Consider the following 55,886-nt stretch of genomic DNA (forward strand, 5'->3'; position numbering starts at 1 on the left):
TTCTGTCCTGCATCACAAACCATTTCTAGGCCATTAATAACAGACCCTGTACAAAGGTTAAGGGTAAATTCTCTAAGGTCAGCGAGCAAAACCATCCATTTATCCATTTAACTGTGTGCTCATCCTGTTTTCTAGCTTTCAGCATCCCTTACATATTTAGCAGTTTTTTTGTGCTTTTTTTTTGTTTGTTTGTTTATAACAGCTGTTTTTTCAAGAGCAGACCCTCTGATGCATATGTTCCAGTATTAATTTTAACTCATATTTTAAAATCTTGAAGATTAAAGCAGATCCCACCAATAGCTTTCACATTTAAGAAAAAACAGGTAACTGCTGAGCTACTTCAGAGACAGCTAGAGAGAATTTGCATTTTAAAAAATATTTATTTAGATATCTGTTGCTCTTAAATTACAAAAGTTAAAAAGAGCACACAGTGCACTGACACACTAACTACTTCTGAAGCTGTTTTAAGACGTAAGGTGACTTCAAGGTAAGACAACTCAGCATGATCCAAATTCAACTATCCATTTCTCATATTTCTCAATGTCCGCAGCAGATACAGATTTAGAAACTTTCTTTAAAGCTATTTCAAAGTCTTCCATAGTTGTTGGCATGTGCATTTCATCTCGGGAAAGATTTCTTATTTCTTCGGGTGTCAAGCCTTCGATACGCCTTCTCATAGCCATCAACGACGCATCTCTGTTAGGTACGGGGTGGGAAGGAAGAAAAAAGAAGTTACCCGATAGAGGATGGCAAGTTCCGTTGTTTGAACATTCCAGTTAAGCTTTTCTGTCTTTTTTGAACGTAACAAGTAATTTTAAACTTTTATAGGAAGATTTCTAAGTGCCTGGAGAGCCGGCAATACCACGCCAGTCATATTTTTCAAACACTGATTTCTCCTCACTGGATCTCTGAGTGGCTCTTATACTAACTACACCAGCTGAACAAATGAGGTAAAGATTAACCTGTTTATCTAAGGCTAATGCATGCCTTTGATGCAGCTGCTGCATTTAGCATTTTTAAGCAGGAACAAGGTGAAGTAATGGTTCACTACTCTCAAGTATAGAAGAAGGAGCTGGAATGTTTTGAATGTTTCCTGGTCCAAATAGGCCTGCATCAAAGAAAGAGCAGTCTATGTTATCTACCTCCGATACATTCAAAGCTAAACAGTAAGCTACAAAACCTGTTCAACCTTTGGCTCCTGGAACTTCTGGTCTCATTAAGTATCAACTGTTGCACTTGCGAAGACATTTTCTTGCTGCATTGTTTGACTGCATTTGGATTTCCAATGTTAATACAAGTAGCAGCTGATGAGCTGAATGCTTTCATAAATGGAAAATACAGATACTGCAGTTCCTGCTATTTCACTGTTATAAAGCTTACTTTAAAAAAAAAAAAGTGCCATTTTGTCTAGCAGTAAAAAAGATGGAAGGGCAATTCAGGCAATATCACAATAGCGTGTCATACCGCATTAGTAGGTGTGGATCCAGAGGGGAAAAAGACTCGTACAGTCTTCTAGGAGGATTTAGAAAGATAGTTTTGGCATATTCCGTTTCAATTTTTCCCCCAAAGGAAAACATAACTGACAGAGTTCTGTGTTCTAGTTGCTAACAGTTATTTAGCAAGCTCATGAATAATAACTAGAACTTCAGAACAGCAACAATGAAGAAAGAGTTGCCTTGTTAAATTCTATCTTAGTCAAATGTCACCGTGCTTTGCTGTTACGTTGCCATTTGTGATCTAAAAGCCAGTTTTACCCAGCCTGTAAAGGGGGAAAGAAAGAGAAGCAAGCCATGCATCTGATTTGCCTCCAGTCAGCAGTTCACATGGAATAGATAAATAAATAATTAAATAAATCATCAGGCGCAGCTGCCACCACTTTCCGACATGAGGTCACTTTGCTGACATTCCAGCACCGACCACCACCTCTGACTGCTTTCTCAAATGCACTCTGAGAGCCTGGCGAGCTATGTTCAAATAATAAGAAGCCACACGCTGGAGTCTCTTCCATTCCAACGGCCTTTCAAGCTTAAAATTCTGCTCAAACAGCGATTCAAAGTCAGTTCCTACTGACATCTAATACGCAATTTAGATGTGATTTTACATTTCCCAAATATGCTTTTTTAAAATAAAGTTTCACCTTCATTTTTCATGGCCTCATGCTTACTGTTCGGATATCAGTACTGCACTGATATCTCTGACTGTTTTTCACTTTGGCTCAGCAAACTTTGGATTTTACCTCAAGTTCTTTAAGGTAGCAGAATAATTTGAGCAAGGCAGAGTTCTTGGCCCAACTTAAGTTTTACTTATCACTAGCAAGTACTGTTAAATTCAACAAATCTGAACTTGGCCTATGTTTATATACCAAGGCTGAAACACAAAAGCACTTTAAGATCAGCCTTATGTCTTCTTGTCTCAATGTATATGAAACAAACATGTCTAATATCTGTCTTCCCTCGCATCATTCACAAACTGTAAACACACAGGCTAACCTAAGTACTTTCTTCTTAATTTCAAGTCATTTCAGATCATGCACATCCAGATCCCAGCTTGTCCACATTTCTGGTTGCTGTCCCTTCATGCTAAGACAACTGCCCCCAACTGAAAGACTCAGGTGTTTGTTTCCTTTCCTATACTGTTTGTCCAAATGAACTTGGATTAAAAAATAAAAAGCAACAGTATACGAGTATACAGTTCACTCATACAACAGTACATGAGTGAAATTCACTCAAAAACATTACAATTATTCCGACTTTTAAACAAGTGTGCTAGTATCCAGTGCAGCATTCATTACAAATACCAAGCACTGTATCTGTAAAAGCAAACAGACTGGAAAAGGCAAACTGCAGCTAAAATGCACAAACTAGCAGGCCTAATGCACTTTTTTCATAACATGAACTTATCAGCACAAACTCCTTTCAAAGCATCACCCACACCAAAACTGAGCTGAACACCAACACAAATTCGTTTCACAAGCAGAACAAATCCATACAGCACTGACTGTGAGCATCTAACGTGCTTCTCCCAGCCACTGTGTAAAGTTCACTCCTAAATGATACCAAGGCTCCGAAGTCTCTCTTCAGCCTTAGGTGACCCTTTGTGCTTCGGTGACAGTTCTGCCTAGAGGCCATCAGTCACCCCTGCAGCCTGGGATGTCCTCTCAGTTGTGCTGACAAACGTTTGCAGAGCTCTACTAGAAATCGAGGCGAGAAACGGATCTGCTTTTGAGGAAAGCCATGAAGTGTTTTAAAACTGGAGCAGTCCTCACCCTGCTCAAAGCACAGCCCCACAACAGTTGCGTTGGCACAACTCGGAGGCCCAGCCTAGCACAACCTGCCACTCTTTAATGCTACCTCCAGAGCCTGAAAGCAGTTACATGGGTGCTTATTAGAGGACAGCAGCATCTTGAGAAGTTTCAGTTGTCACTTGCTGCTCATTGCACAGTTTAGCACCTCTGCAACTGTGCCAATGCAAATGTTTAGATGTAAAATCTAATATTAGACTCTTAAAAGAGCAATCAACAATTGGAAAGGGAAGGAAAAAAAAACTGGGGGAAGGCTTAGAAGGTATTTAAGTGATCGCATGCAAACATGTATTCTTGGCTGCATTAGGCAAAGTACTACCAGCAGATTGAGAGAGGTGATCTTTATCCTCCACTCGGTGTTGGTAAGGCCACACCTGGAGCTCTGTGTCCAGCTCTGGGCCCCCCAGTTCAAGAGAGACATGGACGTACTGGGGAGAGTCCAATGGAGGGCCACAAAGATGAAGAATGAACTGCAGCACCTCTTCTGTGAAGAGAGGCTGAGAGAGAACTGGGACTACTCAGCCTGGAGAGGAGGCAGCTCAGCAGGGGGATCTCAAGGATACCTGAAGGGAAGATGCAGTGAAGATGGAGCCAGGCTCTTTTCACTTTTTTTTTTCTTTTTCAGGCTCTTTTCTTTCTTTCCTGAAGCACAGAAGGTTTCCTCTGAACATGAGGAAGCACTTCTGTGCTGGGTGGATAATTAAGCACTGGCACAGCTTGCCCAGAGAAGCTGCGGGGTCTCCTCCTTGGAGATCTTCAAAAACCACCTGGACACAGTGCTGGGCAGCCTGCTCTGGGTGTCCCTGCTCGAGCAGCTGGTCTGTGGTTCTATACTGAGCAGAGGTGGAGATGGCAGAGATAGAAGGAAAGTTTCTTAAGTCAGCTTTATCACTAAAGCCAACAATGCTAGGTACACAGCTGTTGTGCTGTCACAACATGGTCTGCCTTGTGTTTATCACAAAGAACGCTCCATGTTTTTGCTTCATTAATTCTGTCACTATCACCTGTTACTCCTTCAACAGAACATCCATTTGTATGAGCTCAGTGGAATAACTGCAGCTCTACTGGTTGAAGTCTACCATCCTGTGGATATTCCTCACACAAGCATTTTGGTGTACATGGTGTACATGAAGGAATGTGGAATTTTACCTAAATCACAGCTCATTAATACGTTGCAACTGCTCTTCATCATTGTCATATGACAATATCAAATAGAAATACAAGTAAACATGAATGCCGTATTTTACCTTTTAGCCATACATAAAAGACAAGTTATGGTGTATTCTCATCCAACAATTTTAATCACATAAATTAGGTTTAAAACAACTTTCTCAGAGTTTGTAGCAGTAATAACACAACCGATGCAAAGTTCACATACCTGCATACGTTGGTAATGTCTGCACCCGAATAACCCTCCATTTTTTCAGCTATATTTGCAAGGTCAACATCGTCTGCCAGTTCCAGCTCCCGAAGATTTATTCTTAGGAGTTCCTCTCTACCTTTTGCTAATTAAAGAACAGAAAATTGACATTTACAATCTGCTTTCTGAAAATAAATAATGAATTGAAGAGGGATAAGGAGGAAGGATAAGGAAATGACACTGCACTTGCTACAGAAGTGTTCAGTGTTTCAATTTAACCTGATCCTGAGTTTGTAAATAAACCTGCATATATGTATCAAGACTTTTTTTTTTTTGTTAGACAATCAAAACTAAATGAGTTTTGATATAGTTTTTATGTTAGTCTTTTCAGCCCCTTCTCTCCCCAGGTCTTTATACCTGATGGTAAAGGAATGTAGATTCTCTTTTCTAGTCTTCGCCTTAGGGCTTCATCAATATCCCAAGGAAAATTAGTAGCAGCAAGTACCATGACCATCTTAGATGGATCATCATTTTCAGTGGCCCCTCCAACACCTGCATTGGAGAAAAGAGTAAAATGTACATATGTTTTATTCAGTTTGACATACAGAGAGAACAATATCCACAATTCTATAATATTAAAGCAGCTGTCCAAGTGCAATAATAAAAATAAAGTGCAATAAAGTTCAGGTTTTCAACTGTCTGCCAGACTGCAAGCAGAAATTCAGACTCAGTTCAGTGGGGAGCAATGGCACAGGCTGTACAAGATCAGGAAGTCCCTCCCATCATGGCTGGAACACTTCTACAGCAAAGCTATTTCCATTTCTGTCACTACAGCGTTTTGAATTTTCACACCAATGTCGTGTAACAGCACGCAGGGGCCGGGCAGTGCGCGCTAACAGCCGCGCCAAAGCAGCATTATTCCCTAACAAAAGTTTGTTCACTTCTGAATTCAGGCCAAATGTTTCACATACTTAAGTAGATTCTTATGAACTGCTGAAGTGAATGTTCAAATTCAGTGGACTAAATCATAATTTTTAGACAGTGAAACCACCTCAGCCTCCAAAGCACTGTGAAATGGCTGCTGAACGAAGAAGTTGTATTTCATTAAACTTGCTAGGATCTGCACTTACTGTTTTGGCATATAATCATAGGACTGGGCTAGGGAATAGCCACTGTACCTAGTCTGCCTCAAAATTTGCATATAAAGCACCATTTATGAACTCTCAAGTAAAAGGACTTCAAATAGTTGTTACTAACAAAATTAGCTTCTATACATATTTGAGTTATGAGAATAGCATTACAGCTCTGCTGCTCTTTAAACTCAGACATAAAAGGGTATCAACATCAGAGAACCAGAACATGTAAGTTTCCTGACTCATGGAATTGTATCACAAATTACTGCAGAGATTAGCAATTTTTGGTTGCTCCTTTCTGCTCCCTTCTTGCCAAAAAGGTAGCAAAAAGGGTGCTTCTAACAATATTTTAGTTACCTACTTTTAAGCTTCATTGATTTGCTGAATATTAAGCAAATAGCTGTAATGAACACAGTGCTTTAAGAAGAAAAGTCTCCCAACCACTTCTACAAAACTATTTTCTTTGTTTTTAATTTATAAACCTAGGAGGAAAAAAAATCCCAAAGACATTAAGTATATGGATTACCTTTGAAGTTTAAATTGGAACAGGTGACAGTTATTTAGAACCACTTCTCTACAAGTAAAAAGTAGATGGGTACTCTAGGTAACAACTTAAATGCCATGCTGGCTGCTACATTTATACATGACCCATTTATACTTCTCTCTTTCTGCAGTTCTGAAGTCTTGCATTCTCCGCTGAATCTTCATTGTTGTGGGTTAGTAATATAAGGTCTTTGCTCAGATACTTAAAGACAGTTAAATAATTGGTTTCCTTTTTTATTTCACATGGGCAGTTGGAATAGTGTATTTGTGTGTAATTGCCCCAATTTTATATAAGTCTTTGAAAGAAATTACATCTGAAGAATGAAATTTGGATTTTTTCCCCCTCCTTCAAGTTTCCTTCAGCCCAGAAGCTCCGAGTGATCAGGATATTTACCATCCATTTGAACTAGCAGTTCTGCTTTCACACGTCGGCTAGCTTCATGCTCCTCTGAGGTTCCCCGGCGACTACAGATAGAGTCTATCTCATCAATAAATATAGTTGTTGGGGCATAAAATCGAGCCTGAAGAAAGCAAAAGATAAAGCAGAAGCTGAAATGGCAGTCTACTTCCATTTAAGAAATAGCAGCATAGTCGGAGTTGAGTAATGACATACTTATCCCAATGAATCAGCCCAGAAGTATCAAACAATACCTAACCTCCTGCCTCTTGGATCACCACACAGAGCTATAGAGCAGCTGTGCATCCATTAATGACATTTGAGCAGAACATTTAATGGCAGTCATAACTGCTAGGGCTATTATCTTATTAAACATTTTAAAAAAACATTAGGAATATCATTTTTAATTTTGACAAAGTCATCACAGAACACTTGAATAAGCACTCAGGTGAAGTTAGGACTAACAGCAGGCTAGGACACCGTGATATGGAACCTGTCCAAGAGACAGGTCAACTGCAAGATAACCCTAACCCTTCTGACAATGGAAGAGGTCAAACAAAAGGGTCTACGATAATAAAAGTCATTGCCCTAGAGCATTTATGATGTGCTCCTTTGTGTATATGCATTTGTTTAATTGATGGTAACGATATTAACTTATTAAATATCGTCACACTATACTGCAAAAATTTTCTATTTCCTGATTACTGTAATTGCAACTCTGCTGCCCCCTTCAGCACTTGGCACCCTGGCAAACACTGCATGCAAGCCTGGCAACAAAAAATACTACAGTGTTCTGAGACATCTTCAAGCATTACATGCTCTGAAGCCAACTATATAATTGGTACAGTTTGGAAGTCCACTCATCTTAAATACAAGTCAACCACAACAAAAAACACCCATCCACAACAACAAAACACAGCCTACGTAGGGTTTCCATCCCGAAAGCAATTATTCTCCTTCCAAATTTACCTACAAGCTTGTCCTACAGCACTCATCAGCTTATAGCTAACTATCTCTAACAAGTTAACCCTGAAAATAAAGATGACCCCATTTGTCAGTTTAGAAGGTGTTCACTAATAACCGTATCTTCAATGTACATAGCCAAATCAGAAGGTCCTGAAGTGTCTGAAGTTTGGAAAGTTCTCTCTTACATGTGCTATTAATTCTAAAACTTGGCAAAGTTTCACTATTCCAGAAGTAATTCTACTTCATTATTTATGTCAAGAAACTCCAATCACCATTTCAAACAGTAGACGAACAAGCTTCTCAGACTCTCCTCTGTATTTTGAGGTAAGCGTGGAAGAAGAAACATTGAAAAAAGTAGTCTTGCATTCAGTTGCTACAGCTTTTGCCAGGAGGGTCTTTCCAGTACCAGGAGGACCAACCATCAGCACACCCTATTAAGATAAAAAACAACCACATTTAAATACAGTTGAAGACAGCATTTATCTGTCTGATACCTTTATTTTGTTAGTACTATTTCCCATAAGTATTGTTATGAAAAAGTGAAGAAAATTTATATAAACTGTAAGACACCTGTAATTTCTTGTTGCTCCAAGATCCAATCTCAGAATCCTACTTATGATCACAGGATCAGATTTTTTCATACCTTCCATGGTCTTCTAATTCCCTTAAAAAACTCCGGCATCCACATCGGTAAAACTACAGCTTCCTTGAGCAGCTTTTTAGCTTCTACTAAATCAGCAATATCATCCCTGACAAGAAAGAAAAAGTTATTTGACAGACTCAGACAGACTGCAAAAGAATCAGTCCACAGCTGAAATCAGTATGCAGCTGAACTCATTGTTATATACTGGCTCTTCAGTAATTCAGACAAATGAGTTGGATTTAATTAAGTTCTAATGGCAAAGGCCTACAGCCACAGTTGTCAACCATCCTGTGGACTCCTGCTGGATGCTAAAGCAAAGAGGCATTACCTATTTCACTAAAGCACTGTTGTTCTTATTCACAGCAAGAATAAGCAGAATAAGGAAACCTGGGTAAATTTAGGCTAGTCACAGATGATGGTTTCCTCTTTTGCTAAGAAGTCGGCTGCCTCTTAAAATTCAATACCATCTTCCATCATTAAGAGAACAATTTACTGAAGACCAGTAAATGGAAATCAATTGAAATAAATTTTTAGAATTATTTTTCAAAGCTACAAGTGTATTAATTCTTAAAAATCTTACAGGCTTGTCTTATTTCCTTGAGGGTGACTCTCAGGGCATTCTGCTTACAGCGTGCACTCAAGTGACATTTTGGTTACAAAACATACGAGGTGGAAAGTCAGTTTTAAATCTGAAGTTGTAATTTAAGATTCAGTATAAAAATTGATTCGTATATTCACATATTAAACTGAGATACATGATAGATTTCCTATGCATACAAAGTTGTCAGGGTTTGTTCTTTTTTTTTTAAGCCTACTTCATTTGCCAGAGTTTTGCTCATTTAATCCCCACAAAAATCACATAAGCTTGGAAACATTCAGAACACAAAACCTCCTTTGTATACGGTTTAATATTTAACACATTTATGTAAAGGGTCTGACACGTTGTTATATTTTATACTGGCAGTCATATCACGTCTAGCAAGAACTCAAAGGGTTCCTAAATTGATATAACTTCCTTGTTAATTCGTCTTCTATCTTGATACAGCGCTGGGTAACAAAACAGGTTTTAAATTAAGAGACGCTGTCAGACAACAGAATCTTAGACATTACAAAATAGTGTCTCACAAACTGGTATCAGGACTCTTAGAAGAGGCTGAGTTTTGTATGGGTGAGGAAAAAAGTTCTAAAAATATTCAACTACACAAGAGGCTTAGCTGACTATTTAAGGAAAGCTTTTATGTACTTCTTATAGGTGAGCATAAGCTAAAATATTTAATTCTTATCATAATGTACAAGAGAAAAAAGCAAACAATTCAGATCTGGCAACAGTATTCAAACTTACCATCGAATGTTGGGATTCTGAGAAATGATATCTCTTTCCAAAGCTTCTACTAAATCTTTATCATATCCAGTACTATCAAACTTCTTTGGTTCAGACTCTGAAATCTCAGATGCAGACTTGTTCTACATAGAAGGGATATAGCAGTGTAAATATGCTATAATGGTTATGCTACTAATAGGTTTTCATAACAAGACCACAAGTTTCTAGAAGGCAATATAAAACAGCACAAAAGTTATGAGGCATCTATATTACTGCTGCACTGCAGTATTTATTTGGTTCACTCACACTTCCATACTGCTCTGGTCCCATTTCCTTCTCCCCAAAGCCAGCAAGCAACGATGCAGTTTCTTTGCTTCAGTAGGTAATCAAAACTGCACACACCTATCCCAATATAACAACATCTGCCTCTTCTCACAGAGGTGTTGAAAACTATCCACAGTATTTAGCTGGGCAGGGGGAATTCTCTGTGAAACTGGATTAGCCTAGCCTAGCGTGACACCTTCTAACTCACATCTCGTAGGTATCATAAATATGTCAAGTAGACAAAAAAAAAGTGAAGCAGGACTTTCACACGTAGCTTGAGCAAAGCTGATCCACACGAAGACCATAAAAGCAATAGAAAAGCTAAATAACTTATGACAAGAACATAGAAGCACTTTTGCACTAAGCAGAAGCAAAGAAGCTACACAGCTGAGTAGACTTACACAGAAGAGATCACGCAACTGAGAGCAAATAAAAAGGACTAAACATATCCTTTCTTTTATACACTTAGTAAGCACTAGTTATGACCGAACTGGAAAAGAAAAAAAGAAAAACAAGAAGAAATCCATACTACCCTGCCTCTGCATATGTACGTCCTTTGAGTGAGGATCTTTACTCAAAGAGAATATGATTTAATTCCTACTAACTAGAAGTATCAAACTTCATCGGTAAACATTTCTACCCGTGTAGTTTATACTATCTGCACAGGCCATAACACCTTGCCCACACCATAAGGTTGCTGGAACTAAGAGAAACTTTAGTACATGGACATGAATACAGTGTCCTCGGTATGATCCCTTACTATGATCATTAGCTACATTTATGGAGACCAGAACAAAATTTCAAGCACTCCAGTAGAAAAGAATAGATCCCACATCACTCTCTTTCATGGAGCATGTCAGGTTTTTGTTTGCTCGGGAATCTGGAGCTAACAGCACATCTCAACAACAAGAACAAAAAGTAGGCAAAAGCGTCCCTTTAAGAATAAATAAATCTGGAAATGCTTTGGAACAGACAAGTTGATCTCAGTCTAAACTATATAAAAGCAATAAAAAAAAACACAGGGACATCGCATTTGAATGAGCTCCACCAAGCCTGTTGTCAGTAATTAAATGGTATAATCTTAAACTATTATCTCCAAATTGCAGTGAACAATCCCACATTTGGCAGATCACTTCCTCTGGATGGCTTTATTACTGGGTTTCTGTTTGCTTAAATTAATCCATTTTGTACCCTTCGGTAAGCAAGACTGTCCATAAAGCAAAGATATGAAGTGAGATTAAAACTGGCACACTGACTTGAAAAGAAAAAACATCTTATAGGCATCTAATTTTATAAAATACTAAAGTAAACAAGACTGAGTTTCTCCACATCATGAAGCTATCTGAAAACTTACCTTTTCCTCTTTTCCTTTATTTTGCTGCTCCTTTTTTTCCCGGCCGCGGACTGCCTTCCCTTTATCATTGGGATTTCGAGAGGATGGGCGGTGAGGGCCTCTGACAGCTGCACTTATGCGATTATTGTGACCTCTGCAATCGCTGCACTGAGCAGACTGACGTTTTCTGGGTCCTGGCGAAGGTCTAATTAGTTGTAATATATGCAAAAAGCCTCAGTGCAAAGTCGCTGGTGAGCACTAAATAACCACATCAAGTGGTTACAAGCTATAAAAAACATTTTGCTCAAGATAAAAATCTATCTGCATATATTGATGTTGCACTCAGTGAAATTAAAGGCACCAACAACATTACGAGTCACCATACAGAACATGTAGGTCAGAAAGAAGACAGACGTTTTTAGATAGGCACTAAACATTCACTTTCCCTTTGCCACAAGCTCAGGGCTCATTATTTGCTTAAAGCAAGCTTCTTGCTTTGCCTATTTCACAAATAAACGTAATTCTAATATTTTGAAGCTTAGAAAAAGAAATATATATATATATATATTTCATTCTTATCACAATTGTTCTCACTTCCAATTCAAAGAAGCACAAGTGTAAAAATAAGTTCCCAAGAAACATCTCAATGAGAAAAAGAGTCTGATCTCTCCCATCATTGCCTATCATTCTATTGCTGGCTTAACCTAGGGCTAACTAAAACAGAAGCCAACTCAAAACGTAACACGAAGCTATCAGATTTTAACTTCAGAGAGGTATCGTTTTTGTTTTAAAGGGAAATACAGAGAAACACACACACGCACAAAATAACTTATAAAAAGCATTTCTGAACACCAATCAAGATGTCTTATCAAGATTTTGAAAGGGAAAACACATGCTATTTTTTAACCCTGTCCCTCAAAGCTCTCCTCTCAGAAACTCCAGCTTGCAAAAACTACTGTTTTGGACACACCTATTACCACTTACATAAACATAATTATTTAGGTTAGGTTGGAAGGGACCTCTTGACATCATCTAGTTTAGCCCCCCTGCTCAATCAGGGTTAGAGTGAGCTGCCTAGGGCTGTGCCCAGTCAGATTTTGAGCATCTCTAATGATGGAGACTCCACAACCTCTCTAGAAGATCTGCATCGGAGTCTGACCATTCCCACAGTAAAAGAGCATTTTCTTATGTTCTGGTGGAATTTTGTGCATTTTAATTTGACCTCGTTGCCTTCTGTCTTGTTACTGGCTACTAATGAGAAGAGTTTGGCTCCCACAACTTCATTCCCTCTCATCAGGTATTTATGCACATGGATAAAATTCTCCTGAGCTTTCTCTTGCTCAAGTAATCACCTTTGGTGCCCTGTGCTGGACTCATTCCAGTAAGTCGATCTCTCTCATAGTGGGAAACCCAAAATAGACAGAGCACTCCAGATAGACTTGCCTCCAAATAGACGTCATGCCACCGATAACAATCCTCTGAGCCCAGTCATTCAGCAAGTTCTTAAATCCACCCAGCTTGTCCACTTACCTAACCTGTACTTTGACAGCCTGCCTACAACAACCTTGTGGGAGACAGTATCTACTAAAGTTGAGGTAAATAACACCCACTGATCATCCACCAAGTCAGTCACCTCATTGTAGAGGGCAATGAAGTTGGTCGAGCATCACTGTCCCTTTGTAAATCCATGTGGACAACTCCTGATCACCTGCTTGTCCTTCATGTGGTTGGAAATGTTTTCCAGGAAGATTTTCTCTACCGTCTTTCCAAGGATGACTTATGTATAGTTCCCTGTGTTTCTTCTTGCCCTTCTTGGAGGCAGGAGTGATACTTGATCTTTCCCAGACTTCAGACAGCTCTCCTGGTCACCATGGCCATTCAAAGAGTGGCATTGCAGTGACATCAACCAGCTCCCTCAGCAAGCCATCTGACACGTGGACTTGGGTACCTTCAGTTTGTTCAAGTGCTCTCTAACCTAGTTCTCCCCCAATGAGGGAGAGAGACTTTGCTCCAGACTTTCCCTTTGGTCTCAGGGGCCTGGTATTCCCAAACACCAGCTTTATTGGTAAAGGCTGAGACAGAGAAGACATTAAGTACCTTGATCTTCTCCACATCCATCCATCCCCTGCCCCATTCATCAGCAGGCCCACGTTCATTTATGTACTTACAGAACCATTTCTTGTAACCCTTCATCAGATTCAGTTCCAGACTGGTCTCCGCTTTTCTAATCCTTTTCAGATCCAATATATCTGACTCCTCCTGGGTCACCTCTGCACACTTTTGGTCCAAGTTCACTTCAGCTCACCCATGCAGGCCTCCTGTCACCTTTACTTCACTTCTTGCTTGTCAAACTGGACCCTTCTTCAGCTTGGAGGAGTTGATCCTTGAGTATCAGCCAGATCTCCTAGACCCTTCTCCTCTCCAGGGCTGTATAACATGGGATTTTTCCAAGCATCTCTGAGGTTGAAGTCAGCTCTCTTGAAATCCAAGGCTGTGGTCATGTTTCTCTTCTTTAGATCTTGCACTCTGTAATATTAGTCACTGCAGCCAACGTTGCCCTTCTCCTCAGTTTTTCCTTACAGTATCTCCTTTCAGTATCGTGTACAAAGCATCCTTCCTTGTTGGCTCCTTAATTACCTGTGCTAGGAAGTTACCATCAGTGCACTCAAGTGCACTCAAGAAATCTCCTAGATCATTTGAGCTCTGCTGTGTTGTCTTTCTAGCAGATATCAGGCCCTGGTAGGTGCAAGGCTTAGAGTTGTTTGTAATGAGACTGCTCCAAGTTTCAAACAAACACACACAACAGCAGCATATTGTAGCATAACTGACCAGTTCGTGGAGATCAGGGTACCAACTTGCTACACGAAAAGAACTGAACTTGGCACTTCAAGATTTTCCCATTACTCTGGTAACATTTCATCCTTGTCGTGTCAGATACACGCAGAATCGTTTTAAAGTTGATGAAAAGAGCAATTCAGGAATAGACTTGAGCTTCCACAGAATGACAAGTTTAACTCAACTCAGAAAAAAACAAACAAATGCATGCACAAAGAACCTTGACATTGGTCAGCCTATAAAGGACAAAAGCCTCAGAATGTTCTGAAGGACAATGCCTCAAAATGGCATCTCCACCACCATGGTGTATTATAAGTCATACAAGCTCTGAACAGAAATTGCACAGGAGCAGGCTGAAGTCAAAGCACACTTTACACTGATAAATATTAATTTAATGTCTCCAGGTTTCTTCTTACCTCCGTTCAGCAGGTACTGGCAAAGACCAGACTTCTGCATCATGAGCTGGTAATTCTTGTTGTGAAGCTTTCAAAGGAGTACTGTCTAGTTTAAAGCTCTCTAGTGTTTTCATTATATCTTTCACATGCTTAGCTTCCACGCTTATCTCCTGCCAAACCTGATAAATAGAAAAAAAGGTAGATTACACACAGTGCAAGTAAGTTTGTCGTAATCTTCTCTTTAAGCCTATGTAATGCCTGGATGGATTCCACAAGGTTTCATAAGTTACCTCATCCTACTTAAAGAGACAAGAATAATGCACATCAGATATTAAAAATGTTCTTCTGCCTTTCCCAGCACACTTCAAGAATAAAAAAAAAGATTTTGAATTTAACACTGAAAAGATTTCTGACAAGTTTTCTGTATTAAGCAATACACATGAAAAGAGTATGACAGAAAAGAGTGCGACCTTATCAACTGAATGTCAATGTGGAAATGATGGCTTACGTTAAGGATAAGTTAACGTGGCAGCCACAACTCAGTTTCTATTAAATGTCTGTTAAGTCACACTACTGGAACAGAGAGAAATATGACTATTCAAAGTAATACTAGCTAGAAAAAAAAGCTCCAGCATAAACAGAAGCTGACAAGCCAGATATTGCACTGGCTCCCATAGCTGAGTTTCACTCCCTATTTGTCAGTGTCAGAGCCAGAATTCGTAATGAAGCCTTACACATGTCTGTAAAGTAACACTAAAGTTTATCAGAGAGCAGTGCAACAATTTTTGAACTTCTGTTCAATAAACAAGGTGCTCTTTGCTAGTTTAATGCTTTACCCTCAAAATGTCCCAGAAAAGGATTATTTACCTGTTGCCATTTCTGCTGCAGATAGGTATCTCTGACAGAGTAGAGGTACTTATTCATCTGGTCAAGAACTCCCTGGTAGTAAACCAGTGCAGAGTCATAGTTTCCCAGTAAGGCATACTCACGAGCCAGCTTTACATTCTCACTGATCATAACAAGGCTCATGTTCAACATGAAGCTGAAAAAGATAGTAAACACATTAAGGAAAAAAATCCCACAAGCCAGGAACAGAGCAAATTTTTGCAACTATTTTCACGTGATTGTTACCCCACTGGGCATATCAAAACACAGAAACAGCAAAATACATTGGTTAGAAAAAGGTTCCAGAATGAATGTCAGCCATGGAAAAGGAAAATTGCTTCTCTATTGGTAGAAGTGGAACTTTTCACTTCATGTGATGAGGATTCTGTTTAAAATTATATACAAGACATGCAGATTTAACACGCCTTTACAAACCGCAACTGCATTATCTCCTTCCCTCTTCATTTGGTATTTTATTCTTAGTGCTACAACAGTCCCCATACTACAATGATTTGCTGTTAAAAACTAAGTTTTTCTTCCAGATGCATTAGGTTCTGTTTTTTTATTATTATTATTATTTATTTTTCTGCCTTAGCATTCCCCATATATAAACTTAACAGCCTGATTCTGTATTGTGGATAAGTTTTCCCTTTTTCTTTTTTTTTCTTTTTTTTTTTAAACAGATCTTCAGTTTTGTTTAATATTTCCTTGAAACAAATATCCACCTTCCATGCCCACCTTGCCCCTTCCCATCACCCTCATTTTCAAACATCAGAGCCTCTGTTTTGAGGCAGGTAAGATATCACTGAAATTTAAGGAAAAGCCAGAATCGAACACTCGGTGTGCGGCTGCCCACTTTACTTAACATACTGTTCAAACCATGCTAACTTTCCCATAAGCGCTTTTTGGGAGCAAACACTACCGAATGTGACCTCTTCTACTTTGTAGCATTAGCAGAATCTGTACTCTTAGATTAGAATAGCACAGAATTATTATTTGCACGAGTACTGCAATAGCTAGACTAGCTAGCAAGTAGATTTACTCTTTACAGTCCTGCCTTCATCCACAGAGCAGTCCTCCTCAGGTTTTACCCATTATTTGCACATCCTATGCCCTTGCTCTCCAAGATACCTGCACCACCTCTACTTTCCCTGTTTCCTTCACACCAAGAATTGTCCTGCTCTCCTCCAAGTTTCCCAGACCCAAGCACAGACAACATCAAAATAAGCAAATAAACAAGCCTGCAGGAGAGTCTTCTTGCTCTCGTTTCAGCACCTTTACCCAGCACCAGTAGGAAGCAACTGCAAGCAAGCAATTACTGCTAAGCCCTGGGATGAAGCATACTTGATACAGATCAACTATTTAAAGAATGTAAGAGGCACTGAATTCACGCACGCAATAAACAGACTTAAGACTGAACAATTTGAAGACCAGGTCATGGTCAAATTTGGACACATTAGCAGAGGTTTCAGAAGTCACACTGCTAAAATGCGAAGTCCCCACCGTGAAGATGAGCTGCTATGTACCTATCAAACAATTTAAAAGCTTCCACTCCTCCGTTTTCTGTTCCCTTCCCCAGCAGCGTTACGCCTGAATACACAGCTGATCCGCTCTTGAGCCAGCAGAGCCTTTTCCTTCCTTTCTCTTCCTTCCTCAGCTTCCCTCGAAGCTGCAGAGAAAAGTTTCTGCCCAAGTGGCAAAACTTTGCCAACAGGACAGCTGAAGGTGGGCCCGGCAGTGGCTGTACCCTCCCTAATCTCACCCTGGCCAGAGGCTCGCCGAGCTAGCCACGGGGATGTGTACAAGCTGATAGCGTGAGCGTGGCCAGCAGCTCCGCACACCGCCACATCCCACTCCAATTAACCTGCGGAGACAGAGCTCGACTTGGGAGTTTTGGTTTTTACCTCAGGAGAAAGAGCCTGAAGGTGTTTGCCAGCTGCCGGATGGATCATCACGCAGATATTACTGAAGTTTTTACTGCTATATTTAGGAGCAGGCTTTTCCACCCGTGCTCATCCTACCAGATACACCTGTTTGCCTGTCCTGTGAATCCAAACTGATGACTAACGCCTCTGAAATCACGCATTGAGCAAGATGCTAATAAAGGTTTTAAAAATCAAGTAATAGCAAGTTACTAAAGCCAAGCCAGACTTTCAAACACTGTGAGAAGTCATCTAGAAAAAAAAAAAAAAAAAAGAAAAAAAGAAGAAAAGTAAAATGAAACAGTGTAGAAACACTTGGTATTATTAGAGTAATCACGCAGAACAGCAATTCCGCGTAAGTATTGGGGTGGAGGGGGGCAACTTTTACAAGTGGAAAAAAACTAATAGCAGGAATCAAAAAAAAAAAAAAAGGTACTGAGGCTAGGTTAGGAAGAGATGAGAGCTCAGGACCCTGATGACAGTATTGCACATAACAGACAAGCAAATGTGATTTTAGAGAATAAAAGATGGACAGAAAAAAGGACTGGACACAGAAGAAAGATGAGCTAACATCTAACAATGAACAAAATTAGAAAGTATCCTTTGCAAAGGACCTAATTCCAAACTGCTTAATTTTTAAAGTATTTTCAAATACCTCGTGCTGTCACGTAACAGGATGTCCAAGCAGCAAGGCTGCACTTATCAGCTATGACCTTCCCGTGAATCATACCCAGTGAAATTATCTACGTCCCAACAGCAACAAGCTTGTAAAGTTGACAAGGAGCAGGACAGAAGACAAATAACCTCAGTGCTTTGTCTTGTGGTTTAATTCTACGTGTACACACACACTTCACAACACTCTCTCTTCACACTAGCTGTGAGCATTTTGGGCTCCCACAGAGCAACACAAAAGAAACCCATCAAATTAACCCATCTCCAGTAACAGAATACACTTCACCATTTGCCCCAAGCACCCAAAATACTTCCAGAGTTTGAAAGAGCCAGGAGCAGCATGGGTTGAAACTAAGGGAGGTTCAAGGTATCTGCAGCTTTGGAGAATGAGGTTTGGGAACTTATTTTTGTTTTTTTAGTTTAAAGGTAACAGCCTGACCATCATCATGGAAACACTGGGGATGCATCATGTTTTCAGTAACAACTTTAAGGAATTATCAAGAAATACCTGAAGTTGATCATGTTACAGTATGGGAAGCTGAACACTACAAAGTCCCCCATACACATAAAGAAAAAAATAATAATATTGAGATGTTGGGAGGGAAGAATGAAGTCAGGGTCTATCAGTTTCTGTGTAGGACCCACCGGCTCCTCTGGTGACTCAGAGGACAGCACAAGCCCTACCAGGAAAATATTTCTGCAGAGTCCCTCAGCCAGCCCTTAATGCCTGGACTATGTCAGAGCCAAGCCTTGGCGAGGTGTTCCTGTTCCCATTACCCCAGTCTGCTATGCAGGCTTCGACATCAAAGCAGCCACGTGAAATGCAGAAAGCTCTCTCAGCAAAACACGGAAAAACCCAAAGCGAGAGCTTTCAGGAACCAATTTTTGCCCGCAGCGTTGTGTGACGGGACCACATCGCCTCGGAGCTCCCTCCCAGCTGTAGCATCCTACTCTCAAACAGACCTGTTGATAACAAATGCTGGAGTTTGGAGCGTGGCTGTGCCAAGTACCCCAAAGACCCTACAGGTGCTGGGTTATGGGGCACCAAACCACCTGCTCGGTGCGTTTAGCAGTGAGGGCGGTGGAAGGCAAACACCACCCCACAGGGGCTGCCCCCACGGACACCCACCGCGCACCCCCTCGGCGGCTGCAGCGGGGCCTGCAGCAAAACCCCAAGGCGGATTGCGTGAGGAAGAACCGAGAAAAGTCGGGAAAGAGGGAAAACGAGGAACGGGGAGCGCCCAGCCCAGCCAGCACAGACCCCGCTCCCCGCCCCGAGCAGCGGCAGCCCCGCACCCCGCGCCCCCCCGGGGTCCCCAGCCCACCGCCGCCTCCCCTCCCCTCCCCTCACCTCAGGGCGGCCGCGCCGCTGCCCTGCCGCGACCGGGGGGCACCGGGGAGCGCTCGGTACCGCGCTGGCGGCTGCCGGGAGCCCCGGGGCCGCCGCTCCTGCCTCAGACGGGACGGGAGGGGAGGGGAGGGGGCGGCCCCGCCTCGTCTCTGCTCAGCCGCCTCCTGCCGCCGCCGCCGGTTTGAAGGCAAATCCGGCTGCGTCACTTCCAGCCCCGCCGCCGTGCGGGCTGGCGGCACCGCGCAGCACGGTTAATGCTCGTTTCGGCGCTGGTAGTGAGGTTTCGGCTGTTTTCTTTAATATATTACTTAAAAAAATATATAAAAATAAAAAATAAATAGATAGAAAATGTTAAAAAAGTGTAACTGCATTGGCCGGGAATCGAACCCGGGCCTCCCGCGTGGCAGGCGAGAATTCTACCACTGAACCACCAATGCGGCCCCGCGAAGGGACTCCGGGGCTGCTCAGTTAAAGGGCGCGGGGCCGGGCCCTGCCCGCGCTACCGCCGGGCTTCAAACGGGGCGGGACCGCCCCCGCCCCGCCGCGGCCGTTTGAAAGCTGGCGCCGGCCGTTGAGGGCAACGGCTGGGGACGGCATTTTTATCGACTTTTTTTTGTTGTACGCTTCGTTTAACGGCACACGGAGCCGCCGCACGCACACACGGTGTTTTAGCTAAAGGCGCACAAATCCCCTTTTTCTCATTTGTTTGATTTTCCGGTTATAAATTCACTCAGAAATCGAGCAGAGCCCAGGAGGTGGTAGGGGCTGAGCTCACGTAACGCCACACAGCTTCCTCGTTTCAGCCCGTGCCATTCCTACTTGTTTATTTACTCTTAAAGCTGAGTGAATTCCTCCCCAGAGATACGGTGGCATTAAACAAATTACAGTAACACAAAGATGCCTCGGCCATCTCAGGAGCTCCCGTTAGCAGGGCTCTGAGGGGACCTCACCACCAGCCTCCCAGGTGATTTTTCAGTCTTTCCTCTCTTCCTCAGACCAGGCGTTAAAGCACATGAACCGCCCCTGGCCAGAGGTGAGGAGAAGGAAGGAGAAAGGTCCCACAGCCATAAAGCATATTTGTGCTCCTGAGGAGGAAGGATTTCACACGGCGAGGAACGCAGCGCCACCAGCACAAGCAGGGCCTGCTGCAATATAGTTTGCAACCTGCAAAGAGGTGCTTTATTTACATATTTACTTCCTGTAATTTAAGACAGGTTTTTCCTAGTGAAGAGCATGCATGCATTCCTTCCACAGAGCATGCGCATTTCCTGCTTTGCAGAAATCTCCAGATCTTGAAACTGCTATAAAGGGTGAAGTTCTGGGGGAAAAAAATGCATCGTGTACAACAGGGCAAGGAAATCCAGATACCAAGCTCAGCGTGGCAGGGGCCACAGAACAATGCCCTTGGGTACTGTGTCCCATATGGAGCAGTGACTTATCACCTGTCTAAATAGACTCAGTTGCTCAGCAACAAATAGGATCTAAAGGTTGGGCACAACAGAGCAGCTTTATGATAGTCCATAAGGGCGAACTCGAAAGACCTGCAGTCCTACGTAGTCCTAATTATGTTTATCTCATCCATTTTACTCTTGGGATATTTACCTGTTTGATACTGTTAAGCTGTCACTGATTTAGTTTGTGTTTAATAAATGTCTGATCTTAAAATAGCCCTTTCTATATTAGTTTACTTGCAAGATAAAGCTGTTGATGAGTTTTCAAAATTGTGTTACTGTATTATACCATTTGATTGATATAAACTGAAGAAGGGCAAACTCCAGCCCATAAGCTGATGATGAATGAAAAATAGCTTATATACATATATTTTTACATATATATTCTCCTCCCAAACCCAAGGAAGAAAAATAGTAATATACGGACTCTACATTAAGACACTGTTTTCTGTATGGGTAGTTATAGATGTGCATTTAAATAAGTGGACTTTCTTAAAGACAATTTTCCCTCCTCCTAATAAACATGAAAGCTGGGATATGTTGCATCTCTTAAGAGAAGGAATAGCTTTATGATACATAAAATATGCATAATAAATAAGCAACATTTTAATTATTTCGATGAAAAAGGCAGCAGAGGACAGGGAAAGAGCACCAATAAATTCAGATCTTGAATATCAAAATGTATACTTTTGAGAACACATTACAAACATGAGGCAATAGCTAACTACAATAACATTTCTGCTTTTAAACACACACAATTATTTTGTTAACCAGTAGAGCCGCTGCAGTATAAAGGGAACTCTGGAGAGAGGGGTGTGAAGGAGAACAAAAAAAAAATACATTTGAGCAACTACTGTTTAAATTTCATATTTGATTATCCAAAACAAGAATTGATTTTCACTTACTGTAAAAATCCTTGTATTTTTCATTACCCTAGCAGGTGTTACACTATGGAAACTGCTGAGAACAGAAATAGTTTCTAAACCTCTGAAGGAACATCATTGATTACCAGCAGCTGATAACTCAAAAATGCGCAAAGATGATTCGGTTATGCTGTTGACAAGTTCTAGAATTCTCTCTCTCATTCTGATGTAACTTTTTTGTAAGTCAGTGCAACCAACCACTCACAGCCCCCAGGTGAAACACGCTCGCTGCACTAACAGTGGGGTCAGCAGGGGCAAGCAAGTCTCAGTTTCTCAGCTAGCTGGTATAGACAAGGGAACGGTAAACCTAGCATCTAACACAAAGGGGAAGGACAGTCTTGGAAGGACCAACTGGAAAAGAAAGCATGTAAGATGCACTTTCTTTCCATGTGAACATCAAAGGACTCGGGGATTATGGTCCAAGCCACCATCACACACTCCTGTGAAACCCAAACACACCAGAAAGCACTTGGACATCGCGAACCACAGACCTGGCAAAAGGGGATGCCCACGTCATGACAGAGACAAGAAGAGAACACTCAAAGGCTGGTGAGTAACTTGCTATGGCCAGGAGATAACACAAGATTTTAAAGTTTACTAAATAGGCACGTAATAAATGAACAATTTGCTTAAGCAGAATTGTGCAGTGGTCTATGTATTTAATTGGAGGATTCAGAAAGAAAGTTTATAATACAAAAAAGGCATTATATATACATATACACACAGAGAATATATCTATATGCTTATATAGATAAATCAGTAAACTTGAGTAGTGTCTTTATCGAGAGCATCCTAAGGCATTCAAACATTTTACTGTGACATTGATCCAGCTCAGTATCTTTTTGCTTTGGCTGAGTTAAAGCAAACAGATTAAAAGGTCTGATCTGAAACGCCAAAGATCAATGCCTAAAGGTATCTTGGGTGACAGCAGCATCATCTAAGAACCCACCCACCGCACTATTAGCTAAATCATATTACAAGGAGTCTAAATAAATCACTCCCACTCACAGCTTGGAGCTTTGCAACAGCAGAAGATGTCAGTCTCAAAGTGACTTTCTAGCCATATATTCTATAGATTCTATTACAAATCGAGGATAGAAAAGATACAGCAAGAGGGCCTGCCCTAGGATAGAATGCCACTGAATATCAAATAGTATTTACAGTACAGTAACATGATTATAGAACATTTTATAAATACAAATTACATGTATACAAGGGCACATAGGAGAAAATCATTTTCATGCTTTACAAAGTGAAAGTAATCCGAACTAAAACTTACTGCAGAATTCCACAGCTACTGGTTAGGAGCCTCTCTTCTCAACTGCCAGTACAAAGCAATCCCCATGATGAATCACCAGAGAAATACCCATGTTTTAAGCAGCAGCTCTGAAGAATCTCAACAGACTCGAGAGTGTGAAACGTGACGTTTCAAAACATGGGTAAGGCCTAGTGTGTTGGCAAGTTGTGCCAACGTTTATATAAGTAACTTTCTCTTCTCAGAGAGCTTGGACTGTAACACGCTGCATTTTTGCAAAGAGACGTATAATGTTTTAGCATATGGGTGGCAAAATTCAAACCCAATATTACAACTTCTAGCACAAGGTAACAGAAAATGCTAGAAGCATCAGCCAAAGTCTAAAAATGGGAGGGAGCTCTTCCTTTGTTTCAAAATGGTAAAATAGTCTTTAATATTTCAGTACTTGCACATGTCCATGAAACACTCGATAATTCCTTTTTAATAAAAAACAATTGGCTTTGCCTAAACAGAAGCGTCGTACCTTTGCAGGACCCTTCTGTTTGTTTTTGGTGGTAGTGGTTGGATTTTTTTTGTGTGTTTTGTTTTTTTAAAGCTACCTAGAGACCAGTCATAATGTTCAATTGGAATATAACATAATATAAAGCAGGCAAAGGAGAAATATACTCAGGTAAAAATGCAATTTTAACAGTCAATTTAATGAAGAACTGACATTATTTTCTCTGCAAACTTCACAAATGGCAAGGTAGGTTTCATTAAATTACCTTTAACCAGTAATATATTATACTTTACTCCAAGCAAAGTAGACCAGTTTTACTGGGATACTTACTATGAAGGAAGATAATCTTTAAACGTTTTTTTACATTTAAAACAATCTTTTTTACATAATATATAAAATGGAGTAGCTATACACTGCAGCCATTTTATAATATTTAAGCTAAATGAAATCAATCTGAAAAGCTATTCTGTTTCAACAGCTGTAGAACAGCTAGACAGAACATACATTGCTTTATTAAGCCCATTTTCACTGTAGCAAGCAACTACCTGCTAAAATTTTGTTTGGTTTTGTAACCATCTCATAATCCTAAGCACTTCACAGTAGAGGGGTGACCTTTAAAAGACATATACATGTTTTGTCCTGCTATTAAGTCTGATAAAGAGGGCTGGCAGCATGGAGATGTCTTAACTGCAATTCACTCCTCCCTCGGTTATGTCAACATAAACCATTTTTGGACAACACTGGAAACTGGATTGTTTCAATGAGCACGCCCCACAACAACAAACAACCTCCAGATGCTGCACACCAAGCAGTGTTTCCACTGATCCAGTAACAGTGCAGTCCCAGAGGTGGCTGCACTGGCACAGAGACGCTGAATTGCAGCACAGAAAGCGAACAAGAATGCTGTAGACCAGCTTGGTGAGAAAACTGAATTAGCAAGCTAGTGTCTGCTGCCAGAATAGCTATGAGAGTCATCGTGACAATGCAATAGCACAAAGTAATAATTTAAGAAAGCACTAACGCTTTACATGTGCATTATTACATCTATCCATTGGAATTCAATTCCAAGGATGAAGTGTTTAAAAAGGTAGTGCATTTTATTTATTAATGTGTTAGCTTCAGGGGAGGGAGAGAGAGACAAAGAGAAATAGAAGTGTAATTCTTTCTGCCTCACCTGCAACTCCCCATCTTGTCTTAGAATTTGTTGACAGGGTTACCTGCTCCCAGTAGCCTCAGCAGGCTCATCACCCTCCCACCACGAGACTAAGGGGAAGGCTGCTCACCTGCCGTGGAAAGGTACCGAAAGAGTAACACAGAACGTAACAGACAGCCCCAAGCTCCTACTTCTGTTCTGAACTAGGCTGTGACAGACGGACCACTGAAAACTGTGCTGAGGAAAACAGGCAGCTCAGGTAGGCGGGTGCAGGACATTTCTCCTCGCCACCTGCGTCACCAGGAGGAAACCTGTTAAAACCAAGGGAAAGCGGTCTCCGCAACAACAGTCTCAAAAGCCGTAATTTATACTTTTTTCCTCATTACTTTCTCAATCATACGATAAACTATTCAAAAGTTTAGATTTCAAACTAAAAATTCTAACTAAAGCAGTATTTATTTTTTTTTTAGATTTTATAGTTTGTTTGTATTCAGAAAATTAAACTAATTTGCAGAAAGTATTTTTCCTAAAGCTTGTTTTCTCTTATAACTGTCAGAGAACTGATGAGACAATCATGTTCTTTCTGAGTGAGCAATCCTCCTGCTTTGAGAGTTCCACTCACACACTACACCATTACTAGTCTCAAATTTATGTATTTAATGGAAGACCAATTCTAACGCGTTAATCACTTCATGATGATACTACAGCCAAGAAAATTTCTCATTCCAAAGCCGAGAACTATGCCATTACCGCAGCAGCTGGAAACATTTCAGCAGATAGATGGCTCAGTTTTTCCCAACACTGTGAATAATTAGGCTAAATTCAGTGAGAAATGAGGGTACAGCAGCCTCTTCCCCACCCTTGTTCCAACCCCCCCCCCAAATGTATCAGAAAGCTTTATTAGTGTAAAGTGAATTCTATATTTGGTCAATGCAAAGGAAGAACTGTCATTAAAAAAATTCTGCAACAAAGATTTGTTTTTTAAAATTATTTAGTATATGTACAAATAGATACCAGGCATCATCTTCGGGTGGAAAAAAATAAATCACTATTTCCTATTTTAAGTACTTAGAGTACAGAGAACTGATAATAAAATTCAAGTGATAATTTTTTCACCTAACATCGAATCTCTTCTAAATTAAACAATTAACAATGATGGAATAAATTAATATTTGAGAAAGATTTCCCTGTATTTTGGGGAAACAAAATGTACAGAGAGGGAAAGAGAAGACATAACTTTCTTAGTGTTTCAAAACGAAATAAAGAGCGTGCATATATTCACCCTAGCAATCTTCTCTCAATTCTGTTAGGAGAAGAGACTTTTCAAAAACTCCAGCTGCAAAATAAACCGTTTATTTAGTGTTTACTCCTCTACTAAACATAAACCAGGTCACGATTCTGAACCCCTCTACCTGCTTGTTCTTCATCATCATCATCGTCAGACTGCTGTTCTGAGTTTTGGGAACTACCATACTCATACTCAATGGGCTTTGGGTTGTTGTACGGGTAGCCATTGTCATCAAAAAACCTTCGGAAAGTGAACTCATAAAACGCATGCTCAGGATGTTTTCCGTTTTTGTACCATCCGTTCAGGGTATCATTTACATTGCCTTCCTTATCATCATCGCTCCACAATTTATCTGGATCAACTGGATCAAAGTTTGATGTGTCCGTAGGATGGGCAATTTTGGGAATGTAGAAGGCAGACTGCCGCCGTAGATCACTTGAAAAATCAATAGTCTTAAAAAATGGATGAGCTTTTATTTCATCTGCACCATTTTTGCCTAAACGATCTTCTGGCCCTCGGCAGAGTTTAATAATGAGGTCGGAGGCCTCTGGAGTCAACTTAGCTTGAGGTGGAATATGAAGCGAAGTTTGCCAGTTGATAACCTTTAAAGCAAAGAGATGTCATTTTCTATTTACAATTTAATTAAAAGGAAAAACCACGGGGAAAAAGAAAAGAATAGAATCATTCAGCGTATTTTCAAATGAGAGAGGGCAAATGTAAAGCTGCTTTTTCAGAAACACAAGCAATATTTTGTGTGGAAATTTGGCAAAATCCAGGCAAAACTTATTCATGTTCCGGGTCTAAATAGAGTCTGGCATGAAATATGCCTGCCATAAGCCAACAAGGACATCACAAAGAGCAGTGCCTGGAACCTATAATTAGGCACACAGCTTACAGTCTTAAAAGAGAGTGCAGGAAATTAATTTTTAATTACCTGATGTATTGGAAAGATTAACACATTTAAAGTTAAAAATTTGTAAATTACTTCAAAAATCTGAAGAAAAAAATGAGTTGGTGAAACTATGTTTGGACCAGCTAATATCTTGCAAGCTGAACACCGTTCTGTATAAATGGCACTGCAGAAGACTGCAGTGGTTTCTCTGCAACAGCTGAGGCTCAGGAAGGGAGGGACCAATAGCTCTGAGCTGCCAGAACCCTAAGCAGCCACGGTCACCTGCTGTTCCTCCACGTTTGTAGGCTGAGCACCTATGGATGCTTCACCAAAAGAAATCTGCTGTATGTAAGAAGGCATGGAAGCCACATGGTAGCTGGAAAATGAGAAGGGAAATTAATAACTGGAAGCAGGTGGTGAAGAAAGCGAAAGGGGACACCTGAGATCTGAAATGGGATTTTTGGTTGGCACACTTGCTACGTGGCCAGATAAAAGATACGGGCGTGATTCCTGAAGTCCCTGACGAAGTAAGTGCACCACCACAGTAATGTAACATTTACAATCCTGTTAGTTTACAACATGCTCAGATAAAGCAGCACTCAAGAAAATCACTTTTGATTCCATTATAAATTAGAAAAATAATTTAAATTTCAACCCTGTTTTTCAGCCTGTTGACATGAGATTGTAAAAGTTACCTTCATTTGTGTTTCCAGAGGTGTTTGTGCCAGAAAAGGAGGCTGCCCCACTAACATTTCAAAGAGAATTACTCCAACACTCCACCAGTCACACAGCTGTGTGTAACCTGAAATGAAGTTAAAAAATAGCGAAATATTTTAAAAATGGTAGTCAGAGCCTTAGCCTACATTTAATCTTGTACTTAGGAAAGGTTTGCAGGAAAATTCTATTCAATACTTATATTTCCATATTAGTAACTGCTTATTGTCAAAATATGTACTTGGGGGAAGTGGTCGTGTAAGAAAGATGAAGCTACTACTTGAATACCAGTTACTCTGCAGCGAGATTACAATAAAAAATACCAATAAATGCATTACCAGTTCGTAGCAATACTTCTGGTGCAATATAATTGGGTGTGCCAACAAGGGAATGGGCCAGACAGCGCTGATGCTGACGCGCAGCCCTGCGTTCAAGTGGCTTCAGCCGATCTCCACACCTGCAGTTTGCTGGGTCACCCCACTCATTGCTGAAATCCATGCTGTCCTGGCGTGCGTGGTCACCTATAATTGCATGAGAAAGATGACAAAAATAGAGGAAGATTATTGTAGTACTTAAATGAAGAAAACTTCATACTTGTATTAACATTATAATAAAACCAGAATCTACTTCAATTTCAACATTGGAGAAAAAGATTTGAAAAGGTCTTAGAAGATCAGGATTTTGATTTTTTGCTTACGATACAGACCATCACAGTTTCTGAGTACACTTTTTAAAGTTAATTGTAGCATAATGTTGAGAAATATATCATGTTTGATATTTTCTAAGTTACTTAGAAGCTTAAAATTATTACAACTTATTATACCTGTATAACAACTTATAACTTATTATAACTATAACTTACACTGGCTGTACAAGGTGTCTATTATCTCTCTCTTATACAAAGAGAAAATACAGCACAAAGCATCAACTGACGCTAATTACCAAAAGATTAGATCAATCGTATTTTAAATCTTCAACATTTTCCTATTATTCAGTTTCAATCTCTTCTCTTGAAGAATATAACAACTTTTGCTTCCTCTTCAGCGACTGTGCCAATAGTCTGGCCTAAGAAGCACCGACTAATTTTAAAAAAGTTAAAAGCAATTTAAGAATTGTTTTCAAAACTAAAAACATACCTTCAGAAATTGAAAAGTTAAATTGAGAAGTTAAATTTAGGTTATTACATAATTGATATCACTCATAGAACTGAGACTTTTTTTTGGCTCTTCTTTGTAAACCATTGTTTTAAGTCAAGCAGTTTTGTTTGTTTGTTTGTTTGTTTTTTTAAAAAAAGTCTTAAACCTTCCTCAGAAATCAAGAGTTTACATTAAAAGAAGTACATGAGACACTTGGGGTGAGATTTTCAAGAACAATGAATTTGAAACATCAACCCCACCTTCAAAACAGAACTACTTAGATACCAACCCTACCTATTTGCTACACCTGTGATCTTCTCCCTCCAAGTTTCAGAAACTACTCATGGGACAAACTTAGAGCAGCATAGCTCATTCCTTCTCCCTTAAGGAATCAGTGCTTACCTACGCTCACAAACTCTCCCTAACTAAAGGTTGCTTTTTGTAATCTGAATGGCATGTAGAAGCATTGCTAGTGCTTTACTGTCCACAAAGGAAATGTCTCAGTAATTTTTCTGCTTGTTATTTAGTTCCTTGCAGAGAACAACATGTCAACAACACTAAAAACAAACAAACAAACAACACTTTTGTACTTTTCTTACCACTCTGGTAGTATTTTGAATCATGGGTCCATCGAAAGCCTGTACAGAGCCCGAAGTCAGTCAATTTAATATGACCATCGCGGTCTATCAAAATGTTATCAGGTTTAATATCTCTGTGGATGAAGCCCATTTTATGAACGCTCTCAACTGCGCAGGTCAGTTCTGCTGTGTAGAACCGTGCCAGATTTTCTGGGAAGACACCCATTCTAATTAAGAGACTCATCATATCACCTCCAGGAATGTAGTCCATTACAAAGTACAAATTGTCCTTATCTTGGAATGAATAGTACAGGCGAACCACCCATTCATTATCAGCTTCTGCAAGGATATCCCGCTCAGCTTTAACATGAGCAACTTGATTTCGAAGCAGCACATCTTTTTTTCTCAGAGTTTTTGTCGCGTATAAAGCTTTAGTATCCACTTTTCTTGCTAGGCAAACTTCTCCAAAGGCACCAACTCCCAGGGTTTTGATTTTTACAAACATCGACTTGTCCATTTTAGCTCTTCTTAGCCGAATGTAATTAGACTCTTTCTGGCACAACATTTTCCTCATTTGATCTCGGGCTTCCGGTGACAATCCAACCTGTACAGCAAACAGAATTAAATCCGACGATGAACAGTACTCTTAGTGCTTGGTGATCTTCGTATAATTACAAAGCTTAAGCAAAGCAAACGAAATACTTATATACAGCATGGGAAATAACCCTACAAGGCTTTTTTTTTTTGTTTTGTTTAAATTTACAGATTAGAATTCTATCAAAATGGAAAGGAGTGATAAAAACAAAACGTGATCTATGGGACACTTTCGACAGCAAAATGCATGAGGTGCCATGCACCAGCAGGTTCTTGAGAAGGGAATATGTTCTTGGGGAGAGAAGGGATAAGAAAATAGAAAACTGCCCTCACTTTAGCCAGCAAGACCACGGTATAGGAAGAGGACTGTTAGTATCCCCTTCCTTCTCCATACATTTTCATATTAAGCTCTAGACTTATAAACCAAATGGTTTTCAAACTTCTGAACAAAGCCACCCATCAGACCACCCATCAGATCACCAGCACAACTACTAAGCTTAGAGGTTTGTAAATTATTCATTTCAACACTATGGAGCACTAGTTATCATGGCCTCATAGAGCCAATGGTCTACATTTGGGAATCACTACATCAGTCCGTAAAGTGCTCTGCGTGCTCAATTTTTCATCGATTCTCTGGATTAACAGTGTCATTACTGAGCTAATTCTTCACATACTTTTTTCAGTGTATTCGTCTGAAGATTTTACAGCCGTATTTGAGAACTGCTCCCTGCGAGTTTTTTTTTTTAAAGAAATTATTTCCACTGGTTCTCTTCACTGAAGAAGATCTGCCAGGGATTCTGCCTTTTATTTCCTCTTGAATAAAAGAAAGCCTAAAGAGTTTTCTGACTACTTTTATGTCAAAATTCAGATCTTAGCCATCTTGGAAGACAACGCTGCACCTGCATATCTAGTAAAGGAACACTAAAAATCCCTTAGGTAGTATACGTTGAACAATTTGTATTCTTGCAACTGTTCACTGCTTGTTCAACTTCAACAGAAAAATCACAAATATTTCTGATTTAAGAAGATGTTCTCTTAGATACATGATCAAACTTCACAAACAATCCAGAAGCCTCAAGAAATTCAAATAGTAAACTAGGCTTTTCATAGTACCCTTAGCAAAAAAAAAAAAAAAACACAACAAACTAACAGCTAGCTTTTCAAGCCTTCCTTTGCAGAAGAAAAATACAGCCCTTACAATAAATCTTTTTGATCGTACTTGGCTAAACATTTCAGCTTTTTACAAAATTTACTAATTCCATAATCACTATGAACATGTAGCTGAGAGGACAAGGTACCACCTGAGACTAAAGTAAAAAATGATCTTTCTCATCTTTGGGCCTCACTTCCTCCTCCTATAAAATTGGAATAATTATTTCCTTTGTGAGGTGTCTTACAAACTACTGCAAGTAGTATTACTTGCAGTGTTTTTTTTTTTTTTTTAATCTGAATGGCAGTGTGAAATAACTGCCTCCCCTGATGCCTTACGCAGAGCAAAAGGAAGCCAAGATGTGCAGAGGAGCAGTAAGTAGGTAACCACTAAGCAGTAAGTTAGGTATCCACTAGTCTAGGCCTGTAGAGACTGTATGTTAAAGATGACTCCTTTGCTTAATTTAAAGCCTAACTTGAGACAAAATATATTTTATATTATAAATATAAATATTTTATATAGGGTGTTTAAGGAAAGCTAGACTCGGAGCTTAGGGACATGGTTTAGTGGGTGACATTGGCAGGGGGATGGTTGGACCAGATGATCTTGCAGGTCTTTTCAAACCTTACTGATTCTATATGACTGAAGAAAAAAAAAAAAAAAGGAATGATATCTAGTCTTTTATCTTACAAATCCTTCCAGGATACCATATAATGTTCATTCAGAACACAAACATAACTGTTAGATCACAGAACATTTCTAAGAGGTATCAAAAAAAAAAAAACAAAACAAACAAAAGAACAGATCCAAAAGAGATGCAATTAGGAAAATACAGATGAAATGCTCATCTACTCAAAAAAGATTTAAATAGGGAAGGTTGTCTCAAATCTCAGACAAAACTTGTCATCAAAATCAGACAAGCAGTAGTTAGGACAGGGTAACAAGTAGTTTCAGACCAGACATGGGAAATAGGTTCAGCTCCCTACTCCCAGCCACATACAGCAGGTCTGTGAAACTGCCTTCCGCAACCCCCTGCTGCAGGAATACCCAGGGCAGAGATGCAGTCAAAGGCTTCTCAAGTCTTCTGCAGATAAACACGCTTAAAGCACACTTCAATGCAGAAGAATGGAATCCTGAGGAGTTCAAAATGTCAAGATGACATTCGGAGCCTTGTTAAAGTTCAGACAATGGTGGGTCAGCTGCCCAAGTCCCACGGAAACCATGAAGTCTGCTTCAGGGCCGCCCCACTCGCACACGGACTGAATGCCACTGAGCAGCTATAAAACTAGCAAAGAGCATGGCCTAGGAGGCAACACAACACTAGAAAGAGGGAAATCCAACACAGGAATTAGTCACTGCAAGACAAATACAGTTTCTAAAAACCCTGCAGATTTACAGTCTAGTATCTGCTCTCTAGCTGTCCCATCCAACCAATTTTACTGTGAAAACCAGCCTAAATACTCCAATTTGTCATCTGTTCCCCTAACTCTAGTCTTCACATTTTCCTACGCCATTCATTAAAACAAATGCTCATCTCAAGCTGATCGCTCCCTGCACTGCAGTATCTTCCTAGAACTACTTGCATCTACAGCATCTACCAAAAACTAACTGGTTTTGTCAGCTGAGTAAGTGCTTACGCACATACACCTCCACTTACTTCTAAACGATGCCAGAGCTTCCTGCACTGCTATATAACACCACACAATTTGCTCTTATTTTACTTCCTTCTCATCTTGCTGTGCCTTGGATCATGACTGACTTAGTTTTGCTTTGCAACACAGATATCTAGCATAATACTTGGGCACGAACGTAAGGGAAGTCAATTCACACATTTAAATCAAGTATTTTTGAAAGACATCCACTCCGTTCCCCAGGAACCCTGACAGCATAGAAATGTATCACTTATTCTACAAATACAGCATCCTAGGAAGGTAGGCACTTCTGCTCGGATACATTCTGTTCAGGTTTGTTTCGTTTTTCCCTTTCAAAATTTTCTCCCCTGTTGGTAGGGAGAAAGAATTTGATACTTGATTAATCCTCTTAAACTTCTTGAGAATATGTAATGGACAAGTTTCCCTTTCTCCTTCTCATGAAGACCTGAAATATACTTCACTATTTTAGGAATTTTCTCCTATAACCTGATGAAATAGGAGAGGCCTGCTGCAGCATAATACCTCATTTCCTCTCCTTCAGTCTTCAGTTAAACATACCAGCTTTAAATCTAGTGTAAATATTGTAAAATGCCTTTTCTTATATAAAAAACATTCACTAGGGTGCTTTAAATGTACAAGAAAATTTATAATCGGTGCCTTCATTTAAGTAAGACTTACGCTTCTGATACTATGGAATAACACAGTAAGAAGGGAAAGTGAAGTCTGCAAGTCAACATTAATTACAATCTTACTTTTAAGTACTCAAAAATAGTCAAAATAAAATTCATGCTTAATTTTGATGCAGGATTGCATGCAGAGACCTCTAAAAAGGGATCATGCTATTCTTAACAATAAATACTGTTGCTCCAAAATCTTACTTGCCTACACAGGGATGGAGGCTACAGAGTTCAGGAAAGCTTCCCACACCTTACCAGTTTAAACCAGCTGTTAGTGGAAGTGAAAAGGAAAGAGAAAAAACTAAGAGTAAAGATCTAGAAAAAGAGTTCCAGGAAGAAATCTTGCTAACATTTACATATCTCATGATTAACCAAATGCTTATAAAACACTACAGCTTACAGTAAGAATTTTCAGAGTAAGAAAACACAGATAAAAAGCAGCATTTCAAGAAAGTGGCATAAGGCAAATACATTCTCTCATAAATTTAAAGGTACATCATAGTTATGTCAAATTTTCAGCTACAATTGTTACAAATATATGAAGTAATACAGCTCAAATCTCCATTTCTGTAAGTCTTAATAGCACTATTTGTTTTTTACTTTTGAAATTTAACAGGTACGTATCAGCTCCGGTTTTTACACAAAATCTCAGGAAATGGACCTCTGACTTCATGTGGGCACAAAGAAATTGATTTTACATGTTGATGTCTGTTTTTTATTGCCCATTCAATTACACCTTGTTTAAACAGACACCCTCCCAGCCTGGATTACAAAATACTCTGGCAAACTGTACCATGTCTCTCTCGTTCTAGAAATGTAACTTCTGATTACTGTTTTTTCGGATGTGAAGTTAGAAAACCCTCTCACCAGAGGGAACAAACTGCAGGAGGAATGATTGTTTGGGTGACTGCATAAAGGCATTAGCCTTCCCCATTACTCGTCCCTGCTGTGCTACTTGTACTTGCAGTGTTTATTTAAATACATATCATTAAAACACTGCTCACTCAAAAATTAGGATCGTACAGAATCCATAACAAAAAGCTCTGAGTCATACAGTTATCTCAGTTCATATAAAAATTATTTTGCTTCTTCTGCCTTACTATACATGAGCCATACGAGCTATGTTTAGACAAAAATCTTACTTTAAAAAATTAATTTATAAGAAGACAACGAAGCATGTAAATAAAGCAATGAAGAATTTGCCACATCTGAAACACAGAAACTAAAAAGAGACTTCAACAGCATGCTTATGCCACAAGGTTCTATTTATCTGTACTATTTAAACATCCTACCACTAAGACATTTCTTAAAATTCATACCGGAGCAATTCTAGTCAGAGACTTAGGAGAAAGAGTTTACCCGCATCATTTCATTCTCCAGTTGTTTTTTCCGATGTAAACGCTGCTGGTGTGACTTGAGTATATTCTCCACGTGCTGCTCCATGAAGAATTTAAAGGCCTGAGGGGAATAACTTTGAATGCGAGACTCTCGTCGCTCTTCATCTTTCTTGTTTTTCCTAACGGGGACAGGTGATGTTGTGATTTGTTTCTTTTCTTTGTCTGCTGAATCGACACATTCGTAACTCTTCTCATTCTCTTCCTCCTTCGGTAAAATCGGTGGCTCCTCTTTGCCGAGCTTGGGCCCTGCCTCGTACGGATGGACAGCCGGACTCTGGTGTAACAAGTGTTTCGGGTAAGGTGGGGGGGGACCCTGGTAATTTGGAGCCTCTGCGACAGGTGCCATAACTGCCAGGTTTGCAGAGGGGCTCTCGGAGAACGGGATGCTCTGCACAGCCTGCACGGGTTGCGGCATCCAGGAGGGGTGAGTGGGCGCCAGGGCCGTCTGCAGCTCCGGCTTTAACACGCGCATGCTCTTCACTGGCTGCTGAATGGGAGCTGGTGTTATAGCTGTCACCGTCGTCGCCGAAGGCTGCGAGCTGCTGGAGTGGCTCTGCCTGCTTCCGTGATGGTTGTTGAAAGAATTGGAGCGCACGGGAACGTTGGGCTGCCAGGCGGGGATTTCGTGCCCGCTGCCAGGTGACGACTGGGGTTGCACCGGAGGAGGCTGCGGCCAGGAGGCCGGTATTCCGGCTACGTTTGTGTTATAAAGTTCCATGTTGTGACTGTTTCTGTTTGGCACCATCATCGCCTGAGGAATATTTCCATTAGTGTACGCTGAAGGAGGAGCAGATCCTCCTGCCTGCATCTGTAGTGCTGTAGGACTCTGCCTGTTGGTTGGGTTCATAGGGTAGGGGGGTGGCTGGCGACTCACTGAGTTCCCAGACACGACGTTCTGGTGAACCATGAACTCGGCCTGACAATTACCGTTCTGCATTCCAGCCCTTCCTGAGGGAAAGCTAAACTTGCTGTTGGCTGAACTCTGCATGATTATGGGTTGCCTGCCAATGGGGACAGCGCTCATGCCTCTCTGACCCTGCCCGGCAGAATTCAGGGCTGGAGGATTCATCGGTGGAGGCGGGTAACCATCCTGCCACGCTGCGGGTGGCACCGGGGAGATGCGGGTGATCACGTACTCCATGTTCCCAGAGTACCGCTTGGTCTGGGAGCTGGGCTCCCAGGAGGGAGGCGGAGGAGTTGTCCCCCTCGGAGGGGGCGTCTGTCCTCGAGGAGGCGGGGGCGGAGGAGTGACGCTCCTTATCTGGGGCAGAGGCGGGGGGTTCACTCTCTGCCCGTTGCCAGGATGAGCCTGAGCAAACGCTGCGATGCCGGATCCAGACAGCGGCCTTCCTACGTCAGGCTGAGAGCTGGGGCTTTCCGAGCGGTACACCACAGCGTCTCCCAGCGCCGGGCCGTGCCTCTGAGGGACCAGCGACTCCTTCGAACCCTTCCAGCTCTGCTTGCGGTTAACCGACTGCTGCACAGCCCCTGCTCGCACAAAAAGAGAACACAGCATTTGTGTTATTAGAAATTATTTCTGCCTACTGTTTGGTATTTTGTTCTTCAGCATTAATCGCTACAGAAACGTGATGGGAATTCTCAGACGTTGCATAACCCGACGTATTTCATGGAAAATGTACTTCTATCTAATAATACATAGCATGCTATGGTAATATGCTCAGTACAGAGTACAAGAGCAAAGAAGTTCAATGAAACTGTATTGCAGGAATTTTTATAGACATTAAGAATCACTTTTCTGAAGACATATCTTGCTGCAAATGTTGATGCATTCATAATTTCTCGTTGAGGAAAATATGGTAATATGTAATACAGCACATGATGGATTTTTTTAATCATGAACACAAACAACACCCAGAAGAGCTCTTCAGGACAAACACAGAACAACAACAGCATGGAAAAATACTTCTAGTCATGCTGCTATTCGTTCCAGAGTGACGCCTATAACAGATTAAGTGTTCCTCAACTAAAAATTAACTGAATTCTGAAAAAGCAAACTGCCCATTTAAACCCTTGTCTGCAATACAGCTCATCCAAACTTAACCAAATTTTGCAATCGAGGAATATATTCAGGTAATCGAATTTTAAAGTTAATGTCTATATTGGTAAAAGTTCTGCGTGGAGGCAAGAATTTAAACTGAGAGCAAAACTTACAGAATAAAGCTTTACAAAATATTTACTTTGCAGATCTTATTTCGCTTGTCATGCAAAATACTACATATGAAACTGATAGCTCATGCAGTCTTATGGTGCTTTTTAGCATGTGATTAGCAAGACATTTGTAAACACTATAATCATGGAAAGTTTCTGGATTGTCAGTAAAAGAACATGTTAATTATCCTAACTTTGTGAATAATAATGAAAATTAAAGCTAAATGGTAGCATTTAGCTAGCTGCTTCATACAAGCACCAACTAAGTCCACTTCACGGGGTAAATGAAAATAAATGCTATACTTTGCTACTCCTGACCACCAATTTTTCCTCACACCTATGCTGTCAATTTGAAGTGTGACTTCACAGAGCCAGCTGTTCATCATTCAACTTTTAAGTCAAATACAAGTTCAGTGTTCCTGCTGCATCTGGAAAGTACAGCTTGTTTAGGTCTACAATTCTAAAATCTGGTATAAAAGAAAGGCAATAACATTTATTAAAGTGTGTTTGCATGTTAAGAAAGCAGTAATGGCAAGTGGCAAAATTCTGACTCTTGCTACTAAACTCCAGTCTGTTCCCTAGCATCTATTATAAAGTCTGCCTTAAAAAAAACATACAGGCAAAATCTGGAACCAAGCAGAAAATGAAGCGGGGGGGGATCTTGAACTGGGACATACTAAAATACAAATATTGGACCATATGATATATAAATACACAGTTATATATACATATACATAATGCACTTCCTCACGCAGCAGCACTAAGGTCAGAATTCAGTGCTCACCACTCATTTCTAGAAGGGATGTGACTGAGAAAAAACATGAGCATCACACCAACTATGGGCAAAAAGGACTAAAACGATACCTGAATGTCATTCCTTAGATAGAATACTTGGATACAACACTAAAAGCATGCAGTTATAAAAAGAAAGGCTGACACATTCACACCAAACACACCTATCTTCCAGAAATATTCCAGAATTTAGACTATTTTTAAAAGGGAAAACCTGTATCTCAGCACCTCTTCTCTTCCACTGGGGGCACGTGAAGGAGGAATTTGCTATTCTATATTTTTTTTTTTACCTGTAGTAATACATGTAGTGAGTTACTGAACGGATATACCTACCTGGTGGTTTCATACCTGCGTTTACAGGTCTTGCTGCTGCTGCAACCATCTGTTCCCGACGAGGATCCTGGTAGCTCATTTTACTAATAAACTCGATGGCTGCTTCTATACTACGGTTGTTAGTTTGTCTAAGAGCTTGTATAACCATATCCTAAAAGAAAAATTAAATATAAAAAATAAGTTACGAGAAAATGGCAAGACGACCAAAAATCATGAGGATTTAACCATATATCCTCCAGTAATTTTAACAGGGTATATTTTTTAATTGAGAGAAATCAATAATGAACTAAAAATGCTTTCTTCACAACAGATCCTCCAAAAAAATCAACAGTCTGGATCTTCAGGAAGAAAAAGTTAGCTTTGTGGTGGATTTAGGCTCCGTGTTCTTAGAGATCCAAACAGAAGTTTTGGACAGCCAGCCAATGCCCTAGACTTAACCACACTGCCTTTAGTGACTTGCTCTGGTCTGACTTTGTCAGCTGAAAGCCATCAGTTCATGTTACATCTGAACAGGTCACCAGCATCCAAGGGGATGTGCTTACTACCAAAAATCAATGGGAAACCCAGCAGGGCTCAGAAGGGAAGTGGTCAGTATCGATTTCAAATTCAAACCCACGTTGATACTTTCACCACACCTGTGCACATTTTTGACAATGCAAACATACACACGGCCTTCAGAAACAAATCAGAACCCATAAAAGGATTTTAAAACAAATACATCAAGAGAGTAAGACTGCCTCAGTGTTTACAGACCAGCTGATATTGTTGAATAAACGTACACAACCAGCAGTACTTTAAAAGATGAAATTTAAGTTCCCTTCTCCACTAACCAGAGAACCAGAGGAAGAGCCAGCCAAGGGATCTCTCCCTGCTCTGCCCGAAGAACAAAATCAACCCTGGACCTATGTGACATGGAGTATTTCATGTCTTGAAGAGTGCCTAAAAACATATGAGGAATGAACTTGAATCTCACCAAGTCAGAAAGATTCCCTGTAAACAATTTAAGATTTGTCTTGTTTTGTTAAAAAACACACACAATGAACCACATTTTCCCATAATTTTATTACTCTATGTGTCATTTCAGCTTTAACCCCAAATGCTACTTACTATTATATAGAAGGGCTGGGGAGGAACAACCAAAACTTCAATGATATTCAATGTATGAAGAAAAAAAGGGGGGAGGGAACAAAATCTTTGTGTTTCCAAACTTCAGTTGGTGACTGAGCCTACAATATGGCAACGACCTTCCTCTCATAGTAGATGGATTAGTCTCTACAGAAAGCCCCTGGTAACCTACCAGAGATCCGATCCTTAAAGAGGTCTACATGTAACCTGCTAAATCCCACACATACCCAACTTAAGTCGGAAACAGCCCAGATCAGCCAACTGCAAGCAGCTAACACACCCCTGCTAAAATCCATTCCAGCAAACTATCCCAGCTCACAATACACCTTCATTCCAGTCCTACTTTCTGTCTCACCCCCTACCACACCCCCAAAAATTCCAAATGCAAAGGATCCAACAGAAATACCAACTTGAGGTGCTTTCCATCCAGCCACATGCCATTCTGCAGTTTGCCAGTGACCGCAGGATCATTCTGAAAAAGCGGGCTTGAGAACTGAACTACTGCAGTCACTGCACTGCTGAAGAGGCAACCCCTGTTGTGGCACTGGGCTTTTTGCCCTTGGAAGACAGGTTAAAGAAAAAAAAAAAAAAAGGCAAACCACCTGCTTTTGTACTCAGGTCTAGAGAGAAGGAATGAAAACAGGCATACTTTACGTTGATGTTAAAATCTCAATAAAAACACAGGAGCAATAAGTACATTAATTTTATATTACTGGAAACCACATTTCAGACTCCTTTCACTTATTAGGATGAACAGAAGTTTAGTTAATAATTACTAGCACTACAAATATTACTAATATATAGTCAATAAAAACTAAATAATTACCTACTGCCTGTTTTTTATAACAGTAATTGCAGATTACTTATGTCTAACACTCTCAAGAGCTACGATCTCTACATTTTTTCATGAATATACTGCAGAGAAGACACCCTGCAACTGTATTTGTTATTTTAGCTGTATTTAATAACTGTATTTCTCATTTTAGCTGTATCTGACAAAGCATATAGCAACAATAGCCATTTTTTTCTTTACAAAATTGGACCTTCAGTTAACTATAGATGTGAAAAGCTCATTAAAATTAATTTCTGAAAGATTTGTTCACATTTTATCAACCTATTTTTACCGCACGCAATTTCAAACTCCGTGCAATAAGAGGCAAAAATGTTCTAATGTTCCCATTCTCTCTGCCTAAAATGATACAAGTAACTAAAACAATCTATCCCTACCATGTAAAAACACATTGCACAAGGTGCTAAAAAAAAAAAAAAAAAAAAAAAAGACAAAACTTTATCTTCTGTAACCTTCTGTTCCTCTTCTTCATCCCTGTTTCATTAAGTCCTAATTACTATTTCACCTAGTCCTAATTCACTTCATATTAACAGTTTTACTAAATCCTGATTAGAAACCTACCCGATTTTCTAAAACCTATTTTGCTTCTCCTATGTTGTTTAAACATCCCGTGATCAACAACCCCCCAACATGCACTGGTAGTTTATAGTTGCAGAACACTACATCTTGAAAATAAAAAGTTTCACCTCATCGAAGCCAGCAGCTTGTAAGTCTTGCAGCATTTGACGATTCACTTCTGATGTTCCTTTGACAGCTGAGGTTGTTTCGTTCGCAAAAGGCAGAAGAGAGTTTCTGATCTCCTGCAAAACTTTATGATACGTTACAAATTTGGGGGGATTTCGGCCTTGTCTGGGATCTTCAGATGACATTTTCCCCATGCTGTGATCAGCCTTAGCAGCATCTGAGGGTTTAGGTAAGTTCCTGAGGCTCTCTCGTATTTCCTGTAGCATCTGCTGGCTGCTGCCAGTATAGTTACTGGCAGGAAAAGTCTTAGGCCTCATTTGTCTATAACCTTCTGGTTTCTCACTTCTCTTCATGAAAACATGTATATATGCAACCTTCCTGAGGACTCGCGCGCACACCGTCTCCAGAAGGGCTGGATGGCAGTCTCAGAGCTCGCGAAGGCCGCGACCGTTCACCGCTGAAACCGGGCTCCTGGCGGTGCTGCAGCCTGCCCCAACCCAGCAGAGCCGTCCTGTCAAGGAAACACAACAAATTCCTGTTACACACCCACTGGGGAAAGTTCACGGCGCAGCGCCGGTAGCAGGGAAAGGTCCACACGCAGCAGGGCCATCATCAGCCACGTTCCCTCCATCAGCACTCTCGGGAGCTGCAGGAGCCTGGTCTTGTACCATCTTCCATTTAACTCTGCCTCAGGCCCCTGTTTTCTCCGGCTGTCACAGGCTCTCAGCTTGAGCCTTCTCGATCCGGTCTCACTCACTTTGTTAGCAGTTATGTAATGTTTTTTGTGCGAAGGGAGATGGCAGCAGGCGGATAAAAGCAAACTAAAAAACACTCAGACTTTCTCACTGTAATTGTTTAACAACTCAGGCATTAAATTCACTGAGAGCATAACTGTGACATTTGGTAAAGGAAACAGAAAATTCTGCCAAAACCAAATAACTTTAGCATTTTGAAGGGACTGACTCATCAGGGAAAGAACCCTGTGCTCCGCAGCGAACTACGGTCTCTGCAGTTGTGCCGTGCTTTTGCCTGACCTGTAACTGGGACGGTAAAAGGTACGGCAACCAAGGTGACACCCTGAAGAAGTTACAGAGCCTTTGCTTCTTTAGAGTATCGCGGAATAAGCCTTTTATAGTCTCTACTGCTCCACTGAGGTGGATCATGTACGAAAGACAGCACAAGATACAAAAATTACATTCTCTAGCACTATCTTTTTTCCACGGGCAACTAGAAGAAAAGCTTAACTCACACTGCTCTGTCACTACAACGTCATGTCCAAGAGAAGCAATACAAAAGCATTCGCATTTTCTTGTTTCCATTTCTTAACGCGTTAAAATGTCGTTTTCCCAGTTTTCTGATGATTCTTTTTGTGGAGCCAGCTGCACCCACAAGCTTTCTTTGTCCCATGGTAGGTGTGAAACTTTACCTAAATGGAATTTGGTACTGATACTAAAGTTTTTTTCCTGCAGTCTGCTAACAGGCAATTCTTCAGCACTCACAGAATACAGAAGAAATTATCAAACATCTAAGGGACTTTTAATAATAAACAGTGAAGTTTTGGTCAAAGCTTTAAGAAACCTATTCAGATGAAAGCACATCATGAGAGCAGTTGAAACATAACTTAATTTTGGCCACTTTCAAGATCATTTTCAAAACATGCAATATTTAAGACCACATTGAAAAATACTTGGCTAGAAACATTTTTTTGCTTGGGATGTTCTTTTCTATCCAATAGACCTGCTTCAAAAAGAAACATGTTGGATACACAAGTGTGGGGATACATGCTACTAATGCTTAAAAGAATCACCACCTCCAGAAAAGTGAAACCTCTAGCATAAGCTCATCCCACAACATAGAACAACAGAGCTTAGTAATTTAGATTACTTGTTCAAATTAAGAACAACCACTAGTTCATCAATGGCAGGGTTATCTAGCTAAAACAGTTGGTATCCACCTTGTGTCGGACAAATTCCAAACGAGAGAAGAAAGAAACGTCCACGCACAAGTTACTCTTTTTATCAAGCTCCAATGGCCTGGAATTCTGGAGGCAACACTTGTTTAGCACCCATGTATTTTACCAAATTTCATTTGGTGTTTCATCACATACTTTATGGCTACCCCAACGGTAGCTGAGATAAACGAATGCAACACCCATAAAATATCTCAAGGTTAAATTAAGAGGGCACTTAACCCATAAATCCAAAGACCACAGCTCTACCACCGAGGTAGAGCGTGTAGGTCATCTTGTGCTTCGATGCCTTTCTGTGCAAAAACGAGTTAGCTGTATTTCTTTTTACAGTGCTCTGAGAAGTTGAAGACAAGAGGTTCTGTGTTTGACAACTATTATTTTGCTGGCAGCGGCAGCACAACAGGATATGCGCGAAGCAGTCCTGGAAAATAAAGCTGCACTTTCACGTAGCAGAAGCAAAGGTTTGCCAGTGCAAAGCGGCCAGGCTGCTTATCTGCCAGCACTTACCTGAGCCAGCACAATTGTCTGTAAGGCCACGCAGTGTCAGTCAGGCTGGGGAACTCACCCAGATAAACACTAACTTTTTTTTTCCATGGGTTGTTTCTTTGATGGCAGCATTGGGTAAAAACAGTTAGACGTGTACGTGAAGCTACAGCCGTAATGGCTCAGGAAGCCAGTTAATCTGGCCTCCAGTTTAATGAAGAAAGAGAAAGCCGGTATTTATTACCACCGACTGCAGTTCACCTTGCTTTACATATGAACCTCAAAATTCAAAGGTCATCTGCTCTTACAGATGCTTGCATTCATTTTAAAAGGAGAAAATCTCAAGTGGTCAGTAGGAGACCCCCTCGGTTGTGTACCTCCAGCCAGCGAGCACGAACTCCAGCCCAGGTATTCTCCCTGTAGCTGCGTTGGTAAATGTAAACGATACGTGCTTGGTAATGCCGATATTTCCACTCATCAAGTTCTCCGCTTCCCTAAACTAACTGAAGAATTGTTAGTCCTTTTAGGAATTTAGGGTATTTTCCTCTATAGGTCAAACTACTAGGGAAAAAAAAAAAAAAAATGCCTTTTTAGAGTATAATCACAGAAAACTCAACTTGAATGAAAACACACCCCGGGTGCACACAACTGTCAGCGCCTTTTAGTCTCTTCTGGGGAAAAAATATAAAAACTAGACAGCTTTGTGGCAGGTTTGGGACGTTTCACATCTATTTTTAACCCATTTAAGCATTCCTACGTCCAGCCGAGTTACGAGCATCACCCTGTAACCGTTTGATCCCTCTCCCCGTCCCTCCTCTAATCTCTTATTTTACCATAACCTCACTGAAGCCTTTACCGCCGAGGGCAGCAGGAAGGGCAGGAGCGCGGGGGCTGCGGACCGGCTCCGTCTGAGGGGCTCAGCCCGCGCCCCCGCTGCCCTGGGGCTGCCCCCAGCGCCCAGCGCCCCCCGGGCAGGGCCGCGCCCGGCCCCGGCCCCGGCCGCCTCACGGCGCTGCCCGCGCCCCGCCCGCGCCCCCGGGCCCTCTCCCCGCCGCCGGCCGGAGCCGGAGCCGGGCCTCGGCGGCCTCCCGCCGCCCCCGCGCCTACCTGCGGCCAGAAGGCGGCGGCGGCAGCGCCCCGGGGCCCGCAGCCCGGCCCCGAGCCGTCGGCGCTGCCGGCAGCGGCTCCGCTCCGCCGCCCTCCTGCCCGCCCGCCGCCGCCGCCACCGCCGGGCCCCGCTCAGTTCGGCGCCGCCATTTTGTCGGGGGCTGCGGCGCGGCGCGGCCCGGATGTGGGCTCCTCCCGGCCGCCACCGCGCCGCCGCCGCTCCCCGCGCGGCGCCGCCTCAGCTCCCCTCGCCTCACAGCGCCCCAGGGAGCGGGCGGGGACGGGGCGCAGCCCTCAGCGGGGGCTGCTGAGGAGAAGCTGGTCCCTGAGCTGCTGCCCCAAGTCCTGGCATCTCCCTCTGTCCTTCTGCTCTCGCCCCCAGGCAGCCCGACTTGCAGTTGTTTGCCTTCCTGCGCAGCTAACTGCAGTTACACCTGTGGAAACTAATTAAGCCAGACCACTGTTCTTGTGCAAAATGTTTATTAAAAAGAGAAAGGGTCCTCTGCAACAAAAAGGCGCAGCTTTAATCGTAAAATCAACCTTTCAAAGATTGCAACAAGGCTAGATGTGAAGTTTTGATTGAGGCTTCCGAAATCTGAGACACAGTCTTTGTCGATCTCATACTTGAAAACAGCCAACGCGTCTCTCATTTATGACCACTTAACTATAAAAACAGTCTTCTGCCCATTATGTACCTGGTATCTTGTCATGGTCAACATTTAACATGCGACATCTGTGACGAAGCTGTAAATAACCCAAAACAATGCTACTAAAATGTTAAAACTCCTATAGGGCCTTTCATAGTTCACATCTTTAACAGTTTACCTCTCCAGTTCTCATGCGCTCGGATAAAAAGTTATCTTCCCAAAATATATAGCAAAACCTCATAGTAAAAACCCCAATCTCTTTCATGTGACATAAAAAGAATGCCAAAGAACTCCATAGTTTGGCCTTGAATTAACACTTGGAAAAAAGTATTTACATTAAAAAAAAAAGGTTATCTTTTCTTCGCCTTGTGCGTATTCCAGAAATAACTTTACAGCATAGATCTTGCCCTACTACCTGTCTGCTTACCAAAATCAGACAGGCATTAGGGAAGAAATGAGGACTAGCATACATGTAAACTTGCCTAGTTACCCATGCTGGAGCACCGGTACCAAGCGAGGGCTTTCAGAATCTGGGATAACTCACATTCCTGCTCCAATACCAGGGCCAAGCTACAGGCCTCTCCCCCACATGCTGATAACAGACTGAGCACAGTTAACCTAAATGAAACAAACGTTGTCTAGTAGCTCAAGGTCATCAGCACTTCAAAGGACTCCTGGAGGAGTCTCATGAAAAAAGTTGTCTGTTCACGTAAATAGCCTCTGCATCGGTACCATACACCAGACACGGTCCCAGAACATCTAAACTATTCACAGACAAAGTCTGATTTGGAATCAAGTTGGTGATTTCCATGCGGTCTTTGGTAGGATCGTTGTTTAGCCAGGCACACACAACAGACTGGTTAATGGTATTGTGGGAAAGGTAGGCAGTACTTCTTCCTCCTAAAAGAAAGGGAAGAGAAGAGGGAAAATGGGGAAATAAGTTTCCATTTAGTATTGTCTGAATTTAGAGAAACATAGTAAGTGTGGGACAGACTTAATTAGAATGCCACTTTAAACTGACAAGTCAGTTTTCGGATTAGTTAACAGAAGTTGTCTCTGTGGTAAACTGAGGAAAAATAGCTTAAAAAAATAAGTTCTTGAAGCTATTACAGAAGCCTGCTGCCAGCTCTATCCTCAGTCAACACTAACAGGTCAGTACAGCTAAGACCTCATCTTGCTGAAGAAACTAATTACCTACAAGCTTTTCTAGCCAGAGACTAAAGCAAGGAAAGATCTAAAAAAAAAAAAAAAAAAAAAAAGTCTGCGTACACAGTGTCTTGCTACATTTGGGGCATCAGCTTGGCTTTAACAACACTTTTACCCTTACTGTATCTTCTTCCTACTTATTCTGCCCCAAACAATATAGCTGGATTTGACTTGGAAATTTTTTCCACATGAAATTTTAAATTCAAACCGAAGTCTTGCAGTTTTGGCATTTGGCATAAAAATAACACAGGGTTAAAGAGGTATTAAGAGTTTATATATAATATACCCCAAAACATGTAGAGTACAACTTTATCATCAGTTATCCTATTTGATCATCAGTTATCCTATTATTTCCCTACACAGAACTGGATTTTGAATGGCAACTTTGAAATCAAAGGCAGCAGATGACATCTGAAAGTTTCCCGTTTACAACCTGAAATTGCAAGCAATTAAGTAGTCTTTATGACTATCATGTGAAATGTTTATATTAAACCATTATCATATTTTTAATTAAAATCCTGCATGTTACAAAGGGATCCAGTTTCATTAATTAACAGTCTTCCAATTATAACCATAAAAAATGCATAAGGAATAAATGTATAATTATTACTTATTTTATTACAAAATTTTGTCCGTCTCCCTCAGAGACTCAGGTAGTACGGTCATTTAGGCTGCCTTCGTGTCTCTTCTATATACAAATGATTTTTAATTGAACTCTATCTCTGAAATACCAGATTTCACACACCAAAGTACAGGAAGGACAGATTAAAACACAAAAACCCACACACAACTGTTTGCCTTATAAGTAGGTTTCCTGAAGTGCCTATCAGTGCTTTCTTTCTAAGAAAATAAATCAGCTTTAAATGTCCTGTGTTATGACTGTATTCGTAATTTGATCATGTGAGCACATGGGCTTTAATTATGTTGCCAACTGACAAATTCAATGCAAATGAATTTTAATTATCCTTACCTTGATGAAGAAACGATGGTTTTTCAGATATGTCTGTGGAAGTATCCCAATGCCAAAGAGATCCATCTTCAGAACATGTAAATAAGTGATCTGGGTTGGAGGGATGGAAGTGAACTTCCCACACTGTAAGTATCGAAACAAACAAAGAAGAAAGCATACTTAAAAAGCGTAAAACATGCTCCTGAAAATGTTGACATTGCAATGATATTAAAAGCAGTTTGGTTCTTCCATTTCATAAATCCAGATAATGTGTATAAAACTCTAAGAGCTCGCTTCTGTCTTAAAATAACTTAAGCGTGATTTATGACAATAGAAAGATAATTTCGCAACCATAAACCAGGATGGCTTCTTTCTGTGTGCATAGTGGTATGGATAACAAAGCCACCGCCATCTCCAGGTATTTGAGATACAAGTATTTCGCCGATCTGTCCAGACTGCAAGAACACGGTGTGTCTCAATGGCAGTGTAGTTGGTGTTGCCAAAGAGGTGGAGGGTACATAATCTATAACTACAATTCATGCACAAATCAAAAGGAGTGCACATAGCAGTAAAATAACGCTGCTACCACTGATGTGTATAGCCTGGCCATATGCAGAATGGAATCACCCAGTCAGCACCTCCTACAGTTTTGCTTGGGAGAAAGACCAATCAGTTTCAGAGAAAGAAAAAGAGCTTTGATGAAACGGAAGAGTACTACTGATTTCTGAGAAGTTAACATCTTTCTCTTTACTTTTTGGACTAGTGAAGGCTAGATTGCCCTTCAGTAGGTCCTCGGGGCCTGAAGAGAAACAAAACTACAAGAAATACCAAGCATGTAGCTCAGTGCAATCTGGTTAGTATATGGACATGCACTTACAAGAGCTCAGGTCCCCATCAAAACTTTCCATTCTTAAGTGGGGCAGGTGGGGAGAAAGGCCCCAAGCCCCACCATTAGTTATCTACTGCAGTATTCCCTCCCCTGAGAGGACAGGGGGAAGAAAAGCCTATTTTGTTGCATTTTCAATACTGAGAATGTTCTTAGAAGTTACAATCTTATCTGAATTGAAGCATTCCAAATACTTTCTCATGCCATCTTCCCTACTATTAAGTTAAAATTTGCACACAACATGCATTCCTTCCCAGCACACGTGTTATTATTTTGTGTCTAAATACCACAACTGTGAAAAATATTTGTGGGTAAAGCTTACCTTTTTTTTTTTTTAACCCCTTAAGTATAATTGTGGCATTGAGTCAAGAAATGTTCAGCTCAAAATGAATTGGTATCTTAGTCACATAAATGAACAGAAAAGTTAGCTCTGTACTATTGTGTCCTCCTCCTTCACATTTTCAAGACTGCTAGAAACTGCATTCCCACTTTGCTACAGCTGCACACCACAGCATCAGTTTCTACGAGCAGAAACTATTAATATATACTTCATGGAAATAGACTTTCTGATTATGTGTCTCTAATGACTAATAAAGAACTCATAATGAGTTCTACTTTTAATATAAATAGAGTTGGCTTTTAGGTGAGAACAGTCTCACGTACAGAAAAGGACCAACCTGAGCTGGATAAAGACACGTTAAATAGCACACGTGATTGTCTATTGTAGCTACAATGCATCCAAGTTTTTATCCAGGATTTCGAGAAGCTTTTCTAAAAATGCTTTCTTCTCCCTGCTCCAATCCAGATACTCACTCTCTGCTTCATGAGCATTTAGGAGGGACACTGGCATAGTACCCTGCCTGATGTCCCATATGCTCAGCATCCCATCCTGGCCCCCTGTGGCCACAATGTGCTGCTGATTGGGGTGCCTGTCCACACAGTGCAGTGGAACTCTTTCACCTGTCCTGCAAGGGAGAAGAAGAAAAAAAAAATACACACACACACGTTAATTCTTCTTTCAATTTACATTTTCTCCTCCTTAATCCCTAGCAGTGTTGACCAACATATTAATTGTATCAGCTGCAGCTTCAGTTCCTGCAGCAGCTAGTCACAAGAGGCTGAAGCCACATGACACCTACTGGAATTTATAGGCACAGCAGTAACACGCAGCTACAGCTGGACCAGCAGCAGGTTCTGCGCCCTGCAGTGTATCTGGCAGCTTTACAACAGAAAGCCTTGCGTACTTTAGGTATACCTACAAAAAGAGGGTTACTCTGAAATTCATGTTATAACTACAGTTACAACATACAGTAATAGTTAAAAAGGAAGACTGACTACTAACAAAAGCAGGTACCTAACCCGCAGTCTATTAACAGCAGTGGGAATTATTCCACAGACAAAGAACAGGATTTGAATCTAGCTCTAAGTTTGTTTTCACACAATGCCTTATAAGGCACATCGTTACCACACAAAAACATTTCAAATGCCAAGAACTTTATACTAGGACTGTGGGGGAAAAAAGGTATTTTTTATCAGGGAAAGAGGAATGCTCAGTCTCAAGAGTAATTCAGCCATTAGGCAGAGTCTGCTTTTGGTATTTAAGATACCAAAGTGGTTAAAAACCTTTGGGGAAAAAAAAAAAAAAGGTCATTTATCATCCCATTGTCAAGAACAGTGTGGGATCACGAAAGACTTAAATCAGATATAAAGTAGCATATGCTTCTCAGTAACTATGTCAAAAATTAAGATCTTACAAAGAAAATATCTGAGATGGCTCATTTCTTTGCTGTCTGAAGTCCCATATTTTCAACTGTCCGATTGAATTTACTGTCAAGATCTCAGTTGTGCGAAGGAAAGTCACTGCATGGAGCGTACTGCTGTCTGCATTGTCTGCAAGAGAGATCGAGAAAGCATTGAACTAGAAATTCAGGTAAACCTACCGAATGCTCATCTCCATTTAACTGCAACAAAATAACTCTTCTAAAAGCACCTCTTCACCTCTTCAGGGGCAGAGATGGTCCAGTGTCACGTAGAATTTTATACCCTGTGAAATAGGAGCCCTTGCTTCCTCTAACAAACGTTACTGAGACAAATCTGTAAGAAGCTATGTTTAATTGGCTCCAGAGCTAGCACTACAAAAGCAAACATTTTTACATAGTGCTATCAAGTGAACACCAAGAAAACTAACGACTTATATCCATCTGAGCAATTGCCAGGAGAAAAATCAGTATTTTTTTTTGTGAACGTCTCTTTCCTGTGAGTCAGCAAAACATTCTACTCTATTAAACTTGTATCAGAACGCTCTCTGCCATAAATAAAAATGTTTATAAATATAAATAAGTTTACTTGTAATGTAAAAATAAGATAACCCTCTTAAGCTAATTATTTTTCCCCTTCCAAGTGGAAGGACTTACTGTGTTTTGTGGGTTAGTGCTAAAACTCTGCCTTGTGCCCCACTACATTTCTTCCTATACTTTAGAAAAAAGATTTCTTACAGGAATACTCAGGGAGCTTCAGTAAAGGACTGTATGCAATTAATAGGATTTACCTTGTGTGTGCGTGCACACAGCCATACACACCCAAGTATCCCTCTCTAGAAATCCCAGACACTTCACTCCTTAATTGGCTTACCACTGTGTAAATTCCTTCATCTGCTCAATCTGAGGCAAGATTTCACTTTAGAGGAAACACAGATGATGTGTCAAACTGAGGTTTCAGGGAGAAAGTTACATTATCAAGCACAGCGCTAGCATGCTTTAAATCATTTTTGCTTTGTCTGATTTCTAACAGTCGCTATGTACTATTCCATGAGATTAGCACGACAGAAGAATTGAGATTCAGTTCTGACACCTTCCAAAAAACATCTGTCACTCTATCACATCATCTCTTACTCCAGGAAATACGAACCCTTTTCACTAAGTGGGAGATGATCACTCTAAGCCATGTTATCTGATAAAAGAACAGGGCACAAATTGTGATTTCTGGCTCTTGGGGTTCCTTTAGACACACAGAAGTAGATGTTCTGGTACAGGGAAGTTAATCTTACTACAAGTAATGATTTGAAATGACCATAGACGTTTACTCGCTTATGTAATGTAACAGTTATGTGTGCATTTTATATACTCGGTTATGAATGATTTGGTTCTTGAAATTTAACCATATTTCATGCATTCTATTAGAGTATTTAGCAATTCTGATGGAACAGAAGCCTACAGGGAGTGAATGTTAAGCTTAAAATGTCTCCATCAGTTTAATCATTGACTCACAAATATCTGAAATCTGAATGAATATAGACATTTATCTGAAATGCACTTCAAATATACGAAGTTTACGGGAATACAGGAATGATCTGGAGGAAGTACATTCACCTTGGGATATTTAAATTCTCAACTGCCTTCCTTTTTATTGTTATCATTTGATGAGCTACACGTGTTTTGGATTTGTGACTAGAAGAGCATTGAAAACACACCAGTGTTTTGGCTAAAATAAATATTTTGCAGTTGGACTAGATGATCTTTTAAGATCCCTTCCCACTAAACTATTCTATTATATATAGAATAGTTTATATTCTATAAACTATAAATTCTATATAGAATCAGCCAAGCTTTTCCAAACCAAAACAACCTGAGTATTTACTTGGCATACCTATAGTCCTTACTGCATCCTTTTGGTCAGCTCTGAAGAGATTTATTCTACCATCTTCCCCAACAGTGACAATTTCTGGGTTGTTGCAGATGACTCCAGTACACGCTGCTCCACCACAAGATGTGTCTTGATCCACATGGCAATGGGCTTTTTCCCACCGCTGGTTGACCGATAAAGTCTAAATAGCAACCAGACACAGAATTCTGCTGTTAAGTAATGATCCTGATAGGGCAAAGCTTTCAGAATACTCACAAAACCAGAAAGAAGCTTAAGGAACGACATACCACCTCACAGGAATGACAATCTTCTACACAAGTAAGAATCAGAGATCTGAATTTCCCTCAACGCTTGAGCACGTAACTCTTCAATAAAACAATGATTGTCTCCTCTGAACCACCTTTTTAACAAGAGCTGGAACTCAGAATTAACAGGATCTATTTATGAATGCAAAATGTCCCTCACCAGACTTATCCCTCCAATCTCTCCCTAGGCCAAGGAAAAAGAGCTGAGGCCTTTACAAAATGTAAGGGCAGATTTACATTCTGATTGCGAGGAATTTAGTTTCTTTTAGGTAGTGTGCCAAACTACTAACAAATATTAGTCTTTATTGTGTCACTGTGAATAAATAATTTATTCTCAGTGACTTATAATCAAAGCAAAAGACTGTGATTCTGTGACTAAGTTTTAGACATTATAGAGTCAAATAGTTTTAAAATAATGCAAAAACTCAAATTCATTAATTCCCATTGCCTGAAACTACTCAAATATATCTGTAGTTAACAATCTAATCTTTTCAAGTGTGCTTTCAGTGAACTGACTACGTAGCTACAGATATGTTAGCGTATAACCTGGTCTGTCTGGCACTGGAACCTAATTAATGTGGTGTGAGTGCAAAATGTTCTTCTTTCCTTGTATGTATAACACTAAAGCTTTTTTTTTCTGACAGACTTCAAAAAAAAAAATTTGTTGCCAGATGTTTCTTGCTGTGGCAGATTTGAGAAATCTTAAAGCAAGATCAAAGTGGCCCTGTGTTATGCAGAGCGGCAGCTTCGAGCCGGTGCGAGGTACCCACCTGGTTATTCTGATGGTGACGGAACACGGTTACGCTTCCTGTTGAAGAGGCAACAACAATTCTCTCCTGGTCCAAAAACTTTATAAAGAGAGATAACGAACACTTGATGAGTTGACGTCAGTACTCTAAAATCAAAGCGATTAGACTTGTATCTTAACTTATTGGTAAAGAGCAAAGACTGATACTGGCCAGCTTTGCCCTTTTTCATAAGGATTAGTTGGGGGTTGGGGTTTTGGGGGGGAATATTAGTGTTACAATCATTACTGATTAAGTGTCAGGAGAGAAACAGGAGAGGAAGGGGAGCCGTGTTACCTGCATGTCCATGACGTCCCCATCGTGCCCGATGTCGCAGAGCAGCTGAGGCTCTCCCAGGTACTCGCCGCTGCCGAGCTCCCCCACGGCCCACAGCGCCAGCCGGTTGTCCTGCACGGAGAACGCACCGCCTCAACGCTCCCGCAGGCCCGCCCCGACGAGTGACCCCCCGGGGACCCCTCCCCGGGACCCCCGCGGCCGCTCACCTCGTTGTCCCAGGAGCCGGTGGCGAAGATGTCGGGCGGCTGCAGCGCGGCGGCGGGCAGGGGCCGCCATCGGGCCTTGCTGATCTTCTGCGCCACGAAGCGGGCGCTCACCTCCTCCATGGCCGCCCCGCCGCGCGCTCCCGCCGCGCCGCCCCCCATTGGCTGCCGGGCGGGGCAGGGGGCGGGCAGGGCGGGGAGGGCGCCGAGGGGGTGCCCGCCGCGCTGAGCCCAAAATGGCGGCCGCGGGGCTGCGAGGGGTTGAGGGTTAAAGCTTTACGTGCGTCTGGTCGTTATGTGTGTTATTGCACGTTTTCACTGCGATGGCACATTTAAATAAAATGAATCACAGAATCGCTAAGGCTGGACAAGCCCTCCAAGCTCACCCGGTCCAACTACCCCCTACCACCAGTGTCCCCACTGACCAAGTCCCCAAGCACCACGTCCAGGCTCTCCTGGAGCACCCCCAGGGACGGTGACTCCACCACCTCCCTGGGCAACCCGTCCCAGTGCCTGGCTGCTCCTTCTGAGCAGAAATGTCTCCTCACTGCCAGCCTGAACCTCCCCTGGTGCAACTTGAAGCCATTCCCTCTGGTCCTGTCACTGGTTATCTGGGTGAGCAGAGGCCGACCCCCAGCTCCCCACACTTTCCCTTCAGGCAGCTGCAGAGAGCAATGAGGTCTCCCCTGAGCCACCTCTTCCCCAGACCAAACACCCCCAGCTCCCTCAGCCGCTCCTCACAGCACTTGTGCTCCAAACCCCTCACCAGCTTCATAGCCCTTCTCTGGGCATGCCCCAGGGCCCCGATGTCCTTCTTGTGGTGAGGGGCCTAAAGCTGAACACAGTACAAAGCCGAGCACAAGACCATGAGAAAAAAATGCCTGATGGAGTATTTCTGAGGTTGCCAATGAGGACTTTAAGACTGGACAAAGCTGGCTCTGAGCATCAGGTCCAAACACACTAGTGGAGACAAAAAGGGGGTTGTATGGGTTGTCCTCAGCTGTGGCTAACGTTAGGGGTGTGAGCGAGGGCGATGAGAACCAAAGGTGTGCCTCCCTCTGCCAGAGGTGCCAGAGCCTGGGAAGGCAGGCACCCCCCAGCCAGTGGGTGTGCAAGGGCAGGGGGAAGCCAATGCTGACTTCTACTTGCCGACAATCTGCTTTCCTCCAATTATCATGCAGCAATATTTTAAGAGAGTTATTTGGAGACGCTGTCTTTACTGCTGGTCATGGCTCCTGGAGCTGTGCCCAGCTCAGTCTCCTGAACAAGCGCAGCTGACGACGCAGGGCACTGCAGAGCAGATGTACGAGCAGAGCACCAGGGCCCTGAGCACATCCCCAGCCCTTGCTTGCCCTGACCAGGGGCTGCAAAGCACAGAATAGCCCTAGATGTAAACTTTGGAAATGGAAATACAAAATGAAGGCACACGCCAAGGCTGGCTTGAGACTACAGGAAGAGATGTGAGATGAAGGCGAGTGATTAAGTTAAAAACAGAACGCAGGCGGGGAGAGGAGCAAGTGTAGGTGTAGGAGCCAATTAGTGTGTGGTGTGGGACATAGCTGCGGAAATGTTCAGCAGGAACATTTCATAAGGAAACTTCTGCTTCTGGTATGTATATGCAGAAGCAGATGGGATCAGACAGTGATGACCAACTTTTTATATGCTTTTTAAATTCAAAGGATTTCAAAATTCTAACGGGTTCATGAGGTGGGAGGGAAGGGATGAAACAGAAATAGTAGCATGGAGGGGTTTATATATAAATGTATAAGGGACGGAGATGTGGGTGAATGTGCAGAAAAGGAGATCCAAGATGGGCTGTGTGCTTAAAATTAGTGGGATCTCCATTTCAGAGCACTCACATGATGGACTCCTCTGGCTGCTGGCACACCCCTGCCTCTTCCCTGGCAGGGCCGTCCCTGCAGCAGCTCCCTGGAGGAGCTGGGGAGGTGGCTGCCCCTCTGGAAGACCAAGGAGCCTGTGACTGACTGTGGGCATCTGGGGCCCGAGGTGCTTGGGTTGGCTTGGACAAGTGAGGGGGAAGAGGATGAAGGAACACTGAGCAGCAGAGCAGATGGAGATGTTTCACAGGAGTGCTGATGGCCAGAAAACACACATTTATTTATTTATTTTTTAAAAGGCTTGTTTTTATTCTAGCATAGATTTTTGTTTGTTTGTTTGTTTGTTTGTTTTTTACAAGCTTATCTTGATGGGCATGCACTTAGGAAGTTTAAAAACCAGGCTCATGGCCTGGAGTTAGAGAGCAGAAAGAGCCAATGGCCCTCGTGTTTACTGCCCAAAGGGGTGCATCCCGCTGCCACTGGTGCATTCTAGTTTCTCAGGGACGTTTGAGGCAAATTGGCCTGTCTTAAGATTCCTGGAAACCTGCAGAGCCTAACTCGATTTCCTTCGCAGATGCCTGGTACCCACCCAAGACACCCCAGATATCACTTTGTTCTGCTGCTCCCTGAAGAGTCACGCCAAGAACACCTCCAGCAAGTGGCCAATTGGTACCTCGAGGTTCCAGGCAGGCCTGTGTGCTCCTAGGAGATAAAGGTGGTCTCTTTCTCTGCGCTCTGTGACAAGCTTAAGCCTAAATCGGTAGGAACAGGCAGACTGTATGTAAATGGTTTCTCTTGTATTTCTGGTCTCCCGAGGGGGTAAATATCCCTGGAATGCTTTTAAGCATGGGCCAGCTAATTTCTTGCCAACAGCCT

At 41.4% G+C, this 55,886-nt stretch overlaps 3 protein-coding genes across 5 annotated transcripts; all 3 read right to left on the bottom strand.

The window, feature by feature from the left end:
* Positions 1-368: 368 nt before the first annotated feature.
* On the bottom strand, positions 369-19,507 carry KATNA1 (katanin catalytic subunit A1). 2 transcript variants are annotated; one of them, XM_082758329.1, is made up of 11 exons: positions 19,382-19,507; positions 15,419-15,593; positions 14,573-14,730; positions 11,343-11,526; positions 9,686-9,807; positions 8,344-8,449; positions 7,973-8,131; positions 6,732-6,858; positions 5,079-5,213; positions 4,680-4,806; positions 369-696 (listed from the first exon to the last, which is right to left on the bottom strand). In XM_082758329.1, exons 2-11 carry the CDS (start codon positions 15,587-15,589, stop codon positions 498-500), a joined length of 1,488 nt encoding a protein of 495 aa, XP_082614455.1. In that variant the 5' UTR covers positions 15,590-15,593; positions 19,382-19,507; the 3' UTR covers positions 369-497. The 2 variants fall into 2 exon arrangements, with proteins under 2 accessions (XP_082614455.1, XP_082614456.1); XM_082758330.1 differs by lacking the exon at positions 19,382-19,507 and having other exon boundaries at positions 11,343-11,515; positions 15,419-15,556.
* A 6,030-nt stretch (positions 19,508-25,537) lies between these two features.
* On the bottom strand, positions 25,538-44,435 carry LATS1 (large tumor suppressor kinase 1). 2 transcript variants are annotated; one of them, XM_082756091.1, is made up of 8 exons: positions 44,253-44,435; positions 40,696-41,204; positions 38,050-38,185; positions 34,703-36,228; positions 29,292-29,874; positions 27,895-28,077; positions 27,538-27,644; positions 25,538-26,552 (listed from the first exon to the last, which is right to left on the bottom strand). In XM_082756091.1, exons 2-8 carry the CDS (start codon positions 41,044-41,046, stop codon positions 26,037-26,039), a joined length of 3,402 nt encoding a protein of 1,133 aa, XP_082612217.1. In that variant the 5' UTR covers positions 41,047-41,204; positions 44,253-44,435; the 3' UTR covers positions 25,538-26,036. The 2 variants fall into 2 exon arrangements, with proteins under 2 accessions (XP_082612217.1, XP_082612216.1); XM_082756090.1 differs by having other exon boundaries at positions 25,539-26,552; positions 38,035-38,185.
* Positions 44,436-44,755: 320 nt separating this feature from the next.
* Positions 44,756-53,314, bottom strand: NUP43 (nucleoporin 43). The gene is made up of 8 exons (XM_082758446.1): positions 53,176-53,314; positions 52,970-53,080; positions 52,658-52,735; positions 51,586-51,763; positions 49,695-49,830; positions 48,754-48,905; positions 47,076-47,198; positions 44,756-45,799 (listed from the first exon to the last, which is right to left on the bottom strand). Exons 1-8 carry the CDS (start codon positions 53,293-53,295, stop codon positions 45,585-45,587), a joined length of 1,113 nt encoding a protein of 370 aa, XP_082614572.1. The 5' UTR covers positions 53,296-53,314; the 3' UTR covers positions 44,756-45,584.
* Positions 53,315-55,886: the final 2,572 nt, after the last annotated feature.

The sequence above is a fragment of the Aythya marila genome (assembly GCF_965140915.1).
Source record: "Aythya marila genome assembly, chromosome: 3".
NCBI lineage: Eukaryota > Metazoa > Chordata > Aves > Anseriformes > Anatidae > Aythya > Aythya marila.

Coding starts and splice junctions, on each gene's coding strand:
- KATNA1 (XM_082758329.1), bottom strand. CDS start 15,589: ATGTTGAACATGAGCCTTGTTATGATCAGTGAGAATGTAAAGCTGGCT. Junction 6,859..7,972: donor TTCGTCTACTGTTTGAAATG/GTGATTGGAGTT, acceptor TGCTTTCTTCAG/GCTCGATTTTATGCCCCAAC. Junction 5,214..6,731: donor ACTGCTAGTTCAAATGGATG/GTAAATATCCTG, acceptor TCTCCAATGCAG/GTGTTGGAGGGGCCACTGAA.
- LATS1 (XM_082756090.1), bottom strand. CDS start 41,046: ATGAAGAGAAGTGAGAAACCAGAAGGTTATAGACAAATGAGGCCTAAG. Junction 29,875..34,702: donor TGGAGAATGAAATGATGCGG/GTAAACTCTTTC, acceptor TTTGCTGTACAG/GTTGGATTGTCACCGGAAGC. Junction 26,553..27,537: donor CTCTGGAAACACAAATGAAG/GTAACTTTTACA, acceptor TTTGCTTTAAAG/GTTATCAACTGGCAAACTTC.
- NUP43 (XM_082758446.1), bottom strand. CDS start 53,295: ATGGAGGAGGTGAGCGCCCGCTTCGTGGCGCAGAAGATCAGCAAGGCC. Junction 52,736..52,969: donor GGGACGTCATGGACATGCAG/GTAACACGGCTC, acceptor CTCTTTATAAAG/TTTTTGGACCAGGAGAGAAT. Junction 51,764..52,657: donor GTCACCATCAGAATAACCAG/GTGGGTACCTCG, acceptor GTTGCTATTTAG/ACTTTATCGGTCAACCAGCG.